We start from the raw sequence: 58,627 nt of genomic DNA on the forward strand, positions 1-58,627 counted from the left end.
AAAAAGAAGGTCTGCAACTAACACATTTTTCATTTTCAGTCTTAACATTGACTGTTTTCAGCAACAAAACAAAAGGTGTTATATTTGATGTACCTTTCATTTTAATGTGACACCACCATGAGGTTTTAAGGTGTACTTTTCAGTGAAATGTTTCAACAGCTATAGTGTTGCCAGGAAATGTGATACCAACATTGAAACTGTAGCCTCCAGACCACTATAACTGCCATGCTAATTAAGTGTGTCTTTCCTGTAATGAAAACAATCAGTGTGAAATACAGCAGATACATTAAGATCACATTTAGTTGAGCCATAAAGGGAGAATATTCAACCGTCCCAGGAGCAGCAAAACAAATGGGTTAGTGTAAGATAACTTATCATAAATGTACAAATCTTAATCTTACAGGTATATGAGTTAAGAGACAGCAACCCCTTTCTGGTACATAACAGTAATTTAACAAGCATGAAAATGGGGAAATATAGTCTAAATATCGTAAGTAAAACTAATACAGGATATGAAATCAAATCTAAAATCTAAACGATCAAGAAAGGCCACAATCTGTATTCACTTGGATATTTTTAGGTAAGCTTAGTCATGATAAATAATTGATTTCAGACGTTACGTCTGGGGGGAAGGAGCTGGGGGATGTGTGGTTTCTTATTTTTGTGAAACAGAAATATAAATAGATTTTCTGTTGATCAGCTCTAAATACGTTTAAACTCTGTTATCTTTCCATGGATCAAGAGAGTTAGAGTCACAGATGTTTCTTCATCCTCGCCCTTTCTTTTTTTCCTTTGTTTACAAATAGTTGGAAGTGTTTAGTGTGGTGGAAATCCCACACTTAATCTTCTGGTAAGAAAATAACAAATGTATAAGCTTAAACCAAAGTTGTGTTATTTAATAAAGAGTTATAGCATTTAACAGAATCAATCTATTTCCAGGAAGGACAGATAACCTGCATCACTGATGTGATACAAAGATCTGACCAAGTTACACAGACAAGGGAAGAGGATTAATTCAGCTAGGTCATTTACATTACAGTCTTAAGAAAGGTGGGGGGAAAGAAGGGGAAGTACAGCATGGTAATTACAACCCTAACATCCATATGATAATTTCCTGGTTAGGAAACTATACATATTGAATTATTATAAATTCCCATGACATTTAGATAACAATAGGAATTCTACATATTAGATATTAATATCTCTTTAGGTTTTGCCTGAAACTGTGGGTTGGTGGGAATGAGATTACTTACTTATACTTTCTCAATAAAGAGTGGAAATTGCTTGTTATGACTATAGACATGGAAATAGGCTTGACTTCTTGAAGAGTGAAAGCATTACACTGCAACAAGGCCGCACACTTCCTTATCTCTTTTACACAAACACACACACATTACATTACATTACATTACATTGCATTTAGCTGACGCTTTTATCCAAAGCGACTTACAATAAGTACATTCGACCAGGAAGACACAACCTTGAAGAAAACAGAATCATATAAGTATATCAGGTTTCATAGAGCCAAACATTTCAAGTGCTACTCAACTGGCTTTAGGTAATCCAGTCCTTTATTAGTATAAAAGTGCTTCGTTAATCGTTCTAACGCTCGAAGTGGAGTCGAAAGAGATGAGTTTTCAGTTTGCGCCGGAAGATGTGCAAGCTATCTGCCGTCCTGATGTCAATGGGGAGCTCATTCCACCATCTTGGAGCCAGGACAGCAAACCCACGTGTTTTCGCCGATGGGAACTTGGGTCCCCCTCGCAGCGAGGGCGCAACGAGTCGTTTGGCTGATGCAGAGCGTAGTGCACGCGCTGGGGTGTACGGTTTAACCATGTCCTGGATGTAGGAAGCGCCAGATCCATTCGCAGCACGGTAAGCAAGTACCAGTGTCTTGAAGTGGATTCTAGCAGTTACCGGAAGCCAGTGAAGGGAGCGGAGGAGCGGAGTGGTGTGGGAGAATTTAGGAAGATTGAAAACCAGACGAGCCACTGCATTCTGGATGAGCTGCAGAGGTCGGATGGCACATGCAGGTAGACCAGCCAGGAGGGAGTTGCAGTAGTCTAGGCGTGAGATGACGAGAGCCTGGACCAGAACCTGAGTCGCTTTCTGAGTCAGCTGGGGACGTATCTTCCTGATGTTGTAAAGCGTGTATCTGCAGCAACGGGTTGTAGCAGCGATGTTTGCAGTGAAGGACAGGTTGTTATCTAGGGTCACACCCAGATTCCTTGCAGTCTGAGTCGGGGGGAAACAACTGAGGTGCCGATGTTGATTGTCAGGTCAAGAGTTGGACAATCTTTTCCCGGGAGGAAGAGCAGCTCAGTCTTGTCAAGGTTGAGCTTGAGGTGGTGAGCAGACATCCACTGAGAGATGTCAGCTAGACAAGCAGAGATGCGTGCGACGGACCTGGGTCTCTGAGCTGGGGAAAGGACAGAATTAATTGGGTGTCGTCAGCGTAGCAGTGGTAAGAAAAACCATGCGGGCTAATGACTGATCCGAGCGAGTTTGTGTACAAGGAGAAGAGGAGGGGACCAAGAACAGAGCCCTGAGGGACCCCCGTAGTTAATTGACAAGGGTCGGACTCAGACCCTCTCCAAGTCACCCTGTAGGTACGGTCTTTCAGGTATGAGGTGAGGAGGGAAAGTGCAGAGCCTGAAACTCCAATGTTTTTGGAGAGTGCGAAGGAGGATCTGATGATTCACCGTGTCGAATGCAGCAGACAGGTCCAACAGGATGATGACAGAGGAGAGGGATGCAGTTTTGGCAGTGTGCAGTTCCTCCGTGACAGCAATGAGAGCAGTTTCTGTGGAGTGACCTGCCTTGAAACCAGACTGGTGCGGATCCAGAAGGTTGTTCTGATTGAGATAACAGGAGAGTTGTTTAAAGACAGCGCGTTCAAGTGATTTAGACAGGAACGGGAGGAGAGAGACAGGCCTGTAGTTTATAACATCAGACGGGTTGAGAGTGGGTTTCTTTAGGAGAGGGTTTACTCTTGCCTCCTTGAGACTGTTTGGAAAGTGACCAGAAGTTAGAGAAGTGTTGATGAAATGGGTGAGAAACGGTATAGAATATCAGGAGCGATAGTCTGAAGGAGGTTTGAAGGGATAGGGTCCAGAGGACAGGTGGTAGGGCGGGCAGAAGTAATGAGGGTAAGAACCTCACTTGGAGAGAGAGGGGAAAAGGAGGTAAGTGTGTTGGTGGAAGGAGGGTCTGGTGACCCAGCGGTGAGTAAAGGTGAGTCAGAAAAGAAGAGCGAATATCATTAACCTTTTTTTCAAAGTGGGTAACAAAGTCGCTTGACAGAAGTGAGGAGGGGGGAGGAGCTTTTGGAGGGTCCAAGAGGGTGGAGAAGATGGAAAATAGTTTTTTAGGATTGGAATAGGAAGATTGGATCTTATCTTGAAAGAAAGTGCTTTTTGCCTGAGAGATTGAAGCAGAGAAAGAGGAGAGGAGAGCTTGATAGGTTAGGAGGTCGTCACGGTGTTTGGATTTTCTGCTGCCCTAAGGACGGTTCTATTAGCACGCAGTGCATCATTTAGCCAGGGAGCCGGAGGGGACTGACGAGCCTGCCGAGATGTCAGAGGACAGAGCGAGTCCAGAGTGGATGAGAGAGTAGAGAGGAGAGTTTCTGCAGCAGAGTTTGGAGGCAGTAGTTGGAACGAATCAGAGGAAGGGAGGGCTGAGAGCACCGACGAGGCAAAGGTAGAGAGAGAGAGGGAGCGAAGGTTACGGCGGACAAGTGTAGGATGGGAAGAGATTAGTTTGTTATGTTTGGAAAGGGATAGAGAGAATGAAATGAAGAAGTGATCGGATGTGTGGAGCGGGTTTACAGAGAGGTTAGAAGTAGCGCAGTTCCTTGAGAATATGAGATCAAGGACATTGCCAGCTTTATGAGTCGGTGGGGACGGAGAGAGTGAGAAAGCAAAGGCGGTTAACAGAGATGTTAGTTCGTCTATCTTCCCCATCTGGAGGTTGAAGTCTCCGAGAAGTACAGCGGGAGGGCCAGTTTCAGGGATGTGTGAGAGGAGATGATCTAATTCCTCCAAGAAGTCCCCCAAGGCGCCTGGTGGACGGTAGAGAACAACAATGGTTAACTGTATAGGATGGGTTACTGTGACAACATGGAACTCAAAGGTGGAAGGAGTGAAGTTAGGTAGCTTGAAGAGGGAAGAGCTCCATTTGGGAGAGAGCAGGAGACCAGTGCCACCTCCTCTGCCAGTGGGTCTGGGTGTATGGGAGAAGGAATATGCAGTGGAGAGAGCTGCTGGGGTGGATGTGTTGGATGGAGTAATCCAGGTCTCAGTGAGAGCAAGGAAATCCAGAGACTGCAGGGAGGCGTAGCCAGAGATGAAGTCAGCCTTAGGAACAGCTGACTGGCAGTTCCACAGGCCACCTGAAACTAGATGTTGGATCTCAGTGGAGCATGTGGGATAGACGAGAGCAGGCCGGTTATATCGATTACGAGATACACGGGGCCAGTGATAATTGCGAGAAGACACGTGAACAGGAATGGAGAAAATACACATGATTATAGCTAAACAACAAAATTTAAAATTAAAAACACCAACGATACTTAGCTCAATCAAAGTAGGATTTGCCTCCTCTTTGCCTCCCTCGTGACTCCTGTAGGACTCTAATGTCTTTGTCAGTCTTTGACTCCTGTAGGACTCTAATGTCTTTGTCAGTCTTTGACTCCTGTAGGACTCTAATGTCTTTGTCAGTCTTAGCCTGTCTGCCGCTGAAGCTGACGCTCCAGGAAAGAGCTACCCGAAATGGACGCCTGATTGCTCAGTTCTCACAGCTGAAGTTAATTAGTTAACTATCTACAGCTGATGGGCGACAATAGACTGGCCCTGCCTATGTTAATAATGCAGGCTTGAGTGCTGAGACCTGTAAAGCAGGTTTCGCCTGAGCAGATCTGAGATTTAAAATCTCTCAAAAGCGATTTAGCCGTTTAAGCTACAGTAACAATTATACAGAGTCGAATAAATGAAACCGAGAAGTCTAATTAAACAAGAATATAACTTACAGTGGTTGCTGCGTCAATAGGTAATGTCGTCACCGGGTCCAGATGCACACTGAGTTCATCAGTTTCTAAATGCGGTATTTAAATGCTTTTTGAGCTAAAGGATGACTGAGTCATGCGGTTCTACTTCACGCAATCAATAGACTGGCCCTGCCTATGTTAATAATGCAGGCTTGAGTGCTGAGACCTGTAAAGCAGGTTTCGCCTGAGCAGATCTGAGATTTAAAATCTCTCAAAAGCGATTTAGCCGTTTAAGCTACAATAACAATTATACAGAGTCGAATAAATGAAACCGAGAAGTCTAATTAAACAAGAATATAACTTACAGTGGTTGCTGCGTCAATAGGTAATGTCGTCACCGGGTCCAGATGCACACACACACACACACACACACACGTTCCACTAGTAACAAAGAAAGAAAAAAAAACTGCTTTGACTCATCGCCTTGTGCAGACCCGTTTTTTTCAACCAATAGGTTTAATTTGAAGGATATGCTGACCTTTAGGCCCAATTACAAACCTTCAAGTTTGCATTTTGAGTTTTTGAGATGCTGATTTGAAACGGGCATTTCCTGTTTCTGCCAGAGAGAGGGGAGTTCGTCAGATAATAACATCTCTACAGTAGCATGTTTTTAGTTATGGAGAATACAAAAATACTCATTCTTAAATAAAAGTGTTTTTGTATTAAAGTGATCCATGGTAATAGGAAACATCATTTGATTAGGCAGGCAGAGTTTACAGACTTAATGGATATTTAATTTCAGATTATAAGACAAACAATGTCCGGACATTATCCCTTCACAATGCAATGCAATCCAACAAACTAAATACATAGTCCCTCTATAACACAAACACAATCAGCAGCTGGCACTTCCATTATTGAGTTACATTGCATTGTACACTCCATTAGATATTAAAGATCACTTTGCAAATGTGTGACCTCAAGTAACCTCATGATAAATACAGCATACCTTCCAAATATGGTCATGTGTACAGTGCGTTTCCTGATGGTAGACCAACAAATCATTCAGGTCACAAACACATGACCAATCACAATCCCTCCTGTTTCTTTATTATGACAATACACTTCACTTTGACCATATCTGACATTAGAGTCATGTGACGTTTTAGCTGTGTGATGCCAGTAATCACCCCACAGGATCACCAGCTCTCATTGGCAGAAACATCATCATCAGATCTTGGAAAACACCTCTGCATTTCAGCCATGCTGTCATGGCCTGGCTCTTGGCCATAACAGAGAATGTGGAGAAAACAGGGCAGCTTGGGAGAAGAAGGGAGCATGTCCTGTCTTTCTGCTGTGAACAGATAGCGGGGCTGACGTGCCCCTGGATGACTCACCTCCTGTCACAAGACAACTTAGAAGTACAACCCCTTCACTTTTTTTACTGGCAGAGAAACACCTTCAGACAATCAAACACTAACACGAACAAAAAACAACTCTCATTCTTAAGTAAAGCAAGTTTTATTTGTTTTGACAACACAAGCAAATCACAAATGAGAGAGATGTTAAAGTGCTAAAAGAATGTAACATATATATTTGCATAAGACAGACAGAGTTTAAAGACTTATAATGGAAACCTAAGACTAAAGAACAAACAAAGGCTGGATATAATCCTCTTACATTATAATGCAATCCAACATACGACAAACAACTAGCCCTTTTAGCAGTGGATGACATTACATTGTACACTTCATTGTATCCAACCCTTGTAGTGTATGAATACAGTACACAGCTACAGTATAAAGCATCTAAATATATATCCTTATATTAAGTTTAGTATATTATATAATGCTAATAATAATAATATGCTATTATATAAGTTAGATATTACCTTATTATTTGAAGGTACTATATGTAACAATTACATTTGATCATTATAGCTTAGAATTGCTGATGTGTGAACACAATTGTAACACAACTTGAAAAGAGACTCTAACCTTTGGACCTGATTTATATTATTATAAGGACTCAGTTGTCTATTTTGATCTCCATTAGAGCGCCAACAGTGTGCAACACTAGCTAATGAAGCAAAATACAGTTGAGTGGATAATGTCAGCTAATTTGTCGATACCCCTGGGGCTGATCTGGCGGGTACATTGGCTAGCTTGGTGTTTGCATCTCACTTTACCGACTAACGTATGAAATCAACAACAGCCAGATCCATGCTGCTAGCTGTCTAACCTTAGCTTTCGTGCTCACTTTATTGATAGCTAAATATCATCTAAGTTGATATGGTAGTTGGCCACATGGTCAACTACTTTATCAGCTAATTACAAAACATCAGCCAGAGTTTTGTTGCAATGCTAAGTTGCAGTTAGGTGTTTAACCTTAGATTGCTTGTTAACTATATTGCTATAGCTACATTTTAAATCTAAAGGAATGGTTGGCTTCACGGAAAATCACTTTAACAGCTAATGTTAAACAACAACAACAACAGCCTAATGTATGCTGCGTAGCTAAGTTATAGCTAGCTGTTTAACTTTAGCTTGCTTGCTAACGTTATGCTGGCAAAATTCCACTTAAAGGTCCCATGTCATGGCCATTTCCACTGATCATAATTCCATTGTTGAGGTCTACTAGAATAGATTTATACTGTGCAATTTTCCAAACTCACATTGGTTTCGCATACAGCATCTCTGTAAGTATTCAGCAGTATTCACTCTCTCCACTAAACGGCTCGTTGCAGCTCTTGCCCCCCCCCCCCCCTCCCTGTGAGCCCAGTGTGCTCCGATTGGTCAGGACCAGTCGGGACGTTGTGAATCGCGCTGAGCTCCGTGGAGGTGTGATTTCCTTGTTTAGCGATACACAACGAAACACAGCCAAACTCATCCTGAGCACACACAAAGTCACAGCCGAAGTAAAAACAATAAGTGTGGCTTGATATTGATTAAGAAAAAGGTTGATAAATGCTGTGAGAATCAGTAGCGTGGCGTGGGGAAAAATGTAGGGGAAGCCCATTTTTTGGGTCGGGGGGCGGTCAATAACGTAACCAGATGAATGATTACAGCGCCCGGTATCATTTTACACACATTTGTATCACACAGATGCAGGACTTGCACACGCCTGTTATCTAACCGACAGGTCCGCACGCACTCTCCAGCTGAAACTCTCTTCTTATTAATTTAAGCATTTTACTTATTAATGTATGCAGACAATCACACAATCTATGTGATTTTTGGATTTACCGTGCCTCTCAATTGCCCGTGACAGGTTGGCAAGGTCGATGAATCCTGAAGTTGCCCAAGGATTGTTCAGGGAGCACGAATCCTTGTCAAAAAGAAGACATGGCCAGCCAAATAGACGCTGAAGTTTAGCGCTTCCAGTTAGCCACTCTGTGCGGACATAATTGTCCTCATTGAACGTCCGATTCTCTCCCTTTTTCCTCTGTGTACACACAGCTCGAGTGCGGGCATTGGCCTGTCATCTGATTTAATTTTCAGTTGCTGCTGTAGCGGAAGTTTAGTAAAGTTATGTTTGATTAAGTACGCCAAATCTCCACCCTCCATAATGCTTCATTTGCTTGATAATTTCTAACGGCGGTGATGACAGTTACAGTATTAAAACTGATGTTGATGTGATTTGATTGGATGGCAGTGTCCAATCAAATCGCCAGCCGCCAGCCGCCCCTGAAGGGAAGCTAGAGGCGGCTGGCTTCCCTTGGCATGGCCCTGACCAATCACAGGTTGGCAGGGGCATCACGTGGGCCTCATCTGATTGGTCAATCCCTCCATTTTTTTTCACCAAAGGAAGCCAGATTCGGCTGGCCTCCTCTCGCAACAGAGAGTGCAATCTACTGTTTCACCATAACATCTAGAGGGGCGCTGTTTCACTCTTTGTAAAGTACTCAATGAGAATGGGGGAGAGCCGGCCGGCAGCAACACACAGCAAAGGAGAATTATCGAAACAAAACAAAGTGTTTTTATTTATTTATTTAAATTATAACTACAATCCGAAAAAACAGGGGAAGCCTGGCTTCCCTTGGCCTCCGGGAGAAAACGCCACTGGTGAGAATGGGTCTGCAGAGAGAATTTCGCCGCGATCCCAGCTGTCTGTTATCAGCCTGCAGCCAGGGAGGAGAAATCAGCTGAGCTGCCTGCACGGCGGACGTAACGTAACGGCTCCACGGATTGGTCCATTTCGTGGATGACATCATGCGTACCCGGAAGAATCAAATGGACAATGACGTATCTCCAACGAGGCGTTTTGGTTTAGAGTTTTACTTGCTACAGGGTGTACTTTGAGGGTTTTGACTCTGCACACTGTTTACATGCATAAACATCTTCATAACACACAAGGGGACGGGTAATAACCGGAAAAGCATGACATGGGACCTTTAAGTGGATAGACCTATATTTGTTTGCTGGATGGCACATGACTTTATCAGCTAACATTACAAAACAACAGCCACATTTTTGCAGGGTTGTTATGTTACAGTTAAGCATTTAATCTAAGCTTACTTGTTTATTTTATCGCTAGCAGAAATCAATCCAAGTGGATAGTTGGGTGGATGGCAGATTACTGTAACAGCTCATGTAACGCATAGCTAAATGATAGCTGTCCAACCTTGGCTCGCTAACTTTATTGCTAACAAAATATCCTCAATGTGGAATTGTTGGTTGGCTAGCTTGTCAAATTACGTAGTTACTAGTTACTTTACTAGCTAATATGACGGCTAACGTCAACGATGGCTATCAATGTCATAGAAAAAGATTTTGGAAAGTTACATATAGTACCTTTAGGTATCATTATCAAATGATTCAAGATTGTCTTTCTATATTGAGTTGAAAACCCAAAAGTATAATTAAGTACATGTAATAATACACTGTTTTATTTGAGACAAATTCCTCTTTTTATTCCTATTTCTACACACAATCATTTCATGAGAAGAGGTTATAAATGTGTTATTCCAACTTGTAACAACAGTGTAAATACAAATAAATAGGCTATGTAATATTTATATAATTTATATAATTTATATAATATATATAATATAATATCACCCTACTCGAATAATACTATTTATTTAAAGAGATATGTAAATATCTACATAGTGGAGCATTAGCAACAGGGAAGACTATGGTTAAGGCTTTAGGTTGAGGTTTAATGGTTCGCTGTAATGCTAAAGGACACAGAAAGCGCACGCACTGGTGCTCCAGTACAAGTCAATAGCTTCCACAGCTTCAGTTCAACTTTACTCAAATGTTTGGTCCCTGAGGCAACTTTGTGATGATAATTGGAAATAAAAAGTAAACCATTTGAATCCTTACTTAATATAGTCCTTAAATTAAATAAATACAAACATAAATGCTACATGTAATTGGACATAAACGTTTTGAGCTTCTCTGTTGTGAGAGCAGAAATGGTCTAAGATTTATAATGAAAATAACCTGATATCAGTGCTTTTTTAGAATGTATCCATAAATAACAGAACCAGCTGCATAGAATCACTAATGCTATGTAACCCAAAGCAAGATAAGTAGCCGTGAGTTCTCAAAGTGCACTCACTGGTGCCCCAGAGAGTTTTCCAGCTTCCATAGCTTTGTCAACTTTGATACCACATGTGCAATTTTCATTACTAAGTATAATATTTGTGTATTTTTGGCATTATCAATCTTACAACTCTGATTTAGTAAAGCAAAAAAAGGAAATATCAGAGACATGTTCTCCCTAAACATAACACTGCTAAATATTATGTCAAAACAGAAAAAGAGCAAGAACTATTTAGCTTTAAAAACATCTGGACACGACTGGGTTTGGCTTTAGCTGGAATGTAGTAGTAATACTGAGAGAGAAAACAGAGCTTATAGTAGTAGATATTTAGCATTGTGTATGTTGACATCTGTCTCACGAGAGTTTGCTTGCACCATATTATTTGTGTAAAGAAAATCACAAATAATTTACACGATTGTCGTGAGCTGATTAAATTCATAGAGCGAAGACAACAGCATAGAAATATATAGTATGCAAGCCGTGTTTCTTCATACAGTTAAGGCACTGGAGTGTTGTGGTGCAGCAACCTTCTCAAAAACGAATTGGCCTTAAGAGATACTTTTACAAAAATGTCATATAAAAGTTAAAAAACCCTGATGTTCCTAAACTATTACACAGGCAGTCGTTGCTCCCGCTCTCAGAAGTGCACCTGCAGCATACCAACAACAAGAACAGAGCATTAGAAAACATGTCAGATTATGGCAGAGAAACTCATGAAAACAAATAGATGATTTTAAATACCTGATTATGATCTCTGTAACAGAAGGCGAGAAGCAGCAGCAGCAGCAGCGTCACAAGAACAAAGAGGATACCAGATCCCATCAACGTCCAGTGGTGGCGGGGAGTCTCTGTCAAGAGATGAGTGTTGTTTGACAGTTAATCCACCAACAGGCAACATTTATATTTCAATGTCCAATACATCATTAAATGTAACATCACGTAGGCTACTTAATATTAAAAACACTTAAGTAGCCTACAAGTAAAACTACAGATTTTTCAAACGTATTCAAAAAAGGTTTAGGGTTACTACGCAAAGATTTGACTTTGTGAGATGACTGTAACTTCAACCCACGCTAGGATTTATGAATGAAAAGAGATTTGAGGCCAACACCCGTGACCAAATAATTGTCATTTCACCGCTATATTGAGTCAACAAGAAGTCATGAAATATTATGTAACTTTACAACAACAGTTTCTCAGGTTTCACAAACAGTGTGAGAGAACGTCATAGATTTCATTCACACTTAATGCCTTTCTGCTCAGTTCAAAACAATGTTTATACCTGAATCTTATCTATTTTTTCAGATAACTGTTATCAGATGCTTGTAATGTGGTATATATTCTTGCGTCAGGTTAAAGAGTGTTGCAAATATAGCATTAACAGCCACAACAATGGAAGGCATTAAGCATGATTTAGTCTGGGGCATGGACATGTCCGGACATGTCTCGACATGTCTTGACATGTCTGATTGCAATACTTGAGTTAAAGGGGCCCTATTATACTTTTGGGGGGTTCTGCTTACTGTAGTGTGTACATAGGTTTCTGTGCATGTAAATGGTCTGCAAAGGCCTAAATCCCAGGTTGCTTATGAGTGATTGTTGTGTGAATGGATGACTACTGAGTGAGAAATTACTCATCTTATTTAGAGTGCAGTTAGGTGGAGCAGTCAAATCTATTCTTTAGACAATCTTCTTCTACATATACATATCTCTTAGTTTTGTCTTTTGGTTTTCCCGATACCATTTTACATATTAACTTATCATGTTATTTTGAAGAAACAATAAAGTTTGTACCGTTGTCGTTAGCAGACTTTGTAGGGGCATTCTTCATCTCTTGTTGATCACCTACACCTTGTAACAGAGGACAGGAATATTTAGATGCAGCACACAAGTGTTGCATTCAAATGTATTTCATTTATTGTAGTGCCTTACTTTCTTTCCTGCTGCAGTCCGCTGTAAAAAGAAGATATTGTTATGACAGAACATTGCGGGAAATACATTTAAAGATTGAACTTTAGACTAAAGCATGTTTTAAAATGTCAGTAGTTTGTAAATATACAGAAATACCCTTTAGATATGACACAAAGTCTGACAGGTGATGAGACTTACCGGTGCAGGATGCTGTGTTTTGTTCCGTCTAAGAAAATAAAAGGTAATTAGTTCTCAGTTTAAGTACTTATGCTGAAACAGTCATAACAATACAGTGCTCCAATGTGTCATGTAAACATGATGCATCAACACATAATTCAGAGTATTTAACTCTACTTTGCATACTTAATGAGATGTGTGTGCATTTAATGGTTTTAGAGTGTAATACCTCAGAGAGGCAGGTGCATGAGAAGTGCAGCTGGTTGTGGCAGACTTCGGAAGCAAACTTCCACTCGCTTTGCCCCTCCGTTTCATTTACCGAATCGTGATTTTCCAGCACTTCCCCCTTTAGGCGATATATGGAAGAAAACAAAAACATGACAGCTTTAAAAACAACTTCAAAATGACTGTTCATATCTTTCCATTAAATGAATCCAGAAAAAATATGTTTTACTATGCTATGTTTATTTAAGTGGTACACTTTATGTCAAGAGGTGCTCTGTGTTATATAATAATAGTATAATCCCTATTCAGTAAGATCTAGGTGTAATGTTAAGGTGTGTACAGCCTAAGCCTAAATGCTGCATGATACTGTGTGAGTGATTGCTGGGTCGTACAGAGGGACATATCCACAGTATGCATGATGATGCTATTTGTTAGGGGGGAAGGGAGGAGGGGTGTACAGAGCATCTGCAGCTCAGCAGAGCATTGAGGAAAGGGGTGGAGACAAAGAGAGCTGAGGGAATTTCCACCTGACTGCTAGGGCAGAGAAACAGTGTCAGGAGAACTTTGTGACTTTGTGCACCATCGGAGTGATCATATTGCATTGGTCCATATTTCACATTGGGACACACTTGTGCACTCAAAACAGCAGATGTACGAGTACACAGGTATAACATCAACAATGGCTGCAGTATATTCAGTATGTTCAATAGAGTTTTGCAGAGGGATGGTTTTAACATAGGAAACATGTGTCATGTCAGAAAAAAAAAAACTCTGATTAGAGATGAGCTATCTAGGCTTGTCTTACTCACCTTGGGATCGGTCCAATAGCAAATGCAGTCGGTTGCATTGTCCTTTGGGATAGTGTATTTGGTCCGATCATCATCCAACTCTTCGACTGTGCAGTGAAGTTCCTTGGCGCTGCAACACTTTTGGAGGAGGACTGGGAAAGACAGAGAAAAAGACAAATGCATTACAAATAAAATAACTTTGAATTTAAAAAAATGTAATGCTGTAGGTTTTCAATAATGAGCCAAAATACAAAATACTTGATATATTAGTAAAATGTACATTATTTGCCAATGAAATGACTTGTTGTACTGCCAGGTATCTAATCAAGTACTTCTCAATTCATTAGTCAATTTAATTTGTGTATGAATAACATGATCCTGAAAGCTAATAGTAGCTAAAGTTGTTAAATACATGTGGGGGAGTAAACAGTACAATACTTGCTGCCAAATGTTATGGTTGTGGCTCAATACGGTCAGCATGCTGCTGAGTTCTTGGGACTCACTCCTATGGGGATTGCCCACAGTATTGGCTGTATTTAGCTCGCTTTGGGTAAAAGCCTCTAACAAGTAACATGTCAATTGTAGAAGAGTGGAAGTATAAAGTAGCACAGCAAAAGTATTCTATGACAGAATCAGACTCAAGTTGAAGAATTGTACTACTAATTTCTACTTTTTACATATTTTTGGCAAGATGATGATGATGTGGTGAGCTTTTGCAGTTTTTACCCAGCCACCAATAGATCTGTTAGGATACAGACTGTGTGTGTGTGTGTGTTTCTTTTTCTGATTTACATGCAACACACACCCACACATACAGTATGCACACAAGAACTCAAATTAATGAACGAAAACTCATCTCTTTCGACTCCACTTCAAGCGATAGAATTACTAACAAAGAATTGCTAACAACGTAGGCTACTTATATACTAATAAAGGACTGGCTTATCTAAAGCCAGTTGAGGACGTAGCACTTGAAATGTTTTAGCTCTAAAACCTGATGTACTTCTATGATTCTGTTTTCCTCAAGTTTGTATCTTGTTGGTGGAATGCAATTATTGTGTAGTCGCTTTGGATAAAAGCGTCAGCTAAATGCAATGTAATGTACATAGACTGTATATATAAATGTAATGTAATGAATGCGGAAGTGTTTATTCAGCATTCAAGCAAGTTGTAATCTTTACAGTATGGGCTAGGATTTACACATTCACGGTAGCTTTGAGGAGTAGCAGGAGAGCGTTTGATTGATTGATTGATTGATTGATTGATTGATTGATTGATTGATTGATTGAAAAGTTTATTAACAGCTTGTATATTGGGTACAGTACAGTACAGCTCAAAACATACAATTGTTAAGGGGATGCAGACCAGAGAAAGACTTTCGTCTTGTTTACATCAGGGTCCCCCATTTCCAATTCATCATGTCATTTAAGACATATAAGACATATTTGACATACAGATGGCTTATTTACATTTACGTTGATTTCCTCATCAAAGAGCTGTCATTGCGTCGTGCATTCCAGAGGCATTTTAAATCATCTGTCCTAATGATAACCATATTTCACTTCACTTTCTCATTAGATAACATAACCTCTGCTGTAATGTTGTTATTACCGATTTATAAACCAACCACAGTCTCATTCATGAACTCAAGGCCGCTGCACTTAAGTGCGGTTTGCCACTGATGTGTAGCCTAGTACAGTAGCGTTTACCATGTGGTGGTTTATAGCCGGTGGTGTAGAAATACCGATGCAAGTAATAATAACTAGCCTACTCTTAATGCTCTGTAGAAAAAACGTGTAGATACTTACATGTGGAGACAATCAACAGGAGCACGATCTGCATTGCCATCCCCACGTCGTTCTGAAAATAACACACGCAATACTTGTTATCCAGCAGCTCACTGCGGTCAAGCCAGCCTCCACTTCAGAAAACACAGTCAAGCCAGCATCCGCGTTGTTTTGCGGTGCGCGAATATCCTATGCATTACGGTAGCGGCCTGGAAAAACTGCCTTCAAAATACAAGGGCTTACTCGGTCAATAACAATTATACCAAACATATTAAAATATGTACAATATAATATCTGCCTAATGTGGTCAATAATAATGTAAGACAAACTACGTATAACGACCACATTATAACTGAGTGAATGTAAAACTTAGAGAGTTTCAAAATAAATACTTTGAAGTCTCATATATGAGCTATCATCACTCTGTTTTTAGATAAGAATAAAACAAAAACCCTCCAGTATCAAATACTTATTTCACTTCAGGGTGATAGCAGCACACCCCATCTAGTCACTCAGATAAAAATCATGACAATCTGATGTAGAGTTTCAAAATAAAAGATCTTTGAAGTCTCATATATGAGCTATCATCCCTCTGTTTTTAGATGAGAATAAAACAAAAACTGTCCATTGTCAAATACTAATATCACTTCAGGGTGATAGCAGGACACCCCATCTAGTCACTCAGAGAAAATCATGACAATCTGATGTACAGTTTCAAAATAAAAGACCTTTGAAGTCTCATATATGAGCTATCACCCGGAAAAGAAGTTAGAAAAAATATAGTGTAAAATAGAAGACAAATAAAGGTTAAAGCAAAAATATCCATATTCACTGTAAAATAAGAGTATCTACATCTAAATGCACACTATAGAACAGACAAGAATACATTTAAAATTCTCAAAAGTATGCACACGATGTAAGTACAATGTAGCAGACGGATCAAACAATGTATGGTGCTGGGAGTTATCTGCCGGCCAGGGATGACGAGTTGTAGTCTATGCTTTCAGCTCATGGAAGATAGTGCATTGTAGGAACTGGAGGGACTCCACACCCATAGTTTTTAAAAAAAATTAAAAGATTGAAAAGTGTTTTGTCATATGTACATAACTACATACTCCGCCTTATGTCCTGACATATACCATTAGATATATCTTTAGGGGCACTGATATGATATGTTAACTTCCTATTCTTAAATACACTTGCAACAAATATATGTGTATTTGATACACTACACTTACAGTACAAGAACATTTACAATATTTTTAGTATCACTGATAATAATATGAACCTGTCTACATCAAATTAATTGTTAAGCCTTCATCATTGCCTATTTTGCCTCAAGCGCCTTGGACAAGTTGTTGTGTCAGCTGTTTAAATGTTTCCTACTTAACAATTAAACAGAGGCAGAAATAAGAAAATTGGTCATGCGGCCTTCGTTAATTATGCCCCAAAGCTGTGGAACACGATACCGTTAGACATCTGGGAAGCCTGCTCGGTCTAAATATTCAAGAAAAAGCTAAAGCTTTAGATAGCTACTTGGTTTTCTTTTATTATCCTGAATTTTGAATCTATTTTTTACTCATTGTCTATTCTATGCTAATTTTATTTATATTTGTATGTCTTTTAACCCTTTCATATGTGATATCAATGTTCTTGTTAACTGTATTTTATTTGACATCCATTTTCTTAAACTCTATCTTATGAGACTGTGAAGCACTTTGGACTGCAACTCCTGTATGAAAGGTGCTATACAAATAAAGGTTATTGTTAATATTATTATTATTATTATACGAGTCTACATCAAGAAAAACATGTTCTGTCTTTTACTGATCGCAGTGGGTGTCAGCGTATTCGTCTTATATTTTATTTTTTTATATTTCTGTGTTTTTGTATTTTTCCTTTTCTGAAATACAGAAAGGCTTTTAAATTGGAGTGGGCACAGACAGTCACAAGGCCCCATACTATACTTCTGAACTTTAATAATCATATCATCTTGAACAAATAAATACACACAAATTGGTGAAACAGACAAGATGATAACATGTCATTTTTTTAGGTAAGCATTTTCTCATCTATCATACATTAATTTGGAAAGGATTCAAGTTTATGTTGTTTACAGCATCGGCGCTCTATCCTTGGTGCTTACTCTGCTTCACAAATTCTTCCCATGATTGCTGATGCTGTTCCAATTGTTACCATCTGGTAGTTTGTAATAGGCTGTTAATTGAGCTTCAAATGTACACCATTAAATATATAGATATATAAATAGATAGAAATTATCCATATTTTTACAGTAATTTGTTACAGTGCAGTTCTCAACTACTGCAGGGCTGTTCAGAATAGTTTGAAGCCTTATCCATGACGTTAGCATTATAATTAAAAGTCCACCTGTTTTTGTTTTATTCTTATCTAAATACAGAGGGATGATAGCTCATACAATAGAGATTTCTAAGGTATTTTATTTTGAAACTCTACATCAGAATGTCCTGATTTTTTCTGAGTGACTAAATGGGGTGTACTGCTATCACCCTGGAGTGAAATGAGTATTTGATACTGGAGAGTTCTTGTTTTATTCTTATCTAAAAACAGAGGGATGATAGCTCATTGACTTCAAAGGTCTTTTATTTTGAAACTCCTTAAGTTTTACATTCACTCATTTATAATGTGAAGAGCCTAGTTTGTTTTAAATAATTAATGATCACATTATAAAGTACATATTTCTTAATTTAATATGTTTGTTATGTTATTTAGGTGTATTTGTTATTGACCGAGTAAGCGCGTTTATTTTGAAGGCAGTGTTTCCAGGACTCTACCGTAATGCATAGGATATTCGTGCACCGCAACATCACGTGCGGGCTGGCTTGACTAGGTTTTCCCGAGTGGAGACTGGCTTGACCGCAGTAGCAGCTCTCTGTCTGTACTGTCTGTCGGCAGAGAGATATGAAACGGCGTAATATGGCTGTTTATTCGTCTTCGGTGGCGTGATTTTCATACAGGACCATCTAAGGCGCTGGGTGGTGCCATCAGGTGTCAGGTGCTTTACGATAAATTGACCCCCCTTAAAGTTACGAGCGGTGACCGCACCGCACTCTTACCCACAAGTACCAGACTATTACAAAACCAGGACCTCTAAGCTATGTTCCCACTAATTGCATTGCATTTCAGTTATCCGAATTTTTAAAACCCAAAACTACTTAAACAAGTGCCATCAACCGTGAGGATATACCCAGATGTTTGCTAAATTGAAAAGCAAGTGAAGCCACGCAGTTCGTGTCCACTTACTGTTGTAGAAGAGTGGATGCCAATGCCGATACGAGGATGTACTGCCGACTGTACACAGCAGAGAGGAAAAGCCGCTCCGGTCCCAGTGGGGTTATGATTGTCACTGTATGTGTCTGAATCTGCCGAGTCAGCGCGTAATTATGCATAAAGGGATTTAAGGGTGGGTTTTATGATCAAGGAGGAGCATACACTTATGATAAATTCAACAGTTTACATGTTAGGATTTAGTGCGAACCAGTTCATAAAACTAACCAACAAAAGAGCCCACATGACTTATTTTATCAAGGGGAAAGTGTACATCATTTTAATGACAGATTTTTACATTGACACATTTTACAGAAGAAGAAGATGACAGTAATAATTGATCCCATCTTTAGGGAAACAGTGCAATGTGTCATTCCACTTTGTCAGCTACAACATGCAAAATAAATAATAACCTATAATCAGCCCCCCCATTATGTCTTATATTTATGAACACAGTCTATGATAGTGATACAGTCCGTCCTAACGCGCTCAGCCGTCCCTGGCTGCAGAGGTCACTACATGTTTTTGGCTTTAAGCGAGTCAATCTGACACCACTCCCTCTCCTTTCACCATCTCAATGGAAACCTCTATCTGCTTCTTCACTGGCTTTGAGGACGGCCATGTCTGAGGCTTACAGGAGTCAGGAGAGGCTTCAGAGTTTGGGTCCCTTTGACCCTCCGTGTGCAGATGTGTGCAGATGTCTGTAAACTGGTGGCTTGTGGTCTTGATGTTCGCCTTGTGTTTGCTTCCATACACCGAGCTGGGCATGGGTCTCGCCTTAAAGGCCTGTCGTTCCTCTTTCAGCCCCAGGTTCCCCAGCTCTGCAACAATCTTCGCCTCCCTCTTCGTCCTCTCCCTCTCCAGGAAATGGAAAGGCTGTGGAGAAGCATCGGCAATGCTCTGGTTTCTGTTCGTGTTCTTTCTGCTTCCTTTGCTGCGGGTGGATCGCTGGCTGGGACGACGGCTGATCACTTCGTAGAGCGGCTGATGGATGTGCGCCGGTGCTGGTGACGCCCTGAACTTTTTCTGGCACTCTTGGAGCTCCTCAAGCTCCCGTTTCAGCAAAGTGTTCTCCAGCTGGATCTCCGAGCGAGTGCGCACCTTGTGCCTCTTCCTCTCCTCCTCTCTCAGCATCATCTCGAAGGGTTTGGGCACGGTGACGTTGAAGTTGGACCTGACCCTGACCCCAGTTGGACGTGAAATTCTCCCCTTTGGTTTCAGACAGGAGGCCTTGGGCTTAAACCGAAACTGCTTCTGGGTCGTCATTTCTTCTGGGCTCAGTAGGAAGTCTCTGGGAGAAGAGGGAAGAGAGTGAAATGTGATAATGTATCTAAAATGACAGCAAAGTATCAATTAGAAGACTGAAAGGATTTACTTTCCACCCCTTTTAGTACTATCTTGTCTTATAAATAAAGCTATCAATGTTAACGGGTTAATGCTCGCAATCAATCTGGAAACCTTAACACAAAAAAAAGTGCAAAACAAATCTTCTTATTGGTCTTCTGGCCCGCTTTAAAAAACCCAAAAATGTGAGTAAACCAAAGATTTATGTGAGAAAAGTTTAGTATGGGTCCACAGCACATAGAAACTGCCGGATGCTAACTTGCATGTTGGGCAATTTGCACAATTAAGTTCAAAATGTCTTGGCCGATTTGGACAATATTCAAGTGATTTTAGGGTTATTGAGGATGGGTAATCCAGTCGATCAAGTGTCCTTATGTGATTGTGTGTGATTGTTTTTGTATTATTTAACTTTAACTTTAACTATATATTTATTTGTTGTTCCTTCCTTTTCCTTTCCCTTCACTATATCTGTAAAGCGTCTTTGAGCACCTGTAAAAGCGCTAACAGATTAAATCTATTATTATTATTATTATTATTATAAACTTCAATCAAAATCAGCCAGGAGTTGATATATGGCCACTTTCGAGTTAAAACTGCCATTCACAATCCTTAAAAGGTCCGAAATGGATACAGCATCATCAATTAACCACAAAATCAGTCCAATATTGTCAAGTTGGCCAAGCCATTTTTTAACCATATAGGCCATAGTGGTTATTACTGCTAAATAATGACATTAATGCTAATTGCCCAACATATGCAAGTTAACATTTGGCAGTTTCTAAATGCCGGGGACCCAGACTATGCATTTCTAACATAAAACTTTGGGGTACTCAACATTTCCGGGTTCACAATAGGACTCTATGAGCTGGCAACTGGACTAAATCTACGTTTTCCCCCCTAGAATCCCCAGATTTGAGGATTTGTCTGTGTATACTTCACCAACCTCTCAAAGGTTCGGTCCTGGCCAGCTGATCTGGGGTTTTGCAGCTCCAGATCCCCCGTGCTGCTCGCTCCGTAAAGCTCTGATTGGTCCGAACCGCTCGATGAGTCGTGGAAGTCCAGCTCCTCCTGGGAATTGATCCTCTGGAGTTTCCTGATAGGGCCACTGCTTGATTATCAGGAAGGAGGAGGCATTAATTCTCCTGCCACTTGACTCCAAAATAACTTCCGAAACAAAGTCTCAGACTGCCTGAAAAGTACTACTACATCAATAAAATATCAAACATGCACTAAAGTGTTGGATTGAACATTGTTAAATAGGTTTTATAGGTACATTTTTTGTTTTTGATGCCGAGTCACCATCTTGACCTTTGACCTTAAAAACACACTCATTACATAAAATGGAGGCCTAATAAACACATTATCAAATGGATGCCTGTTTAGATGTGTCTGTTCACTGACAACTGTATTGAAACTCAATATTGCCACCTTCAGGTAACAATGGGTTAAAAGGAGAAGTGTATTTACAGGGTTTACTTTATCTTCACATTATACTGTAAGTGCATTCGCTTTATGATTTTAAAGAAAGCTTCGGAGAGTATAATATATATATAATATAAATATAATCAATAATTCATGATACATTGTTCCTCGCCCCACAGTAGAATATATCAGCCATCCAATCAATTAATTTTACTTGCTGCCTGCACTCAGATCAAATGTTGCTAATGAAATTCCCACCCATATTAAATCCTCTCTGAGGCCATGACACAAAGCTGCACAGTAAGCATCATTCTTGGTAAATAGCAAGTGAAAACATACATCTGGATGTGTCTAAACTGGGCTATATTTGTTTGAAACGTTTTAATTCTGTAGTTATACATAACATCAACTCAATGGCTAAATTTCAGTGTAACGCCAAAGTGACTAAAAAAGTCAAAAAGGTCTAACCTGATAGACAGCATGTCCTCTCTGTTGGTTCTTCCTCCATCCTCTCCCTCCTCTGCAGGACTCTCCCTATGCTGGCCGATGTACATCCTCTCCAGCTCGGCCATGTTCTTCAGGTGTGCGCTCTTCAGCTCCTCCAGCCTCTTGTAGTACTCCTGGTTTGAGAAGTAGATGTGCGGCTCCCTTTGCAAACCGTAGATCTCCACAAACAGAGACCTGCGGATGCTCCGGCCCCCTCTCCCCTCCTCGCTGCACACTGAATCCTGATCAAACTCCTGAAAGGTCAGAAACAATCGATCGATCAATGTTTACATTAGTCTCAGAGGGCTTTACAGTGACAACAGCAACCTTCTGTCCTTGGACCCTCGCAGCGGACAAGTACTAACTCACACAGACACCCCACAAAAAAGTCAAAAAGAGGAAGTTGTCGACATTTTGCAGATGTTATCTCAACAATAAACAGTACTGGATTAACACTTTGCTGTTGGATTAATTAGTGTAATCATCCAATTAGAGTTGAAAATGTGTCTTTTCACTCTGGTAAACATCTAATTTGGATAAACAAATAACAGACTTACTGTTAAAGAAGACATATTCTGCTCATTTTCAGGTTCATATCAGTATGTAGTGTCTCTACTGTGACATGTCTCCATGCTCTAATGTTCAAAAAGCTCTTTTCTCATACTGCAGCACCTCTTTTCACCCTCTGTCTGAAACCAGAGCCCAGTCTGCTCTGATTGGTCAGCTGCTTTGCTCTGTTGTGATTGGCCAACCATGTTATAAATAGTGATGTCACTATGTTACAGAAGAAAACAAAGGAGTCTAATGGAGGCGTTTCAGGCAGGTGGAGTGTGTGGGAGAGAAACTCCCTCTGGAGGGAACACAGGGATTTTAGCCTTTACAGACCATTTACAATTACATGCACACAAACCTAAAATGACCCACTACAGGAGAGGGAGAACAGAAAAAAGCAGAATGGGGCATCTTTGAATATGGCTTGACTAATAATGGGAGGGGTATTAAATAATCGTAAACGGCTAAAGAAAATCTCTACCTTTAATAACTGACAACCTGTAATCAAACAGTGCATGCATTGCATTGATTTCATGCAACACGTGCGGTTACATTTCAAAGAACTCAAAAGGCAAGAGGGGTGAGGATGAGGGTTAACAAAAGGAAGCAAACGAGGGGATTTCTGTCTCGTCTTTTCTTTTCAATACATATGAATAGAATCAAGCAAACAAATCGTATTTTATTTCTGTAACTGCACGACAAAGGTCTCTAGTGCCTTGTACTAAACATTATATACTGCATCACTTTCAACCACTGCAACAAAATGTATAAATAAAATAAAAAGTATACCTTCAACTATAAAACTGTTCTGTATTGTAGCGTAACTTAAACATGCACCTATTCCATTTTACCTCCAACCCATAAGCGCTACAATAAAACTCACTGTAGAAGTTGGAAAAAAGTTCATAGGGTTAGGTAGCTTCATCATAAATAAAATCAATATGATCAGCTGAACACCTTCATCTGTTTATATATACGTTTACAGCTCACATTTACATGTATTATTACAATAAGCGTTTTTTTCATTCCACACAAGCATTGTGTTTTTATTGTATGTAGTTGACTTATTTCTACATTAACTTGCATATTTTTGACTTGCAATATTCTCTTATATTCTTGCACTATTTCTATTGTTTTATGTCCTATGTAGATTAATGTTGCATTGTTAGAGGAGCCTGGCACATACTGTATAACAATAACGTCTTTTTGAATCTTGAGCTTGCTTTACTACAAATCTTGCAAAAGTCTTGTAGAGCTTTCAATATTAACATGTCGTTTTGAAAGCCTCACCTCACCGCGACAGTCCTCATCTGTGACAAAGTAATTGTCTTTTTCCCGTTCCAACAGAGACATTTCTTCAGTGTTTTCCAGAGAGGATGATCGAAACATCGCCGCCATTCTTCCTCCTTATTCACAGAATAAAAACAGAAAGCTCGCAACCTGCCTGAAGCAGAGCAGTGTGTCCTCGGTGGCCTCGCTCTGCACACTGACCTGCTAAACAAATAGAGCAGGACGCACAAATAGATTAAAACTCAGCCACACACACACACACACACACACACACACACACACACACACACACACACACACACACACACACACACACACACACACACACACACACACACACACACACACCACACACACACACACACACACACACACACACACACACACACACACACACACCACACACACACACACACACACACACACACACACACACACACACACACACACACATCACTTCAGGGGACATTACATTGACTTACATGCATTTCCTGGAGACTTATCCTAACCTTAACCATAACCAACACATGCCTAACCCTAACCCTAACCAAGTCTTCACCCTAAAATTAATGATTCCCCTCATGGGGACCTCCATTTTGTCCCCATAAGGGCGGCGAGTCCCCACACGTGACTGTGTGAACAGATTTAGGTCCCCACAAGTATAGTAATGCTAGGCCACACACACACACAGACTGAAGCTTTATCCTCTTATCGTCAGGAGGAGTCGTGATTTTACAGTCGGGGGGGGGAGATGGTCCATATGGTGCGGTGGATTTTCACTTGAAGACGTGATTTAAAGTCAGATATTTGTCTGAGGAGAGGAACCCAATCTGATTTACAGATTAACTTTCCTAAATACTGAGGCCTGATACACGGCATGCTGCACCTGCTGCTGTCTGCAAGAAGGTCAGCAGGAGTGAGGGTAAAGTAATGAAAAGACAACTAAAGCTGGAAGAAGCTGAACGGCATCAAAGCAACCCAACGAGGAATTAATCAACAAAAAAAGGCTTGTAAAAAAGATGAATGACAGAGAAAATGCCTCTCAGTTAAGGTTCTAACAACATTTTTAACTGTGCAAATATGAATATAGTCTTCCATATAATAAATATATATGTTATATATCACTTTAGGGGTTGAACAATAACCTTATTTCATATCATGTGGCAGCTGGTGGCTAAATAATAAGAGCAGCATGTAAACAATCTGAATGTCCCCCATAAAAGTGTATAATGTATATACTAATGCATCCATTATTGCATTCTTTTTATTAGTAGTTTCCAGGTAAGCCTGTAAATGCAGCTCAAACCCTGAATGGCCACTTCTAAAGGGGCAGATTTGTGTTTGTTTATGGCAGTTGCAGGGAGGGAGAGCCTTTACAGTAATCACAATGATCTCTGCTCACCTCTATCATGCAGCATATCATCGTTTGTATTGATCAGTGTCACATTATGTTTCAATCAGCTGACCCATTTATCCAAAGTGACTTCAATCAGTGTCCATTTGCACTGCTTACCTTTCCCCAAGTGGCTTCATTGGAAAGCTTCCAGCAGGGAATATTTCGGGGATTGATAGATGAGGCTGCAGAGCGAGGAAACACATCGCAGCCGTCTGTGTGTTAATTGGTTTACTTAAGTTTCTCATGAACATTAGGACAAGTCTTCATGTCCTCACCGTCTGCTACAGCACCTCTCCCCATCTGTCTCCTGTCTGCCTCCATTTCATCTCCCTTCATCTCACTAAGACCTGCAAGAATAGGAAGAACAAGAACAAGAAGAGTTAAGTTCCTTAAGTGAGGAACCATTGCTTTTGCGGAAAATCCATGGAAATGCTAGTATGGTATATCATTTATGATCACTATAAAGTCAATTTATAATGCTAAAGAAATGTTACAACCTTAAAGATAATACAGTAGAAGGAAGGAAAAGATGGAAACTCACATAAGCAGTATTTTTAAATATATGCATCGATTTCTGTCTCCTGCAATACAGATATGATAATGCTCAAGGCCTTTCTTCACTATTGGTAACACATTGATTGGTACAAACGTTTTTTTGTCCTTATGTATCTTATGCAAGTTAGATTTTTACTGGCTTTTACCCTGAGAATTGTGCCAAAACTTAAAAGGTCAACTTTAATGTTATGAGAGTCCCTTAATAGTTTGATTTCCTTCAATATCAGCAATTTTAGATTTGCTATTTTTGGAACTTAGCGGCACAAAAGAACCATATAATTGTACACACACAAAGATAATCTCTTTAGATAAGTGTATACGGACCACCCACTTAAAAGCAGTCACATTGGATCAACTCTTCCTTTCGTAGATCAATCCTATGTGTTCATGATCTACATGGCATCAATGTCATAAATTCAAAAATATGTCTTTAATTTCACGTAACACCACATCTGTCCACAAGGTGGCACTGCTGCACTTTTCTCTTCCGTTTCCAGACCTGTAAGGCAACAAGAGGTTAGTTTAGTCCACTTTGTTTATTTGAAGTAAATCACATGACACTTCCTTTATTTTCAAATTCAACATCACTACAGTATGTGCTTAAATGTGGGATGTTATGATCATTTTGAGAATCGGTCATGAAGTATTATTCCATGTGTAAATTGAGATATTTTAAAGAATGTGTTAGTGGTTTTACAGCAGGGTTTTGCCCCTCTTGTGTTGCAGTTTCTGGCATCATGTGTTTCTCTTTAGACTCTTGTTTTAGACTTCCTGTAGTTCTCAGAACACCTCGCTCTCGTCGACTTTACCGCCACATCCTCCCAGGTACAGACTCCCCTTTGTGTGTGTGTGTGTGTGTGTGTGTGTGTGTGTGTGTGTGTGTGTGTGTGTGTGTGTGTGTGTGTGTGTGTGTGTTCTCTAACACTACCTGTTGAGGGTCACTGGTAGAAAAGGGACATCTCTAGGTCACATTATCAGATTTTCACCTATTGATTATTGTGGCCCAAGGACCAACATTAGAACAAAAAAAATAATATTTAAGGTTTTCCCATTGATATAAGATCATTTTTAATCCTCAATATCTTAGTTTCTTCTTTGCTAAGGTTAAATTGTTCTTCTGTCCAACATAATTAAGTAAAAGTTCTTATTGTTGTTTCTTCTTTGTTTAATGGAAAAAGTAACGGCATGTAATCAGGTTGCATTTTGTGATACTCAGATTAGGTTACTAGGTTTTTACATATTAATAATAACACTTTAAAGAAACCCGCCCAACCCTGATCAGGATGCATATCCCAGCATGCACCTCTGAAAGGTGACAAGTCTATGGGAGGGTTAATGTATACAAACTGCATGACTCACACACACAGTCAGTAACGCAACTCAGACTCTGTGGAAAGGTGCAGAAAACTCACCGCCGTGCATCAATCAATTAGTTTGGTTGCTTGATAAATAAATAAACTGTAAGAAGACTGCCATTTAGTGTGTGTGTGTGTGTGTGTGTGTGTGTGTGTGTGTGTGTGTGTGTGTGTGTGTGTGTGTGTGTGTGTGTCCAGTCTCCCAGCAGCCCCTCAGTGTGCTGGCACTGGATGAATGGTGGCAGTGTTCCTCAGAGTGGGGCAGAGTAAACATCATCACAGCTCTGCCTCACTGTGGGTTCAGACTGAAGCATCAGTGATTTCATCCTGAATCACTCTGGATCTGATGCATGCAGAGTGATATTACAATATTCCTGTCTCTCATTATGATGTTGATATATGATATAACCCATTGACATAGCAGCACACAACTATTTGATTTTAGCTACAACTATTATTTTCTCCATGGCAAATAATTAGAACTGTTGGGAGGACATCCAACATATCATTTAATTATATTATTATATATTATTATTGTATTACATTTGCAGCTTTTCCTGTACTGTATGCAGAGCTTTTAGTAAACTCTGCGCATGTTTCTTCAAGTTGTTGAACACAAAGATGTGTTTTGGCACATTTGTGTTTTTTAAACGGAAGCCCGGTTCTCCTAATGTAAGTGTTTTGGGCATATTGCACCTGTCGGCCACCGTAGATGTAGGCCTTTAAACAGAAATGTTATTTAACTGCAGAGCTTGTTCTTGTTATGAACAGATGATCAAACTTCTCACATACAATGCTCTCATTATTCTCTAAAGGTCATTTAGTGCAAAGTGAAAGGAAACCTGTCACTGAGTCTTTCAACGTCATAGCCGTTCCAGAGAACCACAACGTCTCCGTGAAGCAGAGTAAGGGGGAAATCCGCTTCAACGCACCTCACATACACAAGTTGCATATGATTAGACAGAAACATAAGTAGGTGGACTCACTCACCGTGAAGTGCCTGCTTTTAAGAAACCCATGTGGGCCCCACACAGACACGATTAACCCTCGACAGGAAGACCCAGACGTGGAGAGGCTCTCGTCTGCTAGCCTCCCTCCTCCTCACAGCACCACTTCACAACCTGTTTGTTTTCCAGAGGGATACTCCACCCTCTCGTCAACAAGCCCTGCTCATTACGGTTCCTCAAACCACCTCTGTTACTGCTGTGAATGAGAGGCTGATGGCAACTTAAATATAAGACTCAGACAAACATGGCCACCGCCCTAAAGACAAATGTCATGGGATGCTCTGACAGGTTCAATGTTGTGTTTTTACCTGGGCGTACAAGGAATAGATTGTTCAGTGCAGCATTTGCACTTTCGTCATGATTTCCATTTACCTGGGGGTGTGTCTGTGTGTTACTGCAGGACGTCAGAAGTGTTTTGCCCCAAGATCTAATGGAGACACTGTGTGCATTTTCTCAGATATGAATCCTAACCATCATGCACAAACTGGATTAAGAGTCAAATATCTCATGGTGCTCCCGATCTTTTTTTGTATACAGTTCCAACTTCTAAAACGTCAAGATTTCCTGCATTTTCTTGTAAATACTCAGATTTTTAAAAATATGTATGTCACAAACAAGTATTGTTTACTCCTAATACTTTTAGTATAATCTCCTGATCATACATAAATGCATTTACTAAAGTACTAACAGCACTTTTACTTGTAATGGAGTATTTTTACAGTGACGTAAAGGATTGGAATACTTCTTCAACCTGTTTTACTGAAGACAGACTGATTTTGGCACTAAACCATTCAGTGCTTTACACATCAGCATTTTAAAGTACATTCTAAGACAGGCAGGCAGTAAAGACCTCTGATAATATAATTGCAGTCTCGTCAGGAACAGAAACGCAGACTGGGAACATTTCTTTGGGTGTTTGAAGGTAACTGATTATATAGTGTTGATCTTATCTGTGAAGGGTAGGCATTCCTGACCTTTTTTTTTTTTTTTGGGAGGAAGTGTTTGTAATTTCTGGTTTATCTCTGCTTCAATTACTCTTTTCCACTTTTCCCAGCATGCCTTTTTTCAAGCCCTCAGAGGACGAATATAGCCCAGCTGGAATTTGGGTTTCCACATGAGAGAGAGATAATGATCACGAAAGCAGATGAGAGGGCAGCTTTGAGGACAGTCTTCATCTTAGGATTCACCCCTGAAGTCTGTAGGGACTTGACCGAAGGGTCGCCGGTTCACGTCCCGATTGGACCAGTTCACCTCCAAGGCCACTGCCGAGGTGCCCTTGAGCAAGGCACCTAACCTCGAAACTGCTCCCTTGGCGCCGGGTACCTGGCAGCCTCTCTGCTCTGCCATCTCTCCTATCTGCATGTATATCCTCCCCTGTGTGTGTAATGTGTGTAATGTGTGTAAACCAACAGAGTGGGGGAAAACATCTCCGGGGATTAATAAAGTGTTTCTTCCTCTTCTTCTTCTTCATCTAATTCTTCTTCTTCTTCTTCATCTTCTTCTTCTTCTTCTTCTTCTTCTTCTTCTTCTTCTTCTTCTTCTTCTTCTTCTTCTTCTTCTTTCTTCTTCTTCTTCCTTCTTCTTCTTTCTTCTTCCTTCTTCTTCTTCTTCTTCTTCTTCTTCTTCTTCTTCTTCTTCTTCTTCTTCTTCTTCTTCTTCTTCTTCTTCTTCTTCTTCTTCTTCTTCTTCTTCTTCTTCTTCTTCTTCTTCTTCTTCTTCTAATATCACCATTTTCCTCATAAGGCTTCACTGTCTTTACAGCAAATGACTCTCTACCCCCAGACTCAATAAAAACTCCTTTAATGGACCAAAGAGCAACAGAGGAGGGAACTCTCTCCAGGTGATGGATGGTGTGTGCGACGAAAAGACCAAATTATTATGGTATAAAAGTTCAGCATGACAATATTATGATGGATTGTAAACACATTAATATGAGGAACATGGTCTGGGAGGACTTCAGCTTTTTGGTGCCGCCAAAAAGCTGAACCATACAACCCCTCACACAACAAGTAATTTATGTAAAGTCTAAGAAAATTAGTCATAAAAGTTCAACAAGTAAGCAGAACAGAAGCAAAGTCACAACTCAGTGCTTGGTATAAACACGAGGGAGCATTGTGATACTTATTTTGGATCCAAAACACCAATTAAGCAAACACACACAGACAGATGCAATTGTTTACAGCTATGGAGTCTTTCAGGAATCCTTAAAGAGGACACATTATGCTCCTTTCATGCGGTTAACACAAATTAATAAATCATAGGAGTGTCACACAGATGCCTATTTTTATTTATTTATTTAATTGTGAATTTTGAATGTCCATGTTTGTACTAGTGTTTTCCTTCTTAAAATGTTTTTCAAATATTTTTGAGATTTGGTTGAGCAGGGTATACTTTACTTTTACTAGTCCTTTTATTAGAGATGTGTCTGTTGTTTGTGTTTGTTTTTAGTGTCAGGATGGAACCCTTGTCTTTTTCTCTGCAAACAGAATCTACCTACGGGTACAAACCTGAACCTGAACCTGAACCTTTGCAGGTTCATATCAGTATGTAGTGTCTCCACTCTGACATGTCTCCATGCTTTCAGGTTCAAAAAGCCCTTTATTTCTCTCATACTGCCTGTGCTGCAGCACCTCTTTTCACCCTCTGTCTGAAACCAGAGCCCAGTGTGCTCTGATTGGTTAGCTGGCCGGCTCTGTTGTGATTGGTCAACGGCTTAGAGATGTCCCGCCCCTTAGCCTGTCACGTACAATGTGTTGGAGCACTAGCCAATAGAATCGCAAGTGTTACGAAGTGATGTCACTTTGTTCCTGAAGTAAACAATGGAGGCATTTCAGGCAGGGGTTATTCCCTTTCGCAAGACATACATCTCTAAGCGGTTGACCAATCACAACAGAGCCAGCCAGCTAACCAATCAGAACAGACAGGGCTCTGGTTTCAGACAGAGGGTGAAAAGAGGAGCTGCAGCACAGGCAGTATGAGAAAAATAAAGGGAAACAAAATACATGTATAGCCGAGAAAGGGAGCATAATAGGGCCTCTTTAAGACCATAAGGCTTTCAATATAAAACCGTAGAATGGAAGAAAACACAGATTATTAAGAACACGTTTCTTCTTCTTGGTGAATTTGTCTTGTCTGTGTGTGATGTTCTCTGTTACTGTGAATGTGAAGTTATACAGTGCAGCTCCTCTTTGTGATGTTCCTCAACAGACACACCCATAGACATGGTGATAAAACGAGAGAGAGAGAGAGAGAGAGAGAGAGAGAGAGAGAATTTGTATAACGGATGCACAGGAAGGGGAAAATTAGGGGTGGTAGGTGTGTGTGTGTGTGTGGTGTGTGGTGTGTGTTGTGTGTGTGGGTGTGTAGGTGTGAGTGTGGTGTGTGTGTGTGTGTGTGTGTGGGTGGGTGGTGTGTTGGGTGTGTGTGGGTAGGTGGGTATGGTGTGGTGTGTGTGTGTGTGTGTGTGTGTGTGTGTGTGTGTGTGTGTGTGTGTGTGTCTCTTGACAAAACGACCTTGATGTTGTTTCCAGCTCCTCTCATCTCTGCCTCTAATCTCTAAATAAAACACAATCTGACCGTTGTGTTCATGCTGTGATTCGACCGCCGAGAGCCACAGAGTCTGCACCGACGCACAACTAGAATATTACTCTGTCCCACACAGAATTGTACGGTGTCTGGCTTGCTTTTTTATGGCCACCAGGAATTATAGCGTTGTTAGATGTTTGAGACAAGATGAGAAATCAAACTTTTTTCTATCTGCTTTAAAATGATGATTCAAATCTCAGTTATACAGTCTTTTTTGTACTTTTACATGGTTGATTATTATACTTTTTATTTGTTAGTGGTTGAATACCTAAATAACATAATTTTAAAAGCATTTATTATTTATCAATTATTAAATTTCTCTATAATTAAGCAGTAGGTGCTTCAAAGTGTTGTAAGAGTGTTAATCTGATTCTGAATGTATCCAGGAAGAGGCTCTGTGGTGTGTTTTACTGTCAGTATACTACACAGACGGAAAAGACTAAAAGGAAGTGAGCATCGACACGCTGCTTCAAAGCAACAAGCTGTCAGACTGAAACCTAACATGCGTTTCTGAGTAAAGACAAAGTAAAAAGTGAGTCGGTTTTGAAACGACCCAACATGAATCAGAGAAACCACACATTTGCTTTCTTTTCCTGAGAAACAGAGAAAATAATAATTGTCCTTTCTTTGAACACAGACAGTTAGGGACTGCATGGAAATAGGTTGAGCCTAACACAGATGTTATATCACCTGTATGTCAAGCATTAGCTAAAAAACAGTGCAGGTTTCTTGCTTAACTTGTAGAGGAGAAAAAAATACAGCGTTGCTTATATTTCAGTGGACTAGAAGTAGCATAACGGAATCAAATCAAATCAAATCAGGTTTTATTTATATAGCACATTTTACAAACGATTTTTGGTCCAGCCAAAGTGTTGTACATGTAGGGTTGGGTTGTAACGGAATACATGTAACGGCGTTACATAATCAGAATACAAAAATCAAGTAGGCCTAACTGTATTCAGCTCGCGTTACATTTGAAAAAACGAGTAATCTGATTACAGTTACTTTCGTAAACCTGAAGTGAATATATTTTGGATTACTTATTGGAATTATTGGTGGAAAGATTTCCTCACAACATTTCATATTCATTACTAAAGGTACAGCCGAATCATCACAGCTCACAAAACCTATTACCGCCGCAGATGGACCAAAAAGGGAGCGTTTGAAAAAAAGGAGGCGGGTCCGCTCAGTGAAACGATAACAACGAAACATGGAGGAACAAAAGTCTGCGTTTAAATCGTGTGTGTGTGTGTGTGTGTGTGTGTGTGTGTGTGTGTGTGTGTGTGTGTGTGTGTGTGTATAGATGTGTGTGGTTAAAACTAGGGCTGTCAAACGATTACAATTTTTAATCAGATTAATCACAGCTTTAAAATTAATTAATCATGATTAATCACCATTCGAACTATGTCCAAAATATGCCATTTATTTATGTATATTTTTGTGGGAATGGAAAGATAAATGAAAGAAGGCGGATATATCCATTTAACATACAGTATCTATGTTTATTAAAACATTGTTCTGCGTGTCAAAATGAAAGACAACCCACACACCTATCAATCATCAAACCGTGGGGTCTTAATTCATTACGTGTTGATTTCTATCAACGGGGGAGTACTTCAGGAAAGTCGACGGGCGGCGGCGGCGGCTAGTGGAGTACTTCGTGACCACAGAGTGTGAACGTTGTGATCAGCTGTTTTAGCTCAGTTCTCCTGTGAAGGGGGGGGGGGGAGTCTCCCTCCGGAGCCGGTTGGCGTAGTTTTGACACAATTCCGTTGTACAGACCGACGTTAACAGCAGCCCTGTCTGTGCACACGGAGACCGACTCTGTCGTCCGGTGATCTAACCGCCTTCTGGAAAAGCTTCACAAGTACGTCGGTACGCAAATGCGCTTTGTGACACAAGTGACGGTACGCATTTCAGATTACGCACATAACCTGCGTACCAGTTATGTGCACCCCTGTACTACAGCAAAAGTATTCTCCGTCGGGACTTCCTGCAACAACACCACGCCGTTATCAAAGATTTTCTATTGAGAAGACGATCACTACGTGACAAAAGTTTTCAAAACCGTGGCTGCTGAAATGAATCTTACTAACTGCTGTCTGTGCAATTTACTCCGCGCGAGTTGGCAGACTTTATTTTGCTTACTTTAACATCATTTTTCATGGTGGGGCTCAGCCATTTCTTGGTATGGGTGTAGCCTACCCCAACCATACCCTGGCGCTGCCACTGGTGGCACGTATGGGGCGGGCCATTCTGCACATGCGTTAAATGCGTTAAATATTTTAACGCAATTAATTAAAAAAATTAATTACCGCCGTTAAAGCGATAATTTTGACAGCACTAGTTAAAACACATCAGCCTGCGGTCGCTCTTTAGCCTTTCTAATGATTCTGAAGGTAAACCCAGTGAAGGCGGTGCGTGAAAGGCACTGCGCTTCTCAGAGACGGTTAACCCTCCCGCTGCCTCCTGGTGCTGCAGAGATTTCATGAAGTGAAGGAGGTTTTCCTTCTATAAAACAGCTGTGGGCAGCAGATACTGTGAGTGTCACAGACATGAATACATAGATCAAGGCAGACTGGTGCACACACTCTCCTGTTTTGCCAATCCGGTGGTTAAACAAATATAGCTCTAAACCCCTGGCCGAAATGTCCTTAAAATGAAGTCCGAGTTCGACATTTTAATTCATGTCCAGCCAACACTGGCAGGACAGAAGGCGACACGCCCGTTCTAAGCCGTGTCCCTCACTCCTCACATCACAAGCTGCATCCCCAAAAAGTTTATTATGTTGTTGCATCCTTTCAGATGTTATGTTTCAGTTGTGCTCTTGATAAGCCATTAAAACAGTAAAAACACGTTCAGTTTCCTTTTGCTTTTTGTGTCTCCTGTAGGCTACACCAAAACATTACCCATCTGTGATGGAAAAAGAAAGTCATCCAAAAGTAATCTAAAAGTAATCTGATTACGTTACTTTTTTAAGACACGTAACTGTAACTGTATTCGGATTACTTTCAGAGCCATGTATTCAGTAATCAGTAACTGATTACATTTACAAAGTAACCCTCCCAACCCTGTGTACATGAAAATAATAAATAACACATTACTACAGTCGCAAACTGAAGACAATAAAATACAACAGCAAATATAAAAATCAAACACAAAGAAGAATAAATTGCACTTAGATAACTTTGGTAAATGTTAGTTACTTTCCAACAGATAAACAAATGAGGTTAAAATGTTAACATAGGTTCAGGAGCATGGCCACGCCTAAAACTCCACCTCGAACCACGGCCACCCCTATTTATATCCGGCAAAACTTCCGGCCACTGCTCGTCTCCATCCTTTCAACCCACCCTCCCTCTCCCTTTCTACCCATACAGTTCCCCTTCCGACTCACACCGAGCGATACATCCATCACATCCTCTGCCCGTCACCATTCATATTTAAACGGTGCATGTTTATATACCGCGTATACTAACACCTTAATTCCAGGTACCGTCTAGGGGACCCGTAATCAGCCCACGCAGATCATGCTGGAGACGGAACCCCCACTCTGAGTCTCCCACTGCACGGACCATAGCTCGTCCTCCCAGATCATCCCTTTACCCCCCTCATATCAATCACATGTTACTTCAATAAACGTACAAACGTCACATTGTTGTGGCGTGGTTCCTGCTAGTGAATGAAAGCTGAGTATGACAGTGGGTGTAGGAAATGTCCCCTGTCCTGATTTGTCGTTGCCCCTGAGGTGTTCCCATCACAATGTTTATCGCAATATGTAAGGTATTGACACTGGACTGTGCCATTAAAATTCTCAACATGGAGGAAATGCCGGGGACACCACCTACTGTGATGTCTGGCTGAACATCACTCTTTGCATCTGTGGTGTTCCCTCTCTCCTCAAAGAGGTGCAATTATCCACCATGAGCCTTTCTCTATGTTATCACTCATGTTGTTGGAATGTAATTAGTGGAGTTGATTGGAAACAGACGTTTTCCATATCTTTAAATCCATTGCTGACCTAAGAAATGTGCAGTTTTAAGTGTGTATGATTCTGTCACATTCAGCCATTTTAACTTTAAACATACGTTCACAGTCTACATATTAAATATATTATTACCATGCGCAGTATTTTATTCTTCTTGTTTTATTTTGTCTCTATTTCCTGTATTTCACATGCATAGAGGTGACTTATTTCCGTATTTACTTGCACTATTGTTTGACTTGCACCATTAACTTGCATTATTTCCTTTCTGTTTCTATTTGGACTATTTTTCTTTCTTTTGTGGGAGGAGTCTGGGACGTAAAGAGGACATACTATGCTCATTTTCAAGTACATATATATGAACAAATATGTTCACAACCTCAGTGATCTTACCCTTTATTGATGAATTAGGTGAGGAAAACTTTAAAACAAAAGTGATACAAAAATGAGTCCCATGGTTGTATCAAGAAACTAAAGTGTGTGGGTGTTAAGGTTTGGTGTCACTGATACCCATCCACTGTCGCCTTGAGATGTTATGCTAAAGATAACACCTCCTTGTCTCTTTTTCTCTTACACACACACATGTGCACACACATGCGCACACACACACTAGGGCAGGGATGCAGTTGGTTGATGTGTGTTGGCAGGGCGGGGTCTCTGGTGGCTGAACCTGATCACCAGGGCCCAGGAGTTCAAAACTTTTAATCCCTATCTGATCAGATCAGATTTGGATTTTTGGGAGTTCAAAACCAAACAACAGGATTAGGATCATTTTGATATCCGATCAGATCAGGAAATCCAATCCAAGCTTTAATCTGGATTACATTTTCAAAACGGGTAGTTCAAACCGACAACACAGGATTGGGATCAGTTTGATCCCAAAAAACTGGATTATCCTGATCCCACCAGAGGGGTGGATTTCAAGTGGATTACCAGAGCAAAATGTAGGCCTACTGTACCATTTATTTAAAAATATGTTTCAATATAAATAAGATGGCAAAGTTTGTTAACTGAAATAATACACAATTTTTAGCCTTCATGGCAAATCAATTTTATTTTTCATTTTTTGGTCACGTTTGTGGTGGCCTATTTTGTTTTCAACCAAATATTGATGACATAAATGTTTATGCTCATGAAAGTATCACAACAAAGATTGTCAATCACAAATGTAATTTAGATTAAAGCAAAAATATCTTCAACAAAAAAAAAGTCCATCATCTGTCATCACCTTTCAAAAGTAATTGCGTAATTGTCTTCCTTGTATTATTTTTCATGTCCACTAGATGGTGATCGGTAGGATTAAAGCACTGATATTCAGGATCTAGTCATCTTGAAAAATCGTAATCTGGATCAGGGTGATCCTATCCTGAATTGCTTTGAACTCCAGGGACAAACTCTGGCCAACTTGTCTGATCCTGGATCACAAAAAATGGGAATTCAAAATCTAATCGGATCTGATTGAGATTAAAAGTTTTGAACTCCTGGGCCCAGGTGTGTGTGCAAAGCTGATCCAATCCTTCATTCCTGTGTGTGTGTGTGTGTTGGTGTGTGTATCACAGACAACATACCATGACAGAGACATGAATGAATGACATTGTGCTCCAATCCCAGCTACTTCACTTCAATTACAACATAGGCGCGTTTTCACCGGAGTACTTTTCCCACAATAGAGAGCAGGGACTTTCGTGGTGGAAAAAGGTTCCTATTTCTGATTGGCTGGGCGGATTGCAAACCACGCCCCGTAAAACTCAACAAAGTTTTGTGAAGCCGCCATTTTATTATCCTCACATTAGCATTATTAGCATTAGCATTAGCCCAGCGCAGAAACGCAGAGAGACTAACTTATGGCAACACAAAATAAAACATGGGAGCGGTGGAGATGAGGAGGTGTCGGCGTTCTGGCGATTTACTCGGAAGGCTTCAGTAGAAGCTGCTGGGAGTCCCAGCAGCTTCTACTGAAGCCAGTCCCCAACTCCGGGGACTTCCGGCCGGGGACTTCGGGTGGCAGTATACGCCGTGAAGTTGTTTGCGGCCTGCCAGTAAACCCAAAGCAGAAGAAGTGACGTCAGCGGCTTCATTTGCCTAATCCACTCTCAAGGACTCATTACGGTGTGAACGCGATCTGCTTTAGTTCATGAGAACTAAAAGAGTTCTCATGAACTGAGTTCTCATGAACTATTGTGGGAAAAGAACTTGGTGTGAACGCCCCAAATAAAAATATATTGTGTGTATTCAATTCCGTTTTTATTATCATTGTGAAAGAAACCTACAACATGCAGTGCAATCAGTGGGAATGACACAACTAAAGCACCTTTTTTACATGAAAGTGGACCTATCATGCTATATTTGAAATATATATTGTAGGGCCATACCTATATAAAACATGTCTGTGAAGTTTTTTTTTCAAAATACCAAACAGATCATGTATTTTAGCCATGTCTCATTTCGCTCTATTTGCTCTTTCCAGCGCCACTTACAGGCCTGGCATATGTACTACAGCGACTCCAGCGCTTTCGAGCGGCAATGGCCGGCCGTGGCCCAACCCCCCATTCCCCTGATAGGCGGAGCACCCCTTTTCTGACGTCAGAAAAATTAACGTCTGTATCAGCTCCGTTGCAGCCCAGTTTTTCGAGATTTGGGTATGGAGGAAAAGAGACAGGGTTGTGTTTTCTGACACTTGGTGAGTTCCCTGACACACCGGGGACACATATTCATGTATAAAAGACGTACAAAAGTGCATTTTGCATGATAGGTCCCCTTTAAAGCATGTAAACATGTCACAGTAGTGGCACAAAATACAAACAGGAACCTGAAAATGAGCAGAATTTGTCTTAAAATCCTAGTTTTAACTCTGAATCTTTAAATATATCTTTACTTTGGAGGATATTTGGTCCCCATAGTGCAGGCCCAGCTAATCAGAAATACAAGAACACTAACATGTGCCTTTCCTTTCTGTCTTTGGGGGAGAAAACGTGTTGTTTAAGACTCAAATATATTCATCTTCCAGTCATTATGATTCATTTTGAAATATTCACTTTTTCAACATAGCAAAAACAAGCACAGACATCTCAGCGTCTGTACTGTTCTCTGCAGTAAGATCATTAGAGTAACACCCAGAGAAAAGGATTAAGGACACACCTGTACAGAAAGTGCACACACAGAGTTTATTTTACATTTCAAAAGGTACATGCATGACTATATGTTAGCCTGACAGCTCAAAGCACACAGTGGAGGTAAAGTAAAAGCAATGAGCAATGTCCATATAATCTTACACAACAGACTGTGTGTTCTCTAAGCTGTCATGGAGACACATACTATAGCTCTGTCTGTAAATCCGGGTTAGATAAGATAAGTGTGCATGAGATAACCAGATTAACCGGTCTGTGATGCACAGACTGACATTGTTTTCTGTACATGCCATCTTTCTTTTCATATACTGAGAAACGGACTCATTAAACGGCTCTATAATCACGGTCAGGTGTACTGTGTGAACCGAGTGAAATGGAAACAAGTGTGACTTATAATGGCGGCATCATCCTGTTTGCCTTTATCTTATGAAGCTTTTTTCACACTTTTCCATTAACTCTAAAGTGCATTGGTTAAAACAGACAACAGACATGTTTACATGTAAAGCTCCAAATTGAAGACTCAATATTTGTACATCCTGTGTTTATCTTTTCTTATTTTATTTTTCATGTATATGCATTTTACTTGCATCGTTGTGTGACTCGCACCACTCTCTTTAACTTTTTTATTTATATTTCTTCTTGCATTCATTATATTCTTTCTTTATGTCTTAAGTATATTGCATGTTGAATTGTTGAAGGTAGGGATGCATATCGTTGACTTTTTTACGAAACCGATACCACTGAACGATACCGATACTCGACCGATACCATACTTTGATGTTGCACAAGGGAAAAATTGAAGCGCTTTATGATATAGTTAACATGTCAAATGGATATTACAATTAATTGTGGGACTTCAACCTTTTAGTACTGAACAAACAATTAAAAACACATTTGACAACACGATTTTATGTGACAGTATGTTTTGAGAGGTTGGATGTGTTGCCGCCTTTCCCAGAAATAAACTTCTTGCAGTGTTTACAGACCCCACCCACCATTCAGACTCGCAGTCATATGCAGCCACACTTTAGATTTTCGTGCCGACATCGAGCTAATGAAAAAACGAAAGCTGCCTGAAAAGGCTCAGACGTTCGGGAGGAAGGTGAAGGGCGTTGCTTGGCAATCTGATTGGCTGGCGGTTTGGGCGTGAGTTTATGGATATTACGCCTAACCAAAACCGAAAAAGTATCGAAAACCGGATCTGATTTCGGTATGGTATACCATAGCCGCCAGTAACCGGCATTTCTGTAATACCGGGAACCGGTATGCATCTCTAGTTGAAGGAGCCCGAGATTTAAGATTTTTATTGAAAAAATACACTGTAGCTATTGTGCATAATTATGACAATAAAGCTTTTAAATCTTAAATCCAGAAGGACACTTATAACGCCACAAAAATGTCCCTTTGTGAAAACGACAATAAGTCAGGATCTGAACTGGTACACAAAATGGACCTTTGCCTCGAAACTAATTTGTTTGGCAAGGATGAAATCAGAAAGGCTCAAGTCATTAAACAGAGATTGCATTGAGACTATTCTTCTCCTGCAGAAGACTTACTGAATATTGTAGTCTCACACTCTTTGGTCCGGAGTTCACACGCACTTATGGAATGTTATGTTGGTTACACAGGACATGACATCAGATGCAGGAAGATACATCGAATGTAATAAACTGTCAGAATCCATTTCCTCTTCTGACAGGAGGTCTGGGAGGCTGCAGGGTGACAGGTGGACCGGTTCCTGGAAAGGGTTAGGGTCACGGTTAGAGGATAAGCTAACAATAGTTAGGGTTCGCTTTTAATAGAACACATTTTAAAGGCAATTCAAAGTTATTTACATAAGCATTAAAGGTCACCTATTATTCAAAATCCACTTTTTCATGTCTTTCATACATCAACATGTGTCCCCTCTTCTTCATGTATCTTCTTCATCAACATGTCTCCCCTCTTCTTCATGTCTCTTCTACATCAACATGTGTCCCCTCTTCTTCATGTCTCTTCTACATCAACATGTGTCCCCTCTTCTTCATGTCTCTTCTACATCAACATGTGTCCCCTCTTCTTCATGTCTCTTCTACATCAACATGTGTCCCCTCTTCTTCATGTCTCTTCTACATCAACATGTGTCCCCTCTTCTTCATGTCTCTTCTACATCAACATGTGTCCCCTCTGTGGAAAGAGACTCTGAAAGTTTCAGGAACAAAGATTCTCTCTCTTTTTGTCCTGATCCATTTCTATAAAAACCTGTCTGAAAATGAGCTGATCAGATTTAGGCTACTTTATGATGTCATAACGATGTGTTGGCTTGTGTAACCATTAGCCAATCACCAACCAAGGTAACCCCCCCCCCCCCCCCCCCCCCCCACACCGTATCACCTGAATCTCCTCCTAGAGCACCATTGAGTTCTTTGTAACCAAATCTCTCTCAGAGGGGCGTGGGGAGGGGCTCCTTATTTTCATCTAAAGTAACAGACAGAGAATCAGCACTTTGGAAACAGGGCTGAAACAGAGGGGATTATGGGTAATGCTGCAATGACCTGTTTGGTGTTTGGAGCCAAACACTTCAGAGACATGTTCTGTATATATCTGAGAGCTGTAATATATTGATGAAAACCAGTATAATAGGGGACCTTTAACACACAAAAAAAACATCAGTCAACAGAAATGTTTTTGCCACGATCTAAAAAAGACTTAAAGTTGGTTAGCTGGCAGGCTCTGTTGTGATTGGTCAACCACTTAGAGATGTCCGCCCTTTAGCCTATCACATACAATGTGTTGGAGTGCTAGCCAATAGAAGCTTGAGTGTTACATAGTGATGTCACTGTGTTCGGGAAGGTAACAAAGGTTAAATGTAACAGAGTCAAAAGTACAATATTTGCCCGTAAACTGAAGTGAAGTAGAAGTTAATGTATCATAAAATGTGAATACTGAAGTAAAGTACAAATATGTCAAAACAAAAGTGAGTAAATTTCACTAAATTGATTGATGTCCCAGATCGGTGTTGTATCAAAGACCTTTTTTATTTCCAGATAGCCTCTGTAATTCACTTTATGATGAATAAATATCACTTGTCTGTTTGTAAATCTGTCATTACAGCAGGTTAAAGTAAACTATAAAAGTCTGACTCACTGTGTTTAACGAGGCGTGACGCATCGTGTTGTCTCTTCTAATATCAGTCTTTGTGTCTGTGTAATATGAGACGAAGCATCGTTTACTGAACGCCTTTCCTGTGGGATGATACAGGATCTGAGAGGATGAGTCACTGAGAGCTGCCAGTTTAAGGATGCTTCATATTGTCTGCAGGCTTGGGGAGTAACGGATTACATGTAACGGGATTTATTCAAAATTGGGGATAACCCCTTACAGACGGATGCTACTAAAACCCTTAATAAAGAGCATATAGTGTTTGTTGTGAAATAATCTGATTGATTTTCTTCTTTGCAAGCTGTACTGTTCTGTAGGCTAATCATTTAAGTGTAAATCTATACGCCTACTGCCTGAATCTGCTTTATGGTTTTCTTTCTTTGGTTCATTTTTCCCTATTTAATTCAGTAGTATGTGCTCATGTGTTTCATTGTTGGTGTATAGGCTACTGCCTTAATATGTTTAATGAAAGGCAGGTTTTCCTGGTGGTGGCGAAAGTCCATAGGGACTTGGCTTGGCAACTGGAAGGTCGCCAGTTCAAGTCCCGGCAAGACCAAGTGCTACAGAGGTGTCCCTGAGCAAGGCACCGTTCCCTACACTGCTCCCCGGGCGCCGTTCATGATGGCAGCCCACTGCTCCTAACACTAGGATGGGTCAAATGCAGAGAAACCATTTTGTTACTTACTGTAGTACCTGTACTGTGTAATGACAATAAAAGTACAACAACAACAACAACAACAACAACAACAACAACAACAACAATATGTCGTTTTCTTTTCTGATGTTACATTGTTCTGTTGTCTTAATACACCTTAGCATTCGATATTGAAGTCCAAAAGTAATCGGGTTACTTAAAGGAGTCAAATGGAGGTGTTTCAGACAGGGGGGAGAAACTGTGTCTGGAGGGACCTTTGGGATTTTAGCCTTTGCAGACCATTGACATGCACTTAACCTCTACAACACACTACAGGAAAGAGACAACCACAAAAAGCATAATAGGGCCACTCTAATGGAAAGACGTCATGTATAAAATATAAGGGAGAGACAGAAATAGAAACAGGCGAGTCAGAGTGCTTGTGTGCTGCATTTGGAAATAGTGTGTGTTTATTCATTTGTTCAAACAGACATCTGCTGTCAGGTGTCTGAATGGAAAATAAAAGAAATCCTCCTGAGTTAACTATTTTTTCTCTTTCATTTCTGCCTTTTCTGTTCTGGACGAGCACTCTAGGGATACGTGTGACAAAGTGTGATGAGACACACACACACACACACACACACACACACACACACACACACACACACACACACACACACACACACTATTACACAAGCAATGCTAAAGTCACGGTAAGTCACACACACCCCGGGGCATCTGATCATGTCCCATGACCTTGTAGGTCAAACGTTGAAGATACGATCAACAGCTTTTAGCGTTAAAGAGATCTGAAACTGACATCACACACTGTCTGGAAACACAGTTTTGTTTTCTGTGCTGAACACATGATGCTAGAAGAACAAACATCACTGTGAGATGAGTTTCTCTATCAAAAGATACTACATTATTTACACTGGAAGGACATCCTGTGCACATCTACAGTGGAGCTGCTGTCAGAGCTAATGATTAACACTTTAACTCTGTAAACACGCTTCTGCCTCACAGGTTGGCCTTCTGTATTAATCTCCACACTGATACACACACATGAGCATGTCCACTGAACTCCTACTAGATGCTCTATCACTCTAAACTAAACCCTGATACATTATTACTGTGATGTGCAATTAGCCTCACATTATTCATCTTATTTGGTTAAGAAATCATGCAAAATAGCCCTTTTTTCATCAGTTAAATAAACAGGTGCAGTCACACTCCCCCTCTGCATGAAACTCCTCTTTACTTCTGTAACATAATGACATCACTATGTAACACTCACGCTTCTATTGGCCATCGCTCCAACACATTGTACGAGATAGGCTAAGGGGCGGGACATCTCTGAGCAGTTGACCAATCACAACAGAGCCGGCCAATCAGAGCAGACTGGGCTCTGGTTTCAGACAGAGGGTGAAAAGAGGTGCTGCAGCACAGGCAGTATGAGAAAAATAAAGAGCTCTTTGAACCTGAAAGCATGGAGACATGTCACAGTGATTCACACCATTTTAAAGCCACTCTAAATAATGACCTTTTTTAGCAATTCATTATAAAGATAATTTCTGTGCTTTTCAGTCTTTTACTAGTAACTTCTCCATTTCAAATCCTCGTTTATTAATTATCTCCACTTTCCCAGGCTGCCAAAAGTCTTCTCCTTCACAGTTTTTATACTTTAACACTATAACTGAATAATCACATCCATTACTCACTTATATTAAAGGGCCCATGTCATGCTTTTCTGATTATTACCCGTCCCCTTGTGTGTTATGAAGGTTTTTCTGCATGTAAACGGTCTGCAGAGTCAAAAACCCTCAAAGTACACCCTGTAGCGAGTACAACTCTTAGAAAAGACCTGTCTGTGCTGCCCCAGAACGCCTCGTTGGAGATTTATCTTTTTCCATTGTTTTCTTCTTGGGTTCTGTGACGTGTGAACACCCAAATCAACAACAAATGACCGGATTGGCCCAAATGGACCTATCTGCGGAGCACCTCACACACCAGGATCCCTTGGCTAACTATCAGGGAGTCCCATTGACTTGCATAGAGCTCCCTGGTTGGTAATGTACGAGTTGGGATCGCAGAGAAATGCTCTCCGCAGACCCATTCTCACAGCGTTATAAACCTTTTTCTTACTCAATATCAAGCCACACTTATTGTTTTTATTTCGGCTGTGAGTGTTTGTGTGTGCTCAGGATGAGTTTAGCTTGTTCTCGCTGTATCGCCGACCCCGAAACCTGTCCGCTCCTCGCAGCAACGAGCTTCACAACGTCCCGACCAATCAGAGCACACTGGGCTCACAGGGATGGGTGGGGGGGCTCAAGAGCTCCAACAAGCCGTTTAGGACAGAGGGTGAATACACATACCCTCCTGGCTGGTCTACCTGCATGTGCCATCCGACCTCTGCAGCTCATCCAGAATGCAGCTGCTCGCCTGGTCTTCAACCTTCCTAAATTCTCCCACACCACGCCACTCCTCCGCTGCCTTCACTGGCTTCCGATAACTGCTAGAATCCACTTCAAGACAATGGTACTTGCGTACCATGCTGCGAATGGATCTGGCCCTTCCTACATCCAGGACATGGTTAAACCACCCCAGCACGTGCACTCCGCTCTGCATCAACCAAACGGCTCGCTGCACCCTCGCTGCGAAGGGGACCCAAGTTCCCATCAGCAAAAACACGTGGGTTTGCTATCCTGGCTCCAAAATGGTGGAATGAGCTCCCCATTGACATCAGGACAGCAGATAGCTCACACACCTTCCGGCGCAGACTGAAAACTCATCTCTTTCGACTCCACTTCGAGCGATATAACTATTAACAAAGCACTTATATACTAATAAAGGACTGGCTTATCTAAAGCCAGTTGAGTAGCACTTGAAATGTTTTTGCTCTATGAAGCCTGATATACTTATGATTCTGTTTTCTTCAAGTTTGTATTTTGTTGGTCGCACGCACTTATTGTAAGTCACTTTGGATAAAGCGTCAGCTAAATGCAATGTAATGTAATTAGAGCTGTCAAACGATTAACATTTTTAATCAGATTAATCACAGTTTAAAAATGTATTAATCATGATTAATCACCATTCGAACTATGTCCAAAATATGCCATTTATTTATGTATATTGTTGTGGGAATGGAAAGATAAATGAAAGAAGGCGGATATATCCATTTAACATACAGTATCTATGTTTATTATAACATTTTTCTGCGTGTCAAAATGAAAGACAACCCACACACCTATCAATCATCAAACCGTGGGGTCTTAATTCATTACGTGTTGATTTCTATCAACGGGGGAGTACTTCAGGAAAGTCGACAGAGGGGGGGGGGCGGCGGCGGCGGCTAGTGGAGTACTTCGTGACCACGGAGTGTGAACGTTGTGATCAGCTGTTTTAGCTCAGTTCTCCTGTGAAGGGGGGAGTCTCCCTCCGCCGCCGGTTGGCGTAGTTTTGGCACAATTCCGTTGTACAGACCGACGTTAACAGCAGCCCTGTCTGTGCACACGGAGACCGACTCTGTCGTCCGGTGATCTAACCGCCTTCTGGAAAAGCTTCACAAGTACGTCGGTACGCAAATGCGCTTTGTGACACAAGTGACGGTACGCATTTCAGATTACGCACATAACCTGCGTACCAGTTATGTGCACCCCTGTACTACAGCAAAAGTATTCTCCGTCGGGACTTCCTGCAACAACACCACGCCGTTATCAAAGATGTTCTATTGAGAAGACGATCACTACGTGACAAAAGTTTTCAAAACCGTGGCTACTGAAATCAATCTTACTAACTGCTGTCTGTGCAATTTACTCCGCGCGAGTTGGCAGACTTTATTTAGCTTACTTTAACATCATTTTTCATGGTGGGGCTCAGCCATTTCTTGGTATGGGTGTAGCCTACCCCAGCCATACCCTGGCGCTGCCACTGGTGGCACGTATGGGGCGGGCCATTCTGCACATGCGTTAAATGCGTTAAATATTTTAACGCAATTAATTCAAAAAATTAATTACCGCCGTTAACGCGATAATTTTGACAGCACTACATGTAATGTAATGTAACATACTACACAGAGATGCTGTATGAGAAACCAATGTGAGTTAGGAAAATTGCACAATGTAAATCTATTTTAGTAGACCTCAACAAGTGGGGAAGTTCATGAGATCTTTCTAGAGGGTTATCAAGAATAACTTTTATCCAATGACCTTCTCCCTCTCTGTCTGTGTCTGTGTATTCTCTTGTTCCGATTAACCCAGCCAAATCTTTCTTCTTGTTTTGTATCTATATCTACGCCGGGATCCGGAGTCGAGGCTGATCCTCTTGCTGTAGTCCTGTGTCTTGGATCCTCTATCCTGAGTTCTGGATTAAGTCGTGGACTTCGGGTCGTGGCTGAACCTGTCTCTGTGGTCCTGCCTTGGGTCTCGTCATGCTGCTTCCCTGATGGCTTCCACAGGATTGTAGCTGACATCCTCGTGGATTCATCTTCTTATTACAGACACATGCATTTCCTAACATTCGGTCTATATGCTTTAAAATGTATTATCTCTTCGATTTACACACGGCATCTATTGCACGTCTGTCCGTCCTGGGAGAGGGATCCCTCCTCTGTTGCTCTCCCTGAGGTTTCTCCCATTTTTTCCCCTTAAACTGTGGGTTTTTCTCTGGAAGTTTTTCCTTGTACGATATGAGGGTCTAAGGACAGAGGGTGTCGTTTTTCTCATACTGATATTCTGAACAATCTGTGCTGTTGTATTTGCTGTAAAGTGTCTCTACTTGGCTGATTTTATTATATGTACAGCACTTTGGCTCGACCAAAAATCGTTTATAAATGTGCTATATAAATAAAACTTGATTTGATTTGAACAATGGAAATATGATCAGTAGAAATGGCCATGACATGGGACCTTTAAAGAATCAGTTGATGGATGCTGACATTTAAATGAATGCAGTTTCAAACCAAGTTCTGCAAAACCGTCCACTTCCCCAATCTGTTAATGTGAAGCCGTATTTTAGACAATCAAAAGTGTTTGAAAGAGGTTACAGATGATGCATTGATGTGTCTATCATAGCTGGTAAAGGTGGAGCAAATTACAAATACTCTGTATACTGCTGCTGGATATCTTAACCTTTCACAATATACCATAGTTTCATTATTTGTGTATTTATATGTTCTATGAGTAGATAAAGCAGCACAACTTACTATTATGAAGTCATGTGACTATGCTGTAGTTTGTTTTAGACACATTTTACCTTTTGTACCTCTGGCAATAGCACTTACGCTTCAAAGTGGTGAATTAGCAAAAATCTGTAGCAAACACCTGTTTTGTTTTCTACAGATTTATCTTATTTTTGGCAACCTTTCTAAATCCAATGTGAAAATCCCACTGCTTTTTGTAAAGGGAGCCCTTGTAATATCTACACAAATGTCACCACTTTATAAACTGATTAGAGGTCTCTTAATAATTGAAAGACACCTGTGTGTTTGTGCGGAGCGTTTACAGGTACCTGCAATTAATGAATAACAGAGAGTGTATGGTTCACGGGCCAGTAGATGCAGGTCAAGTTTGCTTTACTTTCCAACCGTCCGCTCTGATCAGTGATATGTTTTATCAGCGGCTTTGGTCACACATTTCTCTGATGTTCCCGTGCCGCTCGCAGCGACAGAGGGCTGGGATTGTGTTTGAGGAGCGAGCAGACGGGACCCAAAGTCACAGGACACAAGGACATCGCTGCCAGGATCTGGGCAAAGAGCTACAAAGCTTTTATTGTTGCTCAGAGGAACCTCGAGCGGACAAATGACAAAGAATTGCAAGCCCCCCCCCCCTCTCCTCTTACATCTAACTGGAGTTTCTGCAGAAGAAAAGCAAACAAGGACTTTTGGGGGTTTATCTTGAAACCATAACTTTCCTGCAGGGTTCATTGAATTTTGCATGTGTCTCTTTTTCTCCCACATGCACTATTCATAGGGTTTCGATGCAGAGGACTTGTGTATTTATTTTTTAATGTAATCCAAAACAACAACCCTGCAATAAGCAGGTTACACTTTACAATGTGTTTGTGTGTTTATCTGTTTGACATTGAACCTGTATTTCATTGAAGCCATAAGTTAATTATTTAGAAATAATTAGGTTTCCAAATCCCCACACCCAGAGGATTTTAACATTTGCCTTCTATATTTTATAGTTACATCCTCCATTATATAGTGTATTGTTTCCAATAGTTAAGATGTACAGCATTAACGTTGGAGTAAAGGTTTTATTTTCATTGCACAAAAATAACAATAGTGGTTTCCATTATACGGCATTTATATATACAGTCTATGGTGGTTTCACACTATGTTCTTCACAAGAAAAGCAAATGAACACTATTTAATTTGAATTATGTGTGTTTTATTTAAATGTATAGCATCTGGTGTCATTATGCTGGCCGCTATTAAAAATGTGAAATGGTTTCAAAACACAATCCTGACTAAGCTTTGTCACCAAGACATGTTCCTCTGATCTTAACTACAGTAAAGTGAAAATATTTCGAAGTTTTTGCCTTTTTTTAACTTAAAAATAAGGTTTCATGTTATTTTATTGAGGTCTATTGACCATATAGCCAAAAAGGAATGGGTTAGAATGAAGTTGGATTAAAAGATGTGGGTAATGATTAACATGATATGCTTTGACAGTGAAATCAGGACTGCAGTTGTACAGCTTACAGGAAGGTTAACCACAAAGTAATGTGTTAATAGTTTATTATCATGTAAAAAAAATCCAACCTGTCCTTGAAGCATCAGCACAAGCTCCTATTGCACGGCTGCATGCGTGATCAAATGTGTGTGAAGATGTATGTTTGTGTGTGCGTGTGCGTGTGTGTGTGTGTGTGTGTGTGTGTGGTGTGTGTGTGTGTGTGTGTGTGTGTGTGTGTGTGTGTGTGTGTGTGTGTGTGTGTGTGTGTGTTGCACCAACTCCAAAATGATTTCCCATGATTCTCACCTGTAGCACAAACAAACCATTTCTACTGTTCCCTTCAGAGTGCTTAATGTAACAGTTCCAGGAAGTTTATGATATAGCTGTGTGTGTGTGTGTGTGTGTGTGTGTGTGTGTGTGTGTGTGTGTGTGTGTGTGTGTGTGTGTGTGTGGTGTGTGTGTGTGTGTGTGTGTGTGTGTGTGTGTGTGTGTTTGACCATAAAGGCTGACCTAGAATAACATTGTTCCTGCTGCTTAGAACACTCAGGAATGTCCCATCATAAACTTGGATGTCCTCACAACAGCGGTTTGTTGTGGTTTATTGTGACCTGAATTGTGATGCTTTGTTTCCTGTGTTTACAATTCACATTTTTAAAACTTCCTTTAGAACATGCATGTCAAACTCAAGGCCCGGGGGCCAAATCCGGCCCGCGATGGAACTATCTTCGGCCCGCAGGATAATGTCTAATTACTATTAGATCTGGCCTGCCGGTATATTGCACGCACTCAGTGGCGCCGTAAGGGGGTGAAAAGTTAGGACGATTCTAAGGGCCCGTGACTGACAGGGGCCCCTACAATTGTAGAACATTAAGAAACAAATGTTTAAGTAACCTTTCATCAATCATCAATAATTAACATTAATATAACATTATTGATAATGTACTCACTAAACTTACGATTCATCTCACTTTTTTTGTTCGAAAAGTTAATTAACCAAAGCATCGAACACCCCCCTCTATTTACATGTAATGGTTTGGTCCTGTCTCCAAACGCTGTGCGGCACCGCATTTTCTATCAGAGTGAGAGCATGTGAGGCAGGGATGCGAGTACTTACGTGTGTATGATGTCTCAACGACTAACAAAGTCAGGCTTTCAAAAAAGAAAAGAAAGGAGAGAAAGACAAGAGAGTTTTGCTCTGATTTAGCACCACCATCAGGCCTTTTCATTTTCATTTCCGTTTTGTTGTCCATTTACACTTTAATACCCGCTTATTTTGTAGTTGGTATATTTAATTAGAGAATCTGCTGCTTATGTTATGTTATAAATGATAATATTGGTGTTAATGTTCACTTTATTTTAATTTAAGAGGTCATGTATATTTAAGTTATACTTATTTTGATTTATGAATGTTCCATTCAAAAATGTTATTAAAAAGGCATGTACACCATAAAAGATGACTATTGAGGTCTATTGTCAGGAATGTTAGTGTTATATCAAATAGTGGATTCTACTGCAGCAGAATGTTGCAGTCTGCACAGTGTTATATTTTCACCGCTCAGTGTCAGTAAATATAGTGCAGTTAGTATTAGTATACAAGATAGAAGCAAGCCTGTACAGGTAGTTATTTAAAGCATAAATGAGTCGATTGGGTTCTGGAGGTGTGGTTACAGCAATTGTGCTTGGTTTGCGTGGCCTGGGCCTGGTGGTGGGGCCCAATGTGATATATTTTCATGGGGCCCAAAATCCCTGGCGGCGCCCCTGCACGCACTACTAATATTACAAATCCCACAATGCAATGCCAGTGCGTTGGCATGTCAATTGAGGGCCCGCGAGCGCAAGCCTTTGATCCACTCGCTCATTAGCAGCCTTAGTGAGCTAGTCACCGTTGGTAAACAATTCAGCTATCCCTCTCTCCGAAAAATGACTAAACGAAAGGTGGACTTTGAAAACAGGGATTTCCAAGGCAGGAGGGAAGCAGAATATATGTTCGGGGATATAAAGGGCAAACCTGTTGGTCCTGTGTGCGGAGAATGTGTGGCTGTAATGAAAGAATACAACTAGGACGACACTATGAAACGAAACACTACGACAAGTTCATGCATGTGGACAAAAAGCAGTAAAGAAAGACAGAGGACAGTATCGTAGAGCTGAGTAATCACTTGTTACAATCATTTCTAAAAAGGCTTAGCAGTACAGATACATGTGGGCTCACTATTTGGCAAGCAACCAGTCACAGTTGCCCTGTTTATCTCATGTCTTTTAAAAGCTTATTAAGGATTTATAAAGTGTTCACAACCTAACTAATACATTAATTGCAAACTATTCTTCAACCCTATATAAGGGTAGTCTTATTAAGTGGTACCAAAACATGTATTTAACCAACAGAGGAAATGTAATGCCATGGCGTTGTGTCACTGTGTGCTACTTTAGGTCAGGACACGCTTCACAAAGATTAGTATGTTCAGAATGTGTACATGCAGCGTATAAATAGCGAGAGTCATTTCTAAGCTGTTGCATCTTAGTTTCTTCCTGAGAGGGAGGGGGGACATTCCTTCATGCTGACAGCTGTCATTCTCAACATTGTTTTATAAAGACAGGAAACCACCCGTCTGTCATCTGTACCTGCACGTCAGCTCTGAGATATGTCGCCGCGCACTTTTCTTATCTCATGTTGTCACAATAAGCTTTTATTGTGTAAACAAAGAGTGTTCTACACAGCATCTGTAGCTCGACACAGCTCTGCTTTACACAAAACGTCACTTTATAATGAGTGACTTCAGTATTGGTGATCACCTGTCAGCATATGAGCATTATCTCACATACAAGATGAGATGATATCAACCTTTATCTGCTTAGGATCTCAAACTGCAAATAGTGAGCAAGTGTTTTCTCAATTGTAATGTATTGTAATAATGTATTTATTATTATTTAACGACAGTTCAACATTGCGGTAATGTAACTCTCAGCTAATAAAGTTTAACTCATCATATTTCATACATAGTGTTCATACTTCATGGTTTAAATATTTGAAAATGAGTCAGTTTATAGGATAAATGTTTGTGTGTGTGTGTGTGTGTGTGTGTGTGTGTGTGTGTGTGTGTGTGTGTGTGTGTGTGTGTGTGTGTGTGTGTGTGTGTGTGTGTGATGTTTCTGACCGTGTCAACCGTTTTAATCGTTGCATAATAAAAATTACAACACCTGCAGTTGATTTTTATGACAACTCATTTTGTATTATTTTTCTGTTTCTGAATCTATGGATTACGGGAATCTCTGTGTGTGTGTGTGTGTGTGTGTGTGTGTGTGTGTGTGTGTGTGTGTGTGTGTGTGTGTGTGTGTGTGTGTGTGTGTGTGTGTGTGTGTGTGTGTGTGTGTGTGTGTGTGTGTGTGTGTGTGTGTGTGTGTGTGTTCCTGGCACTGGAAACACGCATTGTTTTTTGGGTCTTGGCTCAGTTACCCTGCAGGCTGTAATCACACACACCATCGGGGAGGCTTCCGAGCATCGTGCTCATTAAATATACAGATGAACAAGAACCAAAGCTGCAAAAGTCTTGTAGAAATGACAACATTTAAAGAACAGTTGTCCATAACGTGCAACAAAAATAATATGCTTATACATAAAATGAAAAAAATAAAGCATCCTTTTGGATGAAATCAAACTGAACACATCATGAGTGACCCTGGAAGTTAACAGCCTGTCCTCCTACAAAAAACGACCAAATAGGTCGATTGTTTAAGCACCTTAGATTACGACCCATAGCCACGTTTTAAAGTGTAGCACCTCTAGTGGTCGTGTAAGAAACAACATGCTCCCGTTTATTTACAAATAACCCTCTCTGTTAAATCCTAAATTGTAGAATAGTTTGGCCATTAAAACGCTTTTTGATTAGATTTCTAGCGAGAAGTGTATATTGTACTTTTAGAATCCACGTCCAGTGGATGTGTAGGATATATAGTTTGATAGATATTACGAAGATGATTTGAGGTTTCGCCAGGATAACGCGTATATGCGGCAGCTTCCATGTAAAGTTAGCGTGGGTGAAAACACTTTTTCCGGTCTCGAAGTTTTCATAATAAAACCGGATATATTCCCTTCACTGTCAAATGATTACACAGTGATATCTCCATTACTCATCCACTAAAAAACATCAGTTTATCCTTATTAATTACACAATATTGATTGGTTTAAATGGTGTGCAATGCTTTTGTGTTTTTAACCTTCGATTCAGAGAAACAAATAGTTTTTTAGGAGTTTAGACACTACAGAGTTTCCGAAGACACTACACTACCCAGAATCTCCAGCTATCGTTTGGGACTGCAACATCCGCCTTGCTTTACAAACCCTGTGATTAGTCATCAAGCCCTGTGATTGGATGTTGGAGTGGCAGTGCGACAAGGTTACGCTGAGCGTCAACAGCTCTTTGAAATGGAATGGAACCACGGCAGACTTTCCAAAACTAGAATTGGACAGGTCCAGCCCCCGGCCCCATGCTCCATGTATGTAGGCTACTCTTAATATTTAAATGTTTTCATCAAATAAAACTTATTCAACAACAAAATTCAATAACCTGCTTTAACCACTAGGCGGCGCGGGTTACAAAACCAGTGGTGTAGTTAATAAAACATAATAATATCAAACATAATATGACTATTAACTTTATTGTGAAATTAAAACAGAACGGTAAAGGAAAATACAGTTTCAGTCCCTCGATTTGACGCTTATGCATTGTACCATGAACCTGTATAGACCTGTAACAGTCAACTGCATGAGGAGTTGGAAAGGTAATTAATTAATTAATTAATTAAAATGTCGAACTCGGACTTCATTTTAAGGACATTTCGGCCAGGGGTTTAGAGCTATATTTGTTTAACCACCGGATTGGCAAAACAGGAGAGTGTGTGCACCAGTCTGCCTTGATCTATGTATTCATGTCTGTGACACTCACAGTATCTGCTGCCCACAGCTGTTTTATAGAAGGAAAACCTCCTTCACTTCATGAAATCTCTGGAGGGTTAACTCAGCCTCTGAGAAGAGGAGCGCGCAGTGCCTTTCACACATCGCCTTTCACACACCGCCTTTCACACACCGCCTTTCACACACCGCCTTTCACACACCGCCTTTCACGCATCGCCTTTCACCGTGTTTACCTTCAGAATCATTAGAAAGGCTAAGAGCGACCGCAGGCTGATGTGTTTTAACCACACACACCTCTACACACACACACACACACACACACACGCGCGCGCGTACGCACGCACGCACTCACGCACGCACGCACGCACGCACGCACGCACGCACGCACGCACGCACGCACACACACACACACACACACACACACACACACACACACACACACACACACGATCAGGGCTGGACTGGGACAGCAAATCGGCCCTGGCATTTGGACCCAGACCGGCCCAAATCCATAAAACAAACGAATAGTAGCGGTTCCTGACAAGAAGAATAACTCAGTATAATTAAAAAAAACGCTATTATTATCCTTTTTACGTACCAGGGGCAAACAAAACTAATACATACCACAAGTATGTGTAACTATCAATCATTAGAAATTAGACCTTCAAACCCTCTCACAAAGTGAACAGTGACCGAGCACTAATAGGGGGGTCTGGGGGGGTATGCCCCGCCCAGAAGAAAAGTTTTAAAAATAACCCCTTAAATGATGACTTCTAGTGAATTTAGGGGGGGGGGACCCTATAGTGCCCTGCCTCCCCTTTCTATGACAACACAATAGAGATAGGACCAGATGAGTCTACAGGATGAGTCGACGGCATCTTTTCTTGGGCTTGTTTCTCCCACAGATTGACCCTCTGATATGACTCCCTGATAAACACTGCTATGTCATTGATTAGGTTGAAAAGTGTTCCACATTCGATGACAGTTTGGGTAGTTTCAGCCAGGACAAGATTAAGAACATGAGCATAGCACCACACATGGACATGAGTGGGTGACTGGGAGGTCATCAGTGCAGAAAATCCTTTGTACCGGCCTGGCATATTGGATGCTCCATCTGTTGCATTACCTATACACATGCCCTTGTCCAGTTTCAGATGCTCTAAGACCTCTGAGAGCAAGTTCACAAAGTATTGTCCGGTGGATGCATGGCACTTCACTAAAGCCACAAGCCTCTCTTGCACAGTCTCATTGACATATTTTAAGATTACTGAACACTGATCCTGAGAAGTTCTGTCTTGTGTTGTGTCCAGCTGAACAGAAAACATTCCGGCCTTCTGGACATCACTGGAGATACTTTCTTTGATTAGACTACCAACAGTTTCTATTATGGAGTTAACAGTAGTTTTGGAGAGTAGGGGGATGAGAGACCCTCTACCTTTTGTTCCACTGGATTGGTGCAATTTCTTGCTCTTCTCTACGCAATCATCCAGATGCTCTTTTAAGCAGTCATCATACTTTCCTAATAAAAGGATGAGCTCCAAAAAGTTACCGTGGTCCATGGTGTTGTCAGCTAGCATATATGCTCCCTCATTCTCCACCTGCCTGCACTTTCACCACATCCACCACACGCTCCAAAACCTGACGTCTCTTTCGGACTTGTTCCCTATGAGCAGACATCTTACTGCCAGCAAACATGCTTTCGATGTCTGCTTTAGAGCACCGTAAGAAAAAAGCTTCAGCACAGGTTGAATGTGTAATGCTCTTTTCGTGCTCCTCTGTACGCTGGTGTGCGTGCCTCCAATCTGACATTCCAGTTATAAATGTGCCAGTTTCAGTCCTCTTCCCAAATGCCAGACATACATGTCAGAGTTAAAGGGGACCTATCATGCAAAATGCACTTTTTGATGTATTTTATACATAAATATGTGTCCCCGGTGTGTCGGGGAACTCACGCAGCGTCAGAAAATAACCCAAATCTTTTAAAAACGGGTGTACAACGAGATACAGATTCCATCCGAACTGACGTCAATTCGGCGGCGGACCCACAGAAAGTTGCTATCGGAAACAATGCCTGACGTGTTTTGGATGTCTTTGTTAACATTAGCAAGCCTCGCTAACACTCAGAGCTAACCTGTCCTAGAGAGCACATGTGTTTAAAAAGCAGAAAATAAAAAAGGAACTCACCTTGTGATAAACCCGCAAGAGAAAAAGCATTTGAGCTCCATACTGTTTCAGAAATAATCCTTGACGTGGTTTAAATAGGATGGCGTTTTATCACAGCAGAATTTAACTTTATCTCCGGTAGAATTCTGATCAGGCATTAGCTCCGCCTCCTCTTATTTTATTTTTTTCAAGCTAAGGACCCAAGATCCGTGTTTCTCTAACAGGGCTTCAAAAGAGGGGTTTGAGCAGTATGAGGCATGGCTACAATGGTGAACTGTTTGATATTTTGAATAGAAATATTCACAGACATGTTTTGTAAAGGTATGGTCCTACAATATATGTTTCAAATATAGCATGATAGGTCCACTTTAAGTATTTTAAACATTTCCACCTGCTGTTTTAAAATGTCTTTATTGATTGTTTGTAGCGTTTCAGCCAAAATGCATATATGAAAAGGCACTTTTCTGAATGCATTTTTATTGAGCTGTGGCAGTAAATAAAGTTTTAATTTCTTTAAAGTCTGTGTAGCTAAAAACATCCTTATTATGTCTCCTGCAGTCCAGTCTTTATTATGCTAATCATCAGCCCTGCTCACATCATTTGTTCCATGTTGAATCCAATATTTAGTTCTCAGTACAACACTGTAGTTTTAAGCAAAGTCAATGTGAGCCATCTTAAAGTGAGTAACCTCGATACTCTTTAAAATCCCCGTCATTACTTGTCTCATCAGTTCTTGATCGAAGCTTCTGGTGTGCAGCGACTCTTTTATTCCCCTCTCATCCTGCCCCTCATTAACAGCAGTGTGTTGGATTAAACCTGATACAGGAGCAGCTGGGTGGCAGCCTGTGCTCTGCAGGCACCCTTGGGTGATCATACACACACACACACACACACACACACACACACACACACACACAGCAAACAACGCCTCACTGAGCACCTGAGACTATGAGGTGGAGGGGGGGAGACACCTGAGTCCTGGCTGTCTGCGGACTCCCTCACACCCGCCGGTCATCCTATCCCGTCCTGTTTTACCGCCAAGATTAGCACCCTGCCCTCTGATCTGATGACACAGTGATTGGTGGAGGGCTCTCATGTACAAGGAGCCATTAACCCTCTAACACACAGCAGGGTGTGGACCATATGCACATGTGTGTGCTCATGTGTTTGACATTAATCCGAGAGATGAATTAGGCAGTTAGCGCCTGGAGGTAATAGGGTGTTGCAGGAGTCCTAATACCTCAAAATTAGTTAGCCTTCACTTCCCTTGTCTTAGAGTCCACGCCTTTTTTAACGTGTTTATGATTAGATGCCTGAAATGTAGCTATGTGGTTTATACGAGATTTTTAAATGTTGTTCTACGACATAAAATACATCAGTACATTTCTGACTGGTTAATGTCTGAAGCTTAGTCGTAAAAACACCAATACTGAACGTCATCATGCCAAACATTAGCCCCCTTTAGCTTAGCAGTGGTAACCTGAAGTCATGTTGATTGATTGATTGAAAAGTTTATTAACAGCTTGTATATTGGGTACAGTACAGTACAGCTCAAAACATACAATTGTTAAGGGGATGCAGACCAGAGAAAGACTTTCGTCTTGTTTACATCAGGGTCCCCCATTTCCAATTCATCATGTCATTTAAGACATATAAGACATACAGATGTGACTGTGCCATAGCTTAACGTTAGCTTTTTACTTAAATTAGTTAATATGTTAAGGTTATCCTGCTGAACATAGCATGTAAGGATCATTAACATGTGTTTGCCACAGATCTTATATTCCGCAATATTCAAAACCATGTCACCACTCCATACATCCAGGAGTACTATGAGCTTACTGGAATCATCTTTTATTGAGGAGAGGGTCATTAGGTTGTGATGGTGATTCATCATATCATTAATAATCCTTGAAATATTAAACAGTATGTATTGATTCATTCTGCCAGCAGATGATCACGGAAATGTTTTAAATGTATGGCAACCTAAGAGGGACAAATGCATCAGCCTGCTTCTGTAGTCTAGTGTGGTTTTCTTTTAGCAGTTTCAGTACAGAATTAGCATGGCATGTATGTCATTAAACCAAAAAGTAATGCTTGTTTCATGACATTTTCTGATTTTCGTATCCTGGCAGCCGAAGACCAGCGGTTGTAATGACTAAATCAAATACATTCACAAATATTATAATTTATATTTCTAAAGGTTCAATATTGTCTTGATGCTGTTGGGTACTGTAGATTTTGAAAAACTGAAGGAAATAATG

The 58,627-nt window shown here is 40.7% G+C and overlaps 1 protein-coding gene across 15 annotated transcripts; it reads right to left on the reverse strand.

The window, feature by feature from the left end:
* Positions 1-18,983: 18,983 nt before the first annotated feature.
* Positions 18,984-28,408, reverse strand: LOC117542324 (protein FAM161A-like). Of its 15 annotated transcripts, none has more exons than XM_034209929.1 (7): positions 28,122-28,408; positions 25,497-25,568; positions 25,339-25,403; positions 23,826-24,026; positions 21,966-22,237; positions 21,019-21,183; positions 18,984-20,022 (listed from the first exon to the last, which is right to left on the reverse strand). In XM_034209929.1, the coding sequence occupies exons 4-7, from the start codon at positions 23,931-23,933 to the stop codon at positions 19,272-19,274; spliced, it is 1,296 nt and encodes a 431-aa protein (XP_034065820.1). In that variant the 5' UTR covers positions 23,934-24,026; positions 25,339-25,403; positions 25,497-25,568; positions 28,122-28,408; the 3' UTR covers positions 18,984-19,271. The 15 variants fall into 15 exon arrangements, with proteins under 15 accessions (XP_034065820.1, XP_034065818.1, XP_034065819.1 ...); XM_034209927.1 differs by having other exon boundaries at positions 23,826-24,029; XM_034209928.1 differs by having other exon boundaries at positions 25,497-26,275.
* Positions 28,409-58,627: the final 30,219 nt, after the last annotated feature.

The sequence above is a fragment of the Gymnodraco acuticeps genome, unplaced genomic scaffold (assembly GCF_902827175.1).
Source record: "Gymnodraco acuticeps unplaced genomic scaffold, fGymAcu1.1, whole genome shotgun sequence".
Classification (NCBI taxonomy): Eukaryota; Metazoa; Chordata; class Actinopteri; order Perciformes; family Bathydraconidae; genus Gymnodraco; species Gymnodraco acuticeps.

What these genes read in the sequence shown, in the direction of transcription:
- LOC117542324 (XM_034209933.1), bottom strand. Translation starts at nt 23,933, where the DNA reads ATGGCGGCGATGTTTCGATCATCCTCTCTGGAAAACACTGAAGAAATG. An exon ending in GAGGACATGCTGTCTATCAG is followed by an intron (nt 21,184 to 21,965) that starts GTTAGACCTTTT and finishes CTGATAATCAAG; the next exon opens with CAGTGGCCCTATCAGGAAAC. An exon ending in CAGGACCGAACCTTTGAGAG is followed by an intron (nt 20,023 to 21,018) that starts GTTGGTGAAGTA and finishes CTCTTCTCCCAG; the next exon opens with AGACTTCCTACTGAGCCCAG.